This window comes from Mustela lutreola, chromosome 1 (genome assembly GCF_030435805.1).
Source record: "Mustela lutreola isolate mMusLut2 chromosome 1, mMusLut2.pri, whole genome shotgun sequence".
NCBI lineage: Eukaryota > Metazoa > Chordata > Mammalia > Carnivora > Mustelidae > Mustela > Mustela lutreola.
The window spans coordinates 97,644,082-97,716,170 of NC_081290.1; the positions used below are offsets into that span (position 1 = coordinate 97,644,082).

Sequence of the window (72,089 nt, forward strand, 5' to 3'; positions counted from 1 at the left end):
CCAGCATCAGCTCTCTCTGAGCATCTTATTAAAATATCTGAAAGCATAAGTTGACAGGTAAGGAAAATGTGGAAGAACCAGTTTTGAAATGCATTCAGAGATGGCACTAAAGATATGCCATAGCTTATTATAAAACATTCATGTCTGTAAACATCTGATTTGAGAAACTTCCACTTTTCAAGTAGGGAGGATTGTTTGAAAGAAAAGGAAATAAGAGGAATGGAAGATAGAACAATGTCAATGAAGACTTGTTAAAACAAAGATTACTTAAGATCATACTATGCTTTTAGCATGTTTTCACAGACTAAAAAGATAAGACTATGAACATATTAATATTCTTGTAAGCATTACATGTTAATAGTATTTCTAGCTCATTCTATCTAGCTGTACACAGAATGTATCCATGTGTATTAGTAGGTACAGGATTTTTTTGTTAGAGTATTAATATATAATTATATTTATCTTGGTAAACATTTCTAGTGTGTATTGATAAATACCATAATGTAACAGACCAACAAATTAGTCTCAAATTTACCTTTGAAATCAAAGCAAGATAATATTTGTGATTCTATAAACATAGCTTAATATTCTTGGCCTAATGCAATTGGACTAAAACAGAAAAGTATTTTTGGAATTGATTTCATTTCGTGAATTGTTCACATGCATAGCAGAATTCCCCATGCATTGGTGAGTGTAATTGTGCACCTAGGTTTATTAAGGCAAAGGAGCAACGGAAAGTGCATGGCATTGTAGTACGTAGATGTTTAAAGAAAACACAGTATTTCATTAAAGAAGGTGTGGTTGCATAGAGCATATTTATTTCATTTCTGTTTATCAACTCTTTAGGTTCTTCATTCCTTCTTTTTATGATCATTTTGATTCAGGAAGCACTAATACTTGACAATAATAAGAGAAATCAAAAAGATTTCAGTCATGAGGAACTGGGATCACAGCATAGAATTTGCTTGTATTTATCAGTCTTTTGCCAACAATAAAAATGATCCGGCCTTTTATGGCTTTCAATGTACAAGCTTTCCATGGATAGTGAAAAATGTCCCCTCTTATATGTGGTTATATATATTTAATAATAAGGACCAGTATTTACTGAAAGCTTGCTATGTGTAAGGCACAAAAAAGATAGGCAATAATTTAACTAATCATAACAGTTCCCCCATTTTAGAGATGAGGATCTTGGAGTTTAAAGAGATGTGGGTAAGACTTATACAAACTGTACACTTAGTCAATAGCAGAACCAAGTCTTAAATTCAGGTCTTATAAAGAGATCTTTTAATCTGAAAGCTGATTTGCCTATTGTTCTAATGTTTTCATATAACTAAGGGGGGGTGGAATATGCCTAACCACTGCTACAGTTTTAATATGTACTTGGCTTATAGCCACTGTCTTGCTTGATCTTGCCACCTCCTAAGATTCCAGGGATAAAAATAGCAGCTAAAATTAATACTTAGGGGCCCCCAAAATATTCTGGACCAAGACTGGAGAAAGCTCTTTTCAAGTGCCTATCAATTACCAATTCCAGTTGCTGAAAACTTTTGTGCTAAAACTAAATAGGAAAGTCATGATTAGGACCAAATCTCCAAGTCATAAATCAGTCGCGATTGTGTGTTGGGGTTGGGGAAGACACAGTTTCTTTACAAGTGAGTTCTGCTCTACTTTTGAAAATTTTATTTTAAACATGCTCTAAAAATTTGAGACGTAAAACTGCTTTGGAACTTGGGAAAGAGGCCAGAAAGCACAAGGCAGACTTAGGTATGTCAGGCTCTAAGACACACCCTAAGACACACCCTAATGATGGTTTGTCCTGATGTCTTGCAAGACCCTATCTCAGGGATTTATTAGCTTATAGTTGATCTAAGCAAGTTACATATACAAAAATCTCATGGATTTCCTACTCCTAGTTTTAAGTAATGGGCTTTTCTGTCAATCATTTTTTTTCACCTGTTCCTAGTAGCTTCAAGCCTTTGCTGAATCCTGGGTATAATGTTTAGTCAACTAAAATGTTATCAAAGCCGAAGACTTGAATCTCACAGTAGCAGCAGGCAATATAGAAGACTAAAGGCTCAACCACTACTTTTTAAAAAATCCATCTTGACCAAACCAATGAGTTTATGATTTAAATTAGTCATCCTCATATTGTATTCTAAAGAGTGGGAGTTTTTGGAAGTGACTCAGGTATCATGGAGGGCAAGGTGAGAACAAGAGTCCATAGTGGATGCTGTGTTGGGCGGCTCAGCTCCTCTCCTCAGAGCCAAAGGATTTACTCTGTTAACTGCTGGGAGTGCTGCCAGATGACAAGCCCCAGCTGTCAGCTCTCTCTGGGAATTGCTTTTGGCTGAAGAGCTCCCCTGTCCCAACACAGGTCAATGCTTAAGGGCTGTCTCTGTTTGAGGGCACCCCATAGAGTCGCTGAGGCCTTGCTGTGATTGTATTGCATGCCTTCTTTGGTCTAATCCTGTTTTTTTTACTTCCTTCACAATTGCTGATCCCAGAGCACTCCCTAATAAACTTCCTGCATGCTAATTTCTTCTGTTTCCCAGGGAACTGGACCTACAACAAAATCAATTATAGCAGCTCTGCTTTTATTGCTGAAAAATATTGGCTATTCATGTAAGATTTCACTTAGGGCAAACCAAACTAAAAATCTTTGAAAGCCACGGATCTAATTTTAAACAAATGCTTCACCTTATATGAAAAACCATCCTTATAGTTTTGTGCAAGGCCAATTTATTTAAGCTAATCCTTCCAAACCAACAATAAGCAGTGTGTTTTCCTTTTGGAATTGTTTCTTCTTGGGCTTTATTTGTATGTTGCCTATTAAAGCTGAAAATACACCAAATAATGGAATCATAAATATTTTTGATATTACATATATAAAACCAAGAAACTATACAACAGAAGCAATTTTAGCAGATCAGAGAAGGGCATTCAGTAACTGGCATATATACTCAAATATTGATAGGATTTTTTACATATCCCATCCCTTCCCCTCAATGAATAACTCTTAAGATTTTGTCTTAAAACAGCTATGGTATAAATAAGGATATTGTATACAGAATTTTCATTCTTCTGTTAAAAAAACTCACATTAAAAAATATACCATCAACTAGCTTCTTATAATAAAGGAGTAAACCAATTAAAAAGAGGCAGGGCTTTATGATAAAATTCATTGTGTTCTGTGGTGGACTGGAAAGTTATCAAAGAAATTTCCAACTAATTAAGTTGTTGGAAGGCTAAATGATAAAATGTTAACTGCTGAAAAGATAACTCAAATTTAATAAGCATGTGTATGATTAAGTTCTGGATCTTAGCAGGTCCTTGCAGAGCTCATTCAATAATTCTAACTTACACAATAGTCAAGACAACAAAGGAGAAAAACAGTTTGGATGCAGAGGCTGATTTTGAGTTAGGTTTTCCTACTACTCTATCGCCTGGGAAGCCATATACACATCAGGCCTTAGCTTTCTGCTGCAGCATTAGGGATGGTTCACTTTCAGGTATGTTGTTGCTTTGGCAATTTCTAAACTTGGTGTGGCAGCAATTAAGTGATATATGGCACATGATATAGAGAGTCAGAAGAGAAACTAAAGATGCAGGGTTGTGAAAGAGTATTATTTATTGGAAAAAATAACAAAGTACTTTATATACATGTTATTTAACATATACGATCCGGGTGACTCGAACATTGTAGTAGTGGATTTATTCTGTAGCCTGAAATACCCAAGCTTAGATACTTGAGAATTATTCCTGATCGCAACTTCTGAGTTTTTTTTTTTTTAATCAAAATTTAGTAGATAAAAGTCTATTGAAAAATACTGGAAAAATATGAAATTTAGATAGCATCAATGACCACATGTATTCTAAAATATTCTTTTTGGAGAAACAGTGATTTCATCAAGTACAACACTGAAAATACATACAATCTCCTAAAAATATGCAAGTGTAAGATAGTAATCCTGCATATGCAAATAGTAGCAATATTCTTCCATCAAAAGTGAATAAACTTTATAAATATAACATATACATTAATTCACTTTCTTTATGCATTATAAGCATACTTTTGGAGTGAAAGAACTCTAAATACAACCAGTGCTTAATCTTTGTTAATGCATTATAGGGAATACATGAGTAAATGAAGTTGATTTATAAATTTGCCAAATATTTTGAGCATTTATTATGTGCCAGCCACTGTGTTAGACAATGCAATTTGTGAACCAGATAGACATGCTCTCTGCCTGCGAAATTTATTGTGTAAAGGAAGAAGGTGTGAGGGCTGCCTGCATGGCTTTGGTAGGTTGGGTTGTAGACCCTTGGTTTCCGCTAACATCGTGATCTTGGGTTGGAAAGATCCAGCCCTGCCTCTGGCTTGTGCTCAGCATGGAGGATGCTTGGGGTTCTTTCTTTCCCTCTCCCTTTGCCCCTCCCCACTTGAGTGGCTGCATGTGCATATGCATGCTCTCTCAAATAATGAATACATCTTTTTTAAGGAAAGGAAGGCACTGACAAATAAGCTATTACAATATAGCACGACAAGTACTGATAGGGTAAGTGCAGGGTTCTCTGAAAGCACACGAAATAGCAGAAGTGGACTTAACAGAGAAATTTTCCTGGGGGACCTTATGTCTAAAGGTCTTAAAGCTGCGGATGGGTTGGTCAGTTTGGTGGGGAGGGCCTAAAGAGAGAAGCTAAAGCATGTGCAGAGTTCTGGAAGTGAGTTGGCATGTCTCTCACAAGGAACTGAAAAAACAAATTTGGTAAAGCTGAGTGTTGAAAGGGACAGGCATAGTGCAGAGAGATTAAGTACATAAGAACCAGCTCTTGAGGGGCCTTGTAAAACATAGTAAGGAGCAAGCACTTTTTCAAAATGGCAACAGGAAGCCACTGAAAAGATTTAGGCGCAGGAGATCAGAGTTATGATTTAGGAAGATTACTCTGATTGTAGAGGGAAGAATGAAGGCAGGGGAGACCAAGTAGGATTCTGTGATAGCTGTCTAGGGAGATGATAGGGTATGAACTAAGTTAGTGATCCTGGGAATCAAGAGAAGTATAAAGATTAAAGATTTTTTAGGAAGCAAAATAGGGCACGGTGATTGGTTATAAGTGGGCAGTGTGGGAGACAACTGTCTTTTGCTGAGATGGAAACATAGGAAGAGAAAAAAAAAAAAAAAACGGTTTGTGAGAAGGATGCTGAGTTCCTTTTGATTTGGATATACCGAACCTGAGGTACTAAGGCATAAGCAAGTACTTATGTTGGGCAAGCAACTGAATGTATGGATTTTATATTCTGTACAGTGCTCCGAACTGGAGATATGGACTGCAGAGTTGTTAGTATGAAATGGTAACTGAAACATGGAGTGGACACATTGTCTGAGGCAATGTGTAGGGTAGGAAGAGAGTAGGTTGTGTTCTTTTGACATCATCCTTGGTCAAGTCTATTACTAGAAGCATTAACAGGTATGAAAGTCTTATTTTTTTTCTCTTTTTTGACCTGTTGAAGCCATATATTGACAAGAAAAACATTTAAAATAACCTGAAGTCAGTAAACATCTGTAAAATAACGGTTAAGTATAATCTACAAACCATACAAACAGCCCTCAATTGCTCAATATCTAGCTTTGACCATCTGAGCCTTCTTACTTTACAACAAGTCTTTACTTAGGCTGGAATTTACCTTCCATCAGTTCTGTAACTGTTTATTTCCTGATCATCTGGATCAATGGATATGCAGCTCAGTGACAGCCCAGGGAGATTTTGTCTGATCAAAACATGAGATTACGTAGGGATGTGTTGGTCAGAGGACAACCATAATTCATTATTCCCACATGGAAAAGATACAGTTTTGGGTGGGTTGATGGGAATTTGCTTCAATATGCTTCCTTTTCGATCTACAGAAGTCGAGATGCGGCTGTGACCTGTAGGGTGGCTAATAGGTGGCATGCTGCTACTGTTTTAACAACTGGCTTGCCAGGCGAACAGAACCCTGATTTGTTGTGTTTGCCAATGTTGATAGTCTGAATACTCCCCTCATAGACAATTTCAGGCTACCAAGTGATGCCACTGAAGGTGGGCTGGAGGGAAAAAGGTATACAATTGGTTTTTGCAGATCAGTTCAAGCTGGCCCTGGCACAATACTGGACCAAGTATGATGTGACTGGTGGCCCGGAACAGGAAAATACCTTGCATATCACAGCTTAAGATATGAGAGGACTGAATTCTACAAGACACTGAGTTTCCACTTTAAGGAACATTGACTTATTCATCTCTGGCCATTTTATTTGTATATTTTAACCTTTCCCATTTGAATTGAGAGCTGTGGTATAAATGATGTATTATATCTAATAACCTTAGTATTGTAACCTCCATGTCTTTATCCATAATCACTAACGGTGTCTAAAATTGGCTTGTATCTGAGATTGAAATGATTGAGAGCCATTTTCCATTTAATTCCTTACACTGTGAACAAAAGAAATGACCAGTTTCTTTTCATTTCAGGGTACAAGTATAATCTACTTGTCTAATATATTATATATTTCTAATATATTTATATTTCTAATATAATATATTTCACAAAAGTCTAATATATTTCACAAAAGAAAATATATTATTTCCATCAAAGAAGCAAAGATTGTTTTTTCCCTATCAAAGCAAACAATTTGATGGTATGTTGCTCTAACCAATAAAAAATTCAGTAAGAATAGCAGCAAAATATCTCTTTATGTGATTTAATATATGTCCTGCTAACAGCAGTGTGCAGATACATAGTATTGACGTATATTTTAAATAATTACTATTCAAACTTACTTTACAATTTTTTTTCAATATTAGCACTGGTGGAATTAGAGCTATTATTGTGCATACTGTATCTTTTTTATATTCCAAAGGAAAATTAAATTTCTTGGTAGCATTAGAAAAGAATGCCTTTTTAAATATTTAATGCAGACATACAAAAATCTCATGACTTCTATTAAAAACCTCACAATTCTGCTGTGCACAAATGAAGACACATTTTCAAATAACTTGCCCTTATGCCAAATTCATAAAGGTTTCTACAAAAATATTTCAAACCCACAATGATATAATACAAAGTCTTTTCTTTATCAAACTTTAAAAGGTCTGTATTTATATAAATCCACAGTACTTTTTAGTGCCCTCTGATTGGTATTTTTGTTCAGGATTATCTGATTTTCGAAAACAAAGTTGAACACTTTTCATCAGTATTCTGCTTCAGCATGGAAGACATTGATAAATTATAGAATAATTTTTTAAAATAGGATTGGGTAAAAACTTTACAAAGCAGAATATTAAACACTTCATATACTTTAGTTACTGCCCTGCTAAAGATAAAAATACCCCCATTGTCTCATTTCCCTCTTATTTAACTTGAATTTCTAGATAATTATCTTTAGTGCCCCTCCTTTGTCTATATAGAGGGTCTTTGAGATGCAAGTGTACAAATTTTAGGTTCTTTAACAAAATCCAAAATATCACTAAGCCATTTTCTGTTTTTAAAGTGTATTTAAAGAAATGTTTGTTCAAATATAAAACCCCAAAGTGCTGAATTAAAACACATTAATAACATGACCAGCCAGTTATTGATGTGGCTTTAGCCTTAGAGGAATATTATTAAAATTGGCTGTTAAATTTCAAATTTAAGCATTTGGTTTTATCAAAGAGACCAAGCTGATTTTTTTTTTCCTTAAAGACATAGTAAAATATTTTAGCCATAATACAAATCAATTTTGGGGGGGAGACTTCCATGCCAAGATAGGAAATAGATTTTTTTAAATCTTAGAATAATTGTTATAAAAGAACTATAAAATGTAAATTTCTGGAAAAAAATACATGGAAAATGTCTCTCTAGAAAAAAAATACACAACTTGTTAGATACAAGAAAACATAACATTACCATGGGGTGCAGCCAGCAATAGACATGGTTTAAGAGTCTTAAAAAATTCACAAAAGGTAATTAGCACCAAAATTGTCTAAAATTTCAAATGATATACTGAAGTGATTCCAGACCCAAATGTTACACGATAAAAAAGTTACATTTAACTTTCATCAGTCATAATAAATATATCCTTTTCAATCTTTAGAAAATGTGCTATCTTTAACTGATTTTCATCACAATATTAAGGTAGTGTATAGTAATTACGTTTATATTGGTTTGGGCTGAGCAGGAACATAGATATCCAAATTATTTCCCAAATAGTAAGGGGTTATTTGGTGGGTATGGGTGGGGACAATTCTCCCATTAAAACTTTGTTTTAGCTCCTTGCTCCATCATTTTTCTTCTAAAATGTTTTATTGGAATTCTTTATAAGATCTATATTGCCCGGTTTGAATTCCATATCCTGTTATTTTCCCTGCTCACTTTTTGGTGTGTTAAGATTGAGGACAGTGGGAATAAGATGGGGTCTTTAAAAGTGGGCACAGATCACAGTAATAAAACAAGACTTTTGAATAAGCTACCAAATGTATATTCAACCCCGTGATAATCAAGAGTTGAGTTTAGTTTTAAACAACGTCCACTTATAAATTTAATTACAAAACAGCACATAATTTGAAACAAGGCAAACTTTTCAGCTTTCATGTAGTGAAATATGTAACTTCACCAATACATATACGGCTACCAAATATGAAACAACAGCTTATTTGGCCATATTTTACTGTTGCACATAAATAATGACAAGGCAAACAACAGCAACTAGTCCAAGGGCTTGTAAGCCAAGGAACCACAGCATTATCCAAAAGAACATGACTATTACTGGTTCCACAATTCGTTCTCCAAAATACATCCTTGTGAAGCCCATCTCGATGAGGCTTTTGTTCAATTCACCAAAAAGTGTTCCCATCTTTTTGTAGTCATCTCCAACAGGTTCGCCAGTATGATTTTGTGATTCTTCAATATCCTTGAAAACAAAAAGAAAAACAAAAAACCAGAAAATAAAACATAAACATAAAATGAGAAATAGATGAAGGTCCGTAAGAAAAATGAATAGCTCACCGTTCTCCCAAAATACTGGGTGTAATTCTGATAATCATTCAGTAAATATTTGGGATTGTTCCTTTCAATTAACATATAGGATGACTATATCTGTGCCCACCTTTCAAAAATTTGGAAAGCCCCGATTTATTGATTTCTGTAGAACCAACAATGGACCCTCAATATTGATTTATAAGATTACGGAAGGAGCTGATTCATTTCCATTCATTTCCTAGTTTCCTGGGATTATAAAAAACAGCTGCTTAAAATGAGGAGTCATGTTTGTATTATTCTTCCCCTTTACCATGATTTCAAAAAACTTTTCTATCAACCTCCTGTTTTGAGGCAGGGACCCAGATTGCTCTGTCTTGTGAAAGTAAGCTTTTTAGTCCATTCCCTTGACACTGAGACTTCAATGAACCTAGCCTGAGCTGACTTGTCAAGTCTTGTTGCTACTATTGAGCATTTCTCAGCCATCACTGCTGTGATCTTTCAGTTTTAGCCCTGGCTAAGGAGATCTCAGTGTAGGCCCTTACATAGTTTCTTGTCCAGATTCCAGAAATGTCCTAAGTGTGTCTTATTAATCTCATCAGAAGAGATAAATAGTTTTCAAATAGGAATAATTTTGTACAGTAAGTCCAAAAGTCCACCTGGAAGTCAGCTCCTAAGAAAATGTCCATGTGTACCCAGTATACATACCAAAAAATATTTCCAAAAAAAGTTCATTATTTCTATTACCTCCCAGTCTTATTACAAGTAAGGCCTTTATGCCAGTTATTGAGCTACTACTGTCTCTCAGCTTTAAATCAATCCTTGGAATTCTAGAAACATTTTTGGCTTGTTAGTCTCTGCCAATATAGGGACTAATGAAACATTGCACAGCTGGAGAAGGAAAGCAATTTGCTCTCATTTGCTTCTGAAGGGTTTGTTGGTGCTGTCGAGTTTTACTATAGCAACACTTCTTCAATCTGATAGTAGTAATTTCTTCTAGTAGCAGGCACTGGTTTCAACTTGGGGATTTCCCAACACTTGCAGAACCAATCTCAATGTGCCTTCTTGAGACCAGATCCAACCTGTGGGTGCCTATTCCTCAGCTATCTTGTTCTTAGTTCTATGGGATCCCCCCTCTGAGTGAAGAGACATCAGTACTGGGAGAGCAATGATGGGTTCTTGAAAGTCTGAGTTTCAGCTCCACAGGGTCTTTCCCCAATCTTCTCAGTTTTAGTAAGTCTACCCCTTTTCTTGGCTGCCCCAGGCCAGGCCTAGGAGTAGGGGCTGCTTCCAGGTATTGTTACCTACATGAGTTTTAAATTTTAGCATACTCTGTAATTCCCTGGAGGGTTTGTTACAGCACAGACTGTTGGGCCTATCACCAAGGTTTCTAATTCATAAACTGGGGCTAGGACTTGGAGTCAGAATTTGCATTTCTAACAAGTTTCCAGTTGAAGCTTATGATGCCTGCCTGGTGATCATTGTTTGAGAAATCACTTCCTTAGTGTTCTCTTTCTGCCTTTTCCACTCTTCAATGCCTAATTAATAATTCTTTAAATTAAATCATATTTGTTGAAATCATTGATATAATTTATCCTCACTAGACCCTAATATAGTCACAAAAGAAAAACTATGTCACATAGGTGACATAGTTATCTGATCATAATTTATTAAACCTAATTCCATTTAGGAGTCATGATTCAAATCAGTAATTATATACTGAATACCTACTAGCTCATTGTAGGTACAAGATGGAGAATTATTCATAGAACAAAAAAATCTTAAGGTAAAGGGCTTGACATAATAAAAAGTAAGTATTAGATAAGATTAAGTGTGCTGTCTAACCAGAGGAAAGTAAACTTAGAAAACAAAAGTCACCTGTGAAAAAGAGCCAGTGAATTTGAGCAAGTTTTGAGGCACTCTTCAAATACATGAATCAAACCTTAGATTCCTTTAGTAGAAACCAAAGCTTGATCATTTCGGCCATCTATATATAAGTAAAAATATTTTTATTTTAAAAATGCCTTATTATCTCATCTCTCTCTATATATACACAATTTAAAGCATATATTTAAGGGAAGAGAGAGTGAAATCTAATTTTTATTTACAATAGCAGATAAAATGATGTTCTTTAGGACTTTAAGGTGATCTTTCCCTATATAACAGCAGTTTATATAGAACACAGAATATCACTGATGAAGTAGAAGAAAAATTAAACTTACTGGGGCATTATTGTTAAGTCTATATTTTAAGTTTAAGCCAAAAGTATTTTTGAATTATTATTTTTAAGCCAGAATTATATTTACATATAATTGTAAAATTAGTTTTAGACTTGCATTTCTATCAAAAAAAGAGTGGGAAAAACAAAATGCTGTAGAGGGATTTGAAATCCAGGCTCCAACACTTAAACTGAGTGACCTTGACCAAATCACTTTCACGGGCTTCAGTTTTCTAATCTACAAAATGGATTTACACGATTCCTTTTGATAATGATAATTTTCTCTTGAATTATACTTTACTTGTTAACCTTTCCTTAATTTTTGTGTTTCATTTCTTTCTTTTTTTTTTTTTTAAGATATTATTTATTTATTTGACAGAGAGAAAGAGAGAGAATCACAAGCAGGCAGAGAGGCGGGGGGGGGTGGGTGATGGGGGAAACAGTCTCCCTGCTGAGCAGAGAGCCCCATATACCAGGACCCTGAGATCATGACCTGAGCCGAAGGCAGAGGCTCAACACACTGAGCCACCCAGATGCCTCGTGTTTCATTTCTAAACTAGTTTATTTCTCACTGATGTGCTGTGATTGGGTGAATTTTATGTTTCTCAGCTTCTCATACTTTTATGTGTTCCATGATGATATTCTACATTATAAAAGAAAAAAAAATCTTGTTCTTGCCTGAGATCAAGCCCTTCTTCTCTTTAGGACAGAACTTGAAGACTACTTGATTTAGTTTGTAATTCTTCTGGCGCCTCACTTCTCTCTATTCCACCAGTGTCTTATATTGTTGATAATCATTTCTAGCCTCCTTTTCCTACTTTTTATTAAAGTTTTTTGTTTTCTTTTTTACTTTTTCCAGTTTCTTTTAATCTATGTACTCATTGTACTTTTGGGGTTTTCTGTTGTTACCGAAGATTTTTAAACTTTTTTTTTTCAACATGTTTGTGGTTGTAGTACAAAGAAAGTACCCTAATCTGATATGGTTCCTTCTGAAGATTCGCTTTAAATTTTTCTACAGACTGCTTGTGGGTTTTTCAGGGAAGAAGTCGGTGTTGCAAGGAAATCAAAAGAATCAAAACAAGGAATTAGCTAACTCCTAGAGGCTAAGCGAGCAGGTCGCAATGGATCACATCATCTCAAATCCTGAGAATACCTGCTGGGATTGAGACTGTAAGTAGAAGACCCAGTAAGGACCGGTCTTGGCAAGATGTGGGTGTTACAGCCTGTTTTGTTTTTTAATATGAAAAATTTCAAGCAGGGCACGTGGGTGGCTCAGTGGGTTAAAGCCTCTGCCTTCCGCTCAGATCATGACCCCAGGGTCCTGGGATGGAGCCCCGCATTGGGCTCTCTGCTCAGTGGGGAGCCTGCTTCTTTCTCTCTCTCTGCCTGCCTCTCTGCCTACTTGTGATCTGTCTGTCAAATAAATAAATAAAAATCTTTGAAAAAAAAAAGAAGAAAAATTTCAAGCAAACACAAAATTAGAGAAAAATAGTACAGTGGTCCCCTGTACACCTATAATCAGATTCAACAATTACCAAAAGTTTGCCACTTTACAGCAGCACTTCTTAATCTGGACAATCTAAAGGAGAGGAAAAAGTAAAAATCATTAGAAGAATGCTTAAAAGTGGTGTATTTCACAAATGAAGTCCTGTGGAAACATCCAAAATATCCATCAAAGAATTAGATAGGTTTCAAACAATCCTAAAGGAAAGATATTTAAGAACATGGAAAAGCAAATAGGCAGCATTTTTAAATCAGTGAGATTATAGTTAATTTCATTCCAGTATTTTCTATACCCAGAATATCCACCACAAATACATTATCCTAAAAGGTACAAACATTGGTGCACTGCTAAATGTTTAGCAGTAGCCTTTGTCTGGTGTGGGAGTTGGGTGGATCTCTGACTGGAATTGTTTGCCAGTTCCTTAGCTTTTTCCAGTTTCTGTAGCTGGTCCTCCCGCTGTGGTCAATTTCAAGCTACTTACACCTAGCTTGCAAGTTTCCTGAAAATTTAACAATTGGTTCTTGAGGTCTGGTGGGAGCTAGGTACAGTAGTTGAGATAAAGGCCCACATGGTTATAATTGATTAGTTTGATCGCTCCCTTCTTTCCATCGATTAGTGCATTTAATGCAAATTTGAGTTTACAAAGTTGCTAGGCTAGGATAGATAAATAGAATTACTGCAATACAACATATTGAAATTAGGAAAACTGTATTAAATGTATTATGATTTGAGTAGTAGATAGGGTAGATAAAATGAAATACATGTAATGCTACAAAACTATCGCAATTAACAGAATCTTGCTTTTTCTGGTCTGTGTCATACTGATATCAAGAGTTCATTCAATTCTTTTTATAAATTCTTATTTACAATAGAATTTAAAAAGCCTGGATGGTGTGTGAGGAAGTAGTGCTCCTTCAGTGCTCTCTGGCCGCATGAAGGACACCTCCATCCATATGCCAGATCCAAGGGCCTTCTTGACTCCTCCTACTTCCCTCCCCTTTATATCTAGCTCATCAACATATCCTCTTTATTTTACCTTCTAGATATTTCCTTATTGTGTATATTGCTGTTCCATCTGCTGTTGTAATCTCAAAATAATCGATGAACATCTCTTGTCTTGACTATTCCAGTAGTTTCCTAGCTGCTCTTGCATATATTCCTTGGCTCCCCTATAAGCTATTTACCACACTGCAGCCAAAGTGATCCCTTTAAATGCAGATCCAATCACTCTCCCCTGCTTTTAGCCCACATTTTTTTTTTTTTTTTTTTTTTAGATTTTATTTTATTTATTTGACAGAGAGAGATTACAAGGAGACAGAGAGGCAGGCAGAGAGAGAGAGAGAGAGAGGCAAGCAGGCTCCCTGCTGAGCAGAGAGCCCGACACGGGACTCGATCCCAGGACGCTGAGATCATGACCTGAGCTGAAGGCAGCGGCTTAACCCACTGAGCCACCCAGGCGCCCTAGCCCACATTTTTAATGTGATCTATGAGGCCCTGCTTAGTCTGGTTTCTCTCTGGGTCTCTGGCCTCATCCTGTCATCAGCTTCCCTTTGTCTTTTCCTGTTTCAGCCACACAGGGCTTTAACTTCTTGTATAGACCATGCTTTTGCCTGCCACAGATTTATACCTGCTATTTTCTCTGCCTATCACGCTCTCCTCCCTCCCTTGCTCAGTTAATGCCCGCTCCTCATTTAGCCTCGGCCTAAGCCTCGACTCAATCTCATAGCACCTTATAACGCTCCTTCCGTGTACTCTCAATCAGTGTAGATGTATGTGTGATTATTTGGTGAATGTTTCTATCACTGTACATGAGGATATGGGACAATATCTATTTTTGCTGACCATTTATCCTCTAGTATCAGTGTATAGCAGGAGCTGTGTTGGGAATAGCAGCACATAGAAGGAGCTCAATAAATATTTGTTGAATAAATGGAGAAGACTTATCATGTGTCTGGCAAGCACTGGAGCAATAGCTTGATAGATTTTCCATTGCTCACTTCTTGCCAAACAAAAGATGATTTTTTTTTCTAAAGCAAATATTTCTGTTTGGAAAATTATTAAGCATCCACTCCCTCTTTCTTCTTAGAACATATTCCAGACCACATTCCTCAGGTGAGGCAGGCCCTACCTACAGGTCCAGAGAGGACAAGTCTTAAGAGTAATAAACTTCTCTTTACCAGAAGTTGACTTTGGAAAGTGCATGTGATCCACTTTGGAACAATGACTTTTGTGGGTCTTCTTGGGAAAGTCTTCCTAACCCTTCTGACACAACTTTGGAAAGTGATCCTTATCTTCTTCTATTTCTCCACATATAATCCTTTAAGTAAAGACAATTTATTGTATTTTTATCAGTTTTCTATTCCTGCTGTAAGAAATTACTATAAATGAAGTGGCTGAAAACAACAAGAGTTATCACCTTATTGTTCTGTAGGTTAGAAGTCATGTCAGCAGGATTGCAGAGAATCTGCCTACCTTTACTAGTCCCTACTGGCTGTCTATATTCCTTGGCTCCTGGCCCCCTTCCTCCGTCTTCAAAGCCAGCAATGTTGCAGCTCTTCTGACCATTGTTCTGTAGTTAACTTTTCTCTCTGACTACAGCAGGCAAAGGTTCTCTGCTGTTAAGGACCCACATCATTAGGTCTAGCCTAATGGGATAATCCAAGATAATCCCCCATCTCAAAGTCCTTAAATTTAATCCCATCTGCAAAACCTCTTTTGCCATGTAAGGTATCACATTCACAAATTCTAAGGATTAAAATATGGAAATCTCTGGGGAGGCATTATTCTGCTTACTGCAATATTTTATTATAAAAATTATTTCTTTATATATCTATTTCCTGTTGCTAGCTTTGATAGGAAGGGTAAGCCATTAAGGGCAAGAAATATTTCTGATAAATTTCAACATTAGTACTTAGTATATTGCACTGTGCCTGGCCTATTGTAGGCTCATAATAAGTATTTGTTGAATGAACAATAGTACTTTACAATAACAACATGTTAGGCAATGAAACAAAACAAAAAACCCACAAAAAATAAACAAAAGTTACATATAACATCAAATATTTTATTCCTCTATGAGTACAGATGTGAATTTGTTCAAATATTTATAAATAAATTCTATTAGATTATAAGTTATGGTAGATGCTAGCTAAAATTTACATGCTTGGGGGCACCTGGGTGGCTCAGTTTATTAAGAGTCTGACTCTTGGTTTTGGCTCAGGTCAAGATCTCAGGGTTGTGAGATCAAACCTGCCCCCCACATCCATGCTGGGCATGGAGCCTCCTTGGATTATCTCTTCCTTTCCTTTTGCCCCTTCCCCCACCATTCACCCACATGCTCTCTCTCTAAACAAAACAAATTAAAAAAGATTTATATGCTCAGCTCAATTTTTAAACCATTGTATTTGAACAGTGGAGAGTAATATAAACAGAGAAGTTCATGAGTCCTTGGCTCCCTCACATGTTTGTAATTTTCAGAGTAATATAAATAAGTGGTGGTATTATTGATGATATAGTAGAAAAGCTAACACTGAGTGCCTACTATGTGCCAGGCATCAGCTTTACACGCTTTATCTTGTTTTCTCTTTCCACAGCTGTGGAGAAATTATTATTTTCCCTCATTTGCAGATAAGGAAACTAAATTTCACAGGTATTAAATGTCTGGCCATTGACTTATTCTTAGTAAATGGAGGAGCTCTTACTCCAAAGACAACTCCTTTAATCTCTATACTATACTCCCTCCAGTTATTATTACATTATTAGCCTCTGTCTAATGCTGTTTAGTTTTCAGAGTAAATTTTACGTATTTGAACTCTGCAAAAAGAAAAGCTATATAAACACATTTCCATTTGTCACAGAATGAATACATTTAACAAAGCGAAAAGAACATCAGCATCTTTTTTTTTGTTTTACATTTTTCTCACAGTTTACAGCATATCGAAAGTAAGTTTATCAAGCCAAAAATTACTCAAATTTTTATTCTTATCTTATATAAAAATGTAGACAAAGCAAAGCTATTTGCAACAGTTTAGTGGATTTTTCATAGCCCTTTCAGTATTGACTAGAATTCAGATTCAAGTATGGAAAAAAAGATTACAAACAAAAATGCAGAGATATACTTGGCAGAATTGCAGTAAGGCAACAACAACAAAAACCAAAAAACCAGCCATACAAAACATTTCATACACAAAATGGCACAGCAGTGCATAAATTCAGATGGTGCTTTTTGCTCTGTTCTAACATTAATCACTTTGTGTATTTGCCAAATTTTATTCTCTGTATTTGAGGTCCTGGTGAAAGAACATTTGTCAAACGCACAGTTTCCTTCATGATCATACAATAATGGTATGACATGCGAGCTGAAGTGTTCTTACCAAGATAGTGATATTATTATCTTTTCATCCATGATTAAAGACATACATAAAAACAAAGAGGTGTTAGATTGATTCAAAATCTTCTTTAAAAATAAACAAAATTAGTGATGAGAAACTGAAGGTGAACCGTTACATAATCGTAGGATTTTTTTTTAAGAGTGAAGTATCCTTAAAGATAATTAAAACAAAATCTCCTATTTTAAGAAACTCAGCCTATTAATGACAGCACAGGTTTTAGAAGCAATTAGGACAGATTCAAATGTTGCTCTGCACGCCTACAAGGCAAATTACTTAACTACTGACCCTCCATTTCCCCATTTGTTAAAGGAACATAATAATACCTAACTCATAGAGTTGTGATACTAAAATGAAGACATGGATAAAAAGCTTTTAGAATACATATACTAATCGTTCAATATATGGTAACTATTACTATTACTATATTTTTGGTAGATTTATATCTTGTGATTTTTACTTCTCTTTCTATCGTGCCATGTTGCTTGAGATAATTAATACCTTAGGGATCATCTTTCTCATAATAATCAAATTCAGTTGTATTTTTCTTTAAGTGTTATGAAAATTTAATTATACAGAAGTTGAGGTGGGATGTTTTCTATGGAACAGGTAAGGATAACCCCCATTAATTATTGTGGCTATATACTGGATATTGCGTTAATTATTGTGTTTTCTGTGGAATTAGGTATGGACCTATGGCACAATCTGTGCACATTAGTATGGCAAGGGTTCTGTTTATTGATTTTATGAAGGGTGTAGGCTACATTCTATAAACAGGCTTTTGCTGAGTGGGTGAGAATTTAAAATGTGCTTTCAACTCTTTTCCTGTTTGTGGTACTACATTTGTGTTACTGCACAGCATTACATGTGCAGTATAGGAAATCTGCTGTTTTCGTCTATCTGATATTTATCCCACCTTTTTCTGCTAGAAGCATGCACCTTGATTTAACTTTGGAGAAACCATCCACTCCACTCTTACTCCCCATGTTTTGGTTGAGGATGTTCCCATCCCCCAGTTTGAAGCCTAACCAATCAGAACATTCCATTTCCTTGGACATATGATTAGTTAAGGAATGGGCATGTAACCCAAGATAGGCCAACGAAACACCTCTACCTAAGACTTTTGCTACAATTATTAAAAAAGAGACATTCTTCTTTCACTGCTATTGGTTAGCTGGTAAGATGCAGGTCATCTTATTACCATGAGGGGAAAGACTGATCTAAATGAAGCCAATATAAAGTAAAGCCAAGAAATGATATAGCTGATATAGTTTCAATACCTAAAACCAGCTAGTGCATCAAACTCTGGGCTTTATAATTACATGATCCAATAAATTCCTATTTTGCGAAATCTAGGGGGAGTTGAATTTTTGTCACTTGGAGCCAAGAGTTCTGACTATAGATGATGACGATGACGACGATTATAAAAAGAATAGCTGTTATTAACCGAATATGTACTATATACTGGAGACTGAGTTACGTACTTTACATTCTTTAATGACACTTAATCTCCCTTTTTTACAGTAAGTATTGTTAATTCCAAATCCTGTGTTTTTCACTATAGTGCTCAACTACTTCCTTATTAATTGGGATTTATTGTTACTAGCAATAACTAATATGACAAATGTATTCATAATATTAAAAACAGCAATTGATGGCATTTCCAATAATAATAATCCAAGTGGACATTTTTAGATATAACTTCCTAAAAGTTGCTTTAAAAAACTATGTAAGAACATGTAGATAAATTATTATTGTACATATTCAGACAAAAAAAGAAAATATAGGATAAAAACTAAAATGCTGATTTCTCCTTGCTACTTTCGGTTGTCCTTCCCTAGCTATTAAGGAGAGCCAGCCACAATAAAGCAAATGCAAGGAAATCATAACTGGGTAGGTAAATTTATACATCTCAACTATACATCTCAAGATGCATACCAAGCAAGAGGAAAAGAGTCTTTTTTTTTTTTTTTTTTAAAGATTTTATTTATTTATTTGACAGAGAGAGAGCACAAGTAGACAGAGAGGCAGGCAGAGAGAGAAGGAAGCAGGCTCCCTGCTGAGCAGAGAGCCCGATGCGGGAAAGAGTCTTTAAATAGAACATATTAGTCTGTGAATTGAGTTTTTTATTGAATGAATGATAGAACTAATGAATGAATGAACTCCTAAATCTTGTCACTGTGACCATTTCTCCTTTTATCTTGTCTATTCAACTATTCCCACTGACTGTTTTTCATCCTCATTGGGCTTGTAGTCGACTGATCTCTAACTTCTCTCAATCCACTAGCTCAGTCCATTCCTTTCTTCTCTATCCTTGTTCTGCTTGAGTTCTATGGCCCAGAATTTCAATAAAGTTTTAAACTCCATTGTCTTCTTGGGCAAAACCTTAATTTTAGAGGAACTTAACTATTTTTTCTGCCCACACCTGAGTGGTACTCAAGACAGTCATAACATTGGGTGTTTTTGACCATTAACCCCCACCAGATCTTCAAATATTCTGCATTCCTCCTTCATTTCTCTGCTCAGCTAATTTTTTCCTGCTCTCTTCAGTCTATTTCAAATCTCTTCTCTCAAACCTCTGCTTCTCTCTTTCTCTATCCCTCATCCTCCAGCAAATTACCTGAGCGAAGTCAGAAAAGAGCGTCCTTAACTTTGTGATACTAAAAGTAACGACTTCATTTTATATTCCTCTTCCCTACCTTCTTTTTTGTTACACATAAAGAAATGAGGACGTGTTCCCCTTCTTTGTCCCAATTCCTCTTACTTGTATGTAGGATCTTTTCCTACCTTAGATTATCCCTCTTCCATTATCTTCTGTCTCATGTGTATTGAATCTCTCCCTCTCAACTGGCCCCTCGTCAGTATTTCTACATGCTTACATCTTTACTCTTAAATACAGGCTCCCTCCTTACCACATCCTCTATTAGTACTGCTTGCCTTTTCTTCTCTTTCATAGCCTAACTGTTTGAAACATTTCGCTTGGTTTGTTTCCATTTTTTTTTTTTTTTAAATTTCATGGTTACCAAGAATTGTAAGAGATTGACATTTTATCCTACCTGCAAGTGAACAAATTAGCCTATCACAGTTTCATGGATGCTGGCAGAAGACATAAAATTTTTGGGTTAGAGGCAAAAGACTATTACTTGGGCCACGTGAAGCAGCACGAGTTTCATGTTGACGTTGGTTCTCCTTTTCACCGAAGTCCCACCAGATGACACAGAGTGGCACAGGTAGATGCTGCAGGCAATGGATTTATATCACAGCTGAGGAACTCTGAACTTCGAGAACTCTAATCTTTTAATATGGGCTACATGCAAACCTTCCTGACCTTTGTCCCAAAGGGAGACATTATCTTTATTATACTGGACAACAAATAAATTTTCTCTCTGTTCCAGGAGACAGTGTCTCTATCTACCAAGTCTGTTCACTTAACAACAAATACCCCTGAAAAAACAGTCTTGAACAAAAGCTCTTAGTGCAAGAGATCCATGCAGAATTACTCCATCCAATCATATCTCATCCTGTTCCAGTCTGGCTCTGTCCCCATCACACCACCAAAAAGCTCTTGAAAAGGTTGCCAGTACACTGTTATATCAATAAATTAAATAGACATTTTTTTAGTTCTCATTTACTCTACTCCTAAGTACATTCATGAGGACCATTTTTTTATCTTCTTTCACATTTTATTATATCTCTTTCTCCTGGTTCTACTTTAACCCATCTGGTTATGCCTTCTCAGTCTCCTTTGTGGGTTTAACATCCTCAACTGCCATTCAATACTGGCCCTCAACCTCTGGTCCTCAGCCCTCATCTTTCACTCCACATTTTTTCCCCTTAAAAATTAGGTATATTTACTACCAATGAATCAATTATTTGAATATTATGTCCAGCTCAGACCTCTCTTTTGCACATTAGACCCACACATTCAACCACTTTCTTGACATTTACACTTGCATATCTTGAATATACTTCAATATTCAACACATCCAAGGCCAAAACCATTATTTCCTTCCTCAAAACTAGCCTTCATTCAATGAACAGATTATCAGAAATGAAATCCATCTTTAATTTCTATAGAACCCTGGCTTGTAGATTGTTCATTGATAGGTTTTTACTTTGAATGTGTTGCCCTATTGCCTCTGCTCCCCAATATTTCTGATGAGAAGTCAACTATTAATCCTACTGGGGTTCTCTTGTATGTGATAAGTTGTTTTCCCTGTACTTCTTTCAAGATTTTCTTCTTCCCTGCCTTTCAAAAGTTTGACTATGATGTGTCTGGTAGTGGACTGCTTTTTGTTTAATCTATTTGGACTTCACTGAATTTCTTAGATGTGTGACTTAATGCTTTCATTAAATTGGAAAAAAAATTCAGCCATTAGATTCACAGACCTGTACCCCTGGGGATAAAAATATATTATATGTTTATAAAAAATAAAAAAATTTAAATACTAAAAAAAAAAAAAATTCAGCCATTAGATCTTAGAATACTGTTTCTCTTTCCTCTCATTGTTATTCCCATTATTTGTACATTGGTGTGCTTAATCATGTCCCACAATTCTCTGAAGTTTTACTCATTTTTTCCCATTTTTTCCTCTGTTCTTTGGATTGTATAATCTCTATTAATCTATCTTTAAGTTTACTGATTTTTTTTAAAAAAGATTTTATTATTTATTTATTTATTTGACACAGAGAGACAGCGCACAAGCAGGCAGAGCAGCAGGCACAGAGAGAGGAGGAAGCAGGCTACCCACTGAGCAGAGAGCCTGATGTAGGGCTTGATCTCAGGACCCTGAGATCATGACCTGAGCTAAACGCAGAGGCTTAACCAACTGAGCCACACAGGCACCCCAAATTTACTAATTTTTCTCTTTTGTTAGCTCAAATATTTTTTACTTGGTTTATTATAGTTTTCAACTCCACAATTTCCATTGAATTAAAAAAGTTCTCTTAACATTGATTATTTGATGAGACTCCATCATTATACTTTCTTTCATTCTTTAAACTTGGTTTCCTTTAGTTCTTTGAATGTATTTATATTAGTGCTTTAAAGCCTTTGTCCATGAAGTACATCATCTGGGACCCATCAAAGGCATTTTCACCCCCTGTTCCGGGGTCATACTTTCCTATTTCTTTCCACATCTCATAATTCTGTGTTGATAATTGGGCATTGTAGATAATATATTTTAGCAATGCTAGATACTGATCCCCTACCCCTATCCTGGAGGTGGTTGCTGTTTCCTTGATTGTTTATTTGCTTAGTGACTTGCTTGAACCAATTCTGCAAAGTCTTTTGCCCTGTAGCATGCAGCCTCTGATGTTTCTATTCATATATTCTGCCACTATTTTGATCTTTTAGGCTCATTATTTAGGTGTTGCTTCTCAGTTAGCACAAGCCATTGGTTAAAGATTGTGCTTAAGCCTCCTTTGCCAGTCAGTCAATTTTGCTCTCCATTATTGGCTGTATCTGTAGGTTAGACACTGCTTTCCTAGTTTGGGATTTTACTTGTTTATCCCACATTCAGCAGGGACTAGCAGCTTGGAGGTTCCCACTCTGACTGTTCCTGAGAGGGCACAGCCTTGGACATGTGCACGGTTTTTCAGACTGCCAGGAGTGATCATATTATTTGTGGGAGTTACCCGTGGGTCATAGTAACTTACTATACATAGCTCCCTAAGTGTTTGATCACAGGTTGTGTTGAAGCCCCTTGTTCCTGTGAGGCTTCTGCCCTGTGTTGATGGGTCTGTGTGCAGCTTGGGGAATGCTTTCAAGTCTGCCCCACATCCTGCTCTGATTGCTCCTGAGTGGGTGTAGCCTTGCACATGCATATTACCTTCCTGATCATCATAGTTGATTATGATGCCAGGAGGGCTATTCTTGGCTAACTTTTTCCCTGGTCCTTTAAAACTTTTGGCTGCTCTGTTGGTTTGATGCATTTTGGAGTTACCAGTCTCCTCTTAATGGCTCTTCATCAAGAGCCATTTTGTTTTGTTTTGTACACTCCTAGGCATGGAATTCTACTCTCCTTACAAATAAAGTCAGTCCTCTCAGTCAGATTTGTAGAGATCTTTACCCATATAAGCTGCCTTTACCCCTGGGTGGAACATCTGCACCAATGCACTGGAAGTTGGGGACAGAGACCCTTTTATTCCAATGACAGTGTCTACAAGTATACACTGAAAGCGGGGGAGCAGCTCTGATCTTGGTTTGCCTCTCTTCACATGGAACCTATACCTTCTGGCGAGTTAGGGCCGGGTAATTGGGCCACAGTGTTCTCAGCTTGCTCTGCTGAGAGTAGGGGCTGGCTGAAGAGAGAGTTTGTCCTCTCAATTATGCCTACGTGGAATAGAATTTCTGTAACATAGAGTTGATTTGGGGTGCAGGAGGATGAGAAACACTAAGTGTCCACTCCTCTATGGTGAACCTGCAGCTCTAGATGGCTTCTAGAAAGAAGTAATGGGTTGTGCAAATGCCATAAAAACTCACTGTTCTGACATATAGTAGATTTTCTTTAAGGAATGTTTCTTGTGGAGCCTGGGTGGTTCAGTCGGTTGAGCAGCAGCCTTCAACTTAGGCCATGATCCCAGAGTGCTGGGATTGAGCCCTGCATTGGGCTTCCTGCACAGCAGAGAGCCTGCTTCTCCCTCTCCCTCTGCCTACCACTGTCTACTTGTGATTTCTCTCTCTCTCTCTGTCAAATAAATAAATAAAATCTTAAAGAAAAGAATGTTTCTTGATTTTCTGTATGCCCTTAGAATAATTCCCAAAGACTGAATAATTGTTGTTTTTAAATAATTTTCACCAGTTAAATTGTTATTTTGCTGGGGGGGAAGCCCACTGAGTTCCTTACTTCATTGTTCTGGAAATACTACCTTGGTTGTTTCTGGACGTTAATTGTTTTGGATGTTGAACTGATGAATTGAGGTACAGTTCCTGTAAGAGTGAATTGGATAATACTGGATGGTGGATGGCTGGTTTTTTTTTGTTTGTTTGTTTTTATAAAGAGAGAGCGAGACAGCAGGGTGGAGGAGGTGAAGGGGAGGTAGGGGAGAGAGAGAGAACTAGCAGTCTCCATGCCCAGTGTAAAGCCTGACATAGGGCTTTATTTAATAATCCTGAGATCATGACCTGACGGTCAGTTTTTTTTTTTTTTTTTGATTCAGTCCTGGGATCTTAAGCCTTTGAAGAGTGTTTATTATTTTTCATATGTCCTGTAATGGTCAAATTCTGAGTATAAAAGCTCAACTTCTGAGGATCCATATAATCAAATGGTTCTTCTACTAACACTTATTTACTTATATTTAAAGTTTAAACAAATAAAAATCAATGGGTTTCTTTTCTTCCTTTCTCAGTTCCTCTCACAACCAACATTAAAGAAGCAATTTTCCTTCTTTGCTTGGCAGAGTCTAGCGAATACTTTAGCTGATTTAGTTCATTTTCTAAAGTAAGCCTAAGGTAAATTAACCAGAAATTAAAAGCTCAGAATAATCCTGTTTTTTCCTTAGTTTCTATCAATACATTAAATTTCACACCCAAATCTGTTTTTAAAAACAATTTTAGCATAATTAAAATACTTTTTTTTTCTTCAAAGATTTTATTTATGTATTTGACAGAGATCATGAGTAGGCAGAGAGAGACGGGGAAGCAGGCTCCCCGCTGAGCAGAGAGCCTGATGCGGGGCTTGATCCCAGGACCCTGAGATCATGACCTGAGCTGAAGGCAGAGGTTTAACCAACTGAGCCAGCCACGTGCCCCTATAATGCTTTTTTTATTAGTATTTATAACACCCAGAGAAATTTTTAAAAGATGCAGAAATGACAGGAGTAAATCAAGAATTCTCTGAGCATTGGGGTGCTTGGGTGGCTCAGTCAAGTTAAATGTCTGACTCTTGACTTTGGCTAAGGTCATGATCTCAAGGTTTTAAGATTAGGCCCATGTCCCCACATCAGGTTCCCTGCTAAGCATGGAAACTGCTTAAGATACTCTCTTTCCTTCTGCCTCTCCCACCGCCTCTCTCCCTAAGGAAACAAAAAATGCTCTGAGCATTAAAATCACTGCCTTCTTCCTACTCTTCACATTAAATTCCTGGCAGTCCAGAAAGAAAAATAATGAGCAAAGAAGAAAATATCCCCAGTACATATAAGAATAAAACTACCTTAAGTTATGCATATCCAATATAACATTTATAATCATTTTGCTGTAAAAACACTTTTATTTGTATAACCAATTCAATTCAACAAACATTTTCTGGGGACATCTGGGTGGCTCAGTTGGTTGAGCATCTGACTCTTGGTTTTGGCTCAGGTCATGATCTTAGGGATTGAGTCCTGAATCAGTTTCTGCCCTCAGCAAGGAGTCTGCTTGATATTCTCTCCCTCTCCCTCTCTCCTTTCCCTCCACTTGCATGCATTTGCTCTCTCTCTCAAATAAAGAAATAATTCTTTAAAAAAAATCCAAAAAACAAAAAACAAACATTTTTCTGGTGCCTATAATATTTTAGATTAATAAGACTACATTCTTAACTTTAAGAAACTAAGACATACTTATTTATGTAAAAATAAGTATATTTTAAGGCTAAATATGTGTTTAAGCATTGTAAAATGCTTGGCCTTTAGTTCAAAAAAGGTCAGTTTGGTCAAAAAGTTAAATCAGGAGAGTTGGCCAAAACACTACCATTGCCAAAAACACTCACTAATATAATGCTTTCAAATATTTAGTTAAATGATGTTTTAAAAAAATGATATGGTGTGTTTAACTGCTTTTGTCTTGTTATATAACAGAACAGTTGTTATAGCTGATGTACTATAAACTGATTCTGTAGTTATCAAAAATATCTTCACTTTAGCATTTAATCACCTGCAAAGACTCATTTTTGCTTTTAATTCTTCTTCATTTTTAAAGGATGGTCCTATGTAGAGATGCCCTATGTAGAAGTATATAAGCCTTATAAACAACTAAATAATGTTTAAGTGAAGTTTTTAATGAATTTTGTAACATATTTATTAATTTAAAAAACTTAATATTTACTGATTATATGCTGGGCAGTGTTTTAAGTACTTTGATCTTCAGAACCTAACGGAGGGCGCATGGATGCCTCAGTGGGTTAACCCTCTGCCTTCAGCTCAGGTCATGATCTCAGGGTCCTGGGATCGAGGCCCGCATAGAACTCTCTGCTCAGCAGGAAGACTGCTTCCCCCTTTCTCTCTGCCTGCCTCTCTGCCTACTTGTGATAAATCTCTCTGTCAAATAAATAAATAAATAAAATCTTAAAACAAACAAACAAACAAAAAAAACCTAATGGAAACCGAGGAAGAGAGATTGTGTAATTTTGTCAAGGTCACCTAATAACTGATGGAGTGAAGACATATATTCAGGCATTCTGCTCTAAACACCATGTTCTAAAGCCCTACACTATCTGCTTTCTTATAAATTAAAAAAAATCTGGTAATTATTCACATTCTATTTGTTTATATCAGTTTTTTTAACAGCAGTTCAAACAGTTACACTTGTCTGGATTCATTTATATTTAGCAAAAATGTTAAATTATTTATAAATGGTTTTGTGGCGTTTATCTTTGGTTCACTCTACAGTATAATCTGTGGTCTTGAATGTGATACTATTTAGCCAGGATTTAAAATTTGTCTTTGTTAAAAGTAAACGCCAAACCAATCTCTAATTCTTAATAACACCACTGCCTCCCCCCCAAAAAGAAAAGCAACATCAATTGGCATAAAGACTAAGCATATAGAATACTTCAGAGGCCGATTTTTTGGGTTTCATTTTTCTAGCTATATTCAGTTAAAAAAGAAAAATGTATCTTATTTGGACAGAAAATAACCACCTTTTATTTCCCCCTGAAACTGTCTTGCCTTAGTAGTATGAACAATAGTACTAACATAGTAGAATGGGATCCAATTATCATAGGAACTCTGCCTTTAAAAATAACATAACTTTGAATGAATATAATTATGGGGATACAAAAATGAAGGAAGAACAATGATAGAAATAAGTTGGGAGTCAGTTTCACAGGCATTTTAGACTGAAAAGTCTTCCCTCACTTCCAAACACTGGAATTCTCTTTCACTCAATCCACTCCACTATCCCACTCAGCCTTTCAAATGAAAGACTTTTTTTTTTTTCTTTAAAGATCTTGTTACTTTCTTTCAAAAGGACAGGAGTCTCCCATTCCCAAAACACCAACAAGAGATAGTATCATATGGTGATAAACAAATACATGAAAACAAATATTAAAAAAGTAGTAATTAGAAATTGTTAAAAAAAAAAAAGCGCCCTCTCAAACCAGAAAAACTGGGTTAGTTTCAGATTTAGCCCTTTTGGCTTTTACTTTCTCCTTGCAGTTTAGAACCCTCTGCCTACTATTTTAACTATGAATTCATAGTCCTATGTTCTCTCCCACTCCCTGACTTTCAGTAGACTCCAATTTCCCAGCTCCTTTTTCTAGGCTGATAAGTCTAAGGTAAAAATTGTGCTCAGATGCCTTGTTATAAAACCATGTTTGTTCAGTGTCCTAGTACTCTTCCATACTCTCAAGTCCTTTCAGTTATTCCTTGCTAACTATTAATCCAATTTTTCATATTTATTGATCCAAATCTTTCCCATTCTTCTATCTTCTCCTTCCTTAGAGGTATTGCTTTTCTTTTTAAGGTTGACCTATAGTCATAATTGCAAATGCTTTCATTCATCTAAGTACAGAAATGAATTTTTATACTGTAACACTTATTTTTACTCCTAAAACAAAAGAAAAAAATAGAGATCCTGATTGGAATTGTACCACTTATGTATTAGGCAAGCCACACTTTAAAAACAAAACCAAGAAAGGCAAAGATATTACAAAATTAGGGCGCTGGTCAGTATCTAAAAACCAACTAGATAAAAATGGATTCTTAAAAGTACCAGGTCTATTACTGAAGGTCACTGTTCTAGTTGTTTGATTCTGTTGAGAGAACCATCAACATTTCTGACTTTGTGAATACCTCTTTTAAATTAGATTTGGAAAGAATGAGATCTTGCTATTTGCTACAATGTGGATGGAGCTAGAGGGTATTATGCTAAACAAAATAAGTCAGTCAAGGCAGGATAAATTCCAAATGATTTCACTCATATGTGGAATTTAAGGAAGAAAACAGATGAACACCGGAAAAGAAAAAAAAAAAAGGAGAGAAGGAGGCAAACCATAAAAGATTTTTTAAAAAAATATTTGAGAGAGAGAGAGAGAGAGCATGTGCACATGGTAGGGGAGGGGCAGAGGGAGAGAGAATCTCCAGCCAACTCAGCCCTGAGCACAGAGCCTCATGCGGGGCAATCCCACAACCCTGAGATCATGACCTGAGTAGAAATCAGTAATGGAAGGCACTTGTGACGAGCACTAGGTGTTACATGTAAGTGATGAATCACTAATATTATTCCTGAAACTAATTTTACACTATATGTTAACTAACTAGAATTTAAATAACTTCAAACATTAGGGAAAAAAATCAGAGTTTAGGACAGGAGTTTTAAGTTTGTACTTAGGCCATAAAAGTACAGCTTTATGAAAATCTGAAAATTCTACTTGTTTATGCTGTATCTTCTCCATATTATATTTGAAGATTTAGAGGTAAACATGACTGTTATGTCTAACAGAACTATGCAAATATATGAACCATCCCTGTTGGAATTAAGTTGCTTTTAAAGTTAACTATCATTACTTTCTGAGGTCTATAATGAGATTTTGTCTCATAGCAAAGTTAACAGTACTTATGAATATGACAATTTTTCAAAAAGCTATGAAAATGCCACATATAACAATGCTTGGGAGTTGTTTATTGTGTTTTGTACAATACTAGCTCCTTGTTTTATATAGTGCACTTTTTGTCAAACCCAGTGACTTGGGTGATACTTTTCTTTGCAGTTCTGAATTAACCATCATGGTGCAATTCTTTTGAAATGAAATGCCTACTAAATTATTAATCAACCATTCAGATGAAGTGGGGGAAAAGTTTGCTTTTTATTATTTATGGCACTAAAGAATCTGTAGGAATCTGGCTTTATAAATAAGGAAAAGTATGTGGGCTTATTACATTTCTTCTGGAAAAAATACTTCAGTAACAGTATATGTACATAAAGCCACCTTATCTTACAATGAAGTATAATAGTTGTTTTAATGTTATGTAAATGGTGACATAGTGAAAATGACTACAAGTTTGATGCCCACTGTAACAAAGTCTGTGTTTACTCTAAAAAGTTATGTTCCTCTCCTCTCAGCATGTTTTGCACCTGCATTTTATGCAAGATGTGTTGTGCCCTACTTGTGGCAAATCTGCACAGACCTGACTGATTTGCCAGACCAACAGCTGCTTACTTTCAGGAAACCACACTCCAGTTCTTGGTGTGTGTCATGTCCTCTCTGAGTATCACTAACCTCTGATTACTTAACTCCAACTCCCATAATTCACAATCCTTGACTTACAGAACAGCCTAGCCTTGCAAAATAACTGCTTTAGTCAATTTGGTTAAATTCAGTAAATAATAATCGAATGCCTACTATGAGCAAGTGCTATGGGGTACACAAAAGAAATTATCCATGTTCTGTCTCATTAAGCTGTTTAATATACAAGGAAGGATATTTACTCAAATCACCATATTAAAACGCTGCTGTACTCTCTCTTACTAATTAAAATGATCTGCACTTTTATAAAATGTTCATAGTTGTTTTTTATTTTTCTGAGCATTACTTCTCAGCTCAGGCAACTCTTCAGATTTCTAGACTTGCATGCTCAACTCCAATTTCAACATTTCCATGGGGATTTCTTACAGGAACCTCAAACTCAATATGCTCTGTACCAAATTCATAATCGTCTGTCCTAAAATTGGTCTTCCTCCAGGGTCTCCTACCTCAGAGAATGGCACAACCCAGAGGTGTAATCAAGAAGCCTGTTAGTCATTGTAGATGTCTTTACCTCCTTTGTCCTTTCTTGTTTACTTTTATTGGCTCATTTCCCTCTGAGTTTAGGTTAGAACTCCTCCGGAACTTATCTGTAGGCCATCTTCTCTTCTTACTCTATAGCCTTTCCTGTTGAAGATTTCATGCTCTCTAATGATTTTATTCGTGCTTACCTGGCTTATATGCTAAAGACTCTCACTTTAATTACACCCTGGCCAAGAGAAAACAATTAGCAAAACATTTTAAATCTTTTCAGGAAAAAAAAAATCCCTGTAGTTTTAATTTTATTTTTCCCCAATTTTTAAATGTAATCATCTCCCATTTTTATTTGCTTATTAGCCATTTGTTCAATAAACTTACTAAACACACACATTCCAAGCCTTTGGTCCTACAAAAACATCATTAAGTGTGTTGTTAAACTTTAGAGGTCAAGTGACTTCCCCAGAATCAGACAACTATCCAGGATTGAATGGTAGACTTCTGAATATAAATCTGAGTGCTTTCTAATAAACTGTGATGCAAACCTTTATGCAAAAGATCTGAACCAGACATAAAAAAAAAAAATTAAACAAATTCATTATAAGGTATGATTATATGCTACTCCTTAAGAAATGTATTTTATAAGAAATGAAATTTGTAAGTCCATAATTAATTTACTTTTCCCTCTCTTCTTCCACAAAGAGTTTGAATTTACTTACAGTAGGAACAAGTGAAAAAACAAAACAAAACAGAGAACTGGAAGGTGGGATGGGTGGGAAAGAATTGAGAATTTAGATTGGGGAAAGATAAGTTACCACAATTACTAAAACCAAACCTCAAATTTGGTTCTACCCTCCTAGGAACTCAAAGCAAAAGAAGGGGCACAGCCAAGTAATTCTCACTTCCTTTAGTCCTCTGCTCAAATGTCACCTTAGTGAGGCCTTCCATGATCACCTCATTTAAAACAGCAACCAACTCCCCTCCTTTTATCCCCCCCCACCCCTAGCACTTATAACCCAGTTAATTGTTAATTTATTCATTGTCTCTCCCCCTACTACAATGCAAGTTTAATGAGGAAAACAATTTGGGCTTGTTTCTTTGCATCCTAGATACAAAGATACATAGAATAGTGCCTGGAAAATAGGAGTTCAATAAAGTTTTTGAGTGAATGAATGAATAAAAAGCTATTGAGAAAGTATATGCTAAATAGAAAAATAACGAATAGACAAATAATACCGAAAACTGTCAATAATACAATAACTATAATCAGTTGTTAAAACAATTGATGTTTAATATTAAACAAATGGATAAAGAAAACATCTTCAGTACACGGTCAGGCTGTTAAAGCAACTGAAGTCTTAAAACAGTAGTTAAGTATAAAGTGTCCAAAGACAGATTTCCAAATAGCTAATCATTTAAACTCCAAAGGGAGAATATTATTATCCAGAATAGCAGAATCATTATATCCCTTTAATTATATAACTGTTAAATAGACTATGCATACATATTGGTATTTAATTTTGTCTTCATATATTTATTCTCCAGTGTTTTATACTGGATAATTTTATTGATACCATGGATGGTCATACTAAATGGTTAACTCTCTGTAAGAAATCACTCTGTTCTTACCCTTCTTTAAATTTAAAAATGCAAACTAATGTACTTCTATGCTGTGAAACTCTTGAGTTGAATTGTCTTTGAAAACAATAACCATTCAACACATGCTAGGATATGAACAAGTAGCTGGAATTTATTTGCTGAATAAAAACTCATCATAGATATGAAACCAGCAATGTTGTTCTCATCAAAAATTTTCAGTAGTTATCTTAGTATCAAGTGAAGTCTAGCTATATAACTCAACAGAAAGAACTTCAAATATAAATCAATCCTTGCTTTTCACATATATATAAGTCATGTATTTTCTTTTTTTTTTAAGATTTTATTTATTCATTTGACAGTGTTCACAAGTAGGCAGAGGCAGGCAGAGAGAGAGGAAGTAAGCAGGCTCCCCGCTGAGCAGAGAGCCAGATGCGGGCCTCGATCCCAGGACCCTGAGATCATGACCTGAGCCAAAGGCAGAGGCCTTAACCCACTGAGCTACCCAGGCAACCCAGTCATGTATTTTCATATGCACATTGAAAGTGTGTGTGTATGTGTGTGTGTGTGTGTGTGTGTGTGTGTGTATAAAATATTGTCATGGGAAAAGATGAGAACAGAATTAATATTTTCTAGCAGCACCCGGCATTCAAAGAGGAGGGATCAAGTACCCTCACTATCCAACAATTAATCTAACCATGTAGCAAATTTTAGAAATTACTTTGTTTCTTTATTACTATAAGGAAATTAAGAATAAGTAAAAAAAAATGTGGAAATTCTGCATTGTTTAGAATATTGTTTAGCCCTCATAGCTTTTGAGGTATTTTACATCTATAATTAGATAACCAGTAGCACTGAAAAATAATTCTTATCTATAGACACACAAATAAATTCTGTTTCAGTGGAGTTCAATTGTCTTCCCTCTCCTGCCTATGGGAAAAAGCCAGTTTTGAATCCACTTGTAAGTTTATTTCAACAAGTCTTTTCCCCATATGCACATTTGATTTTTTTATTTCACCTGTAAATCAGCTGTAACATTTGCTTGGTTCCCTCATTAATGATGAGTTAAGTAAAATCCTTAATGTGTGATCATTTTATATTTAATGAGCACTATACTTTTACCTCTTCTTGAAAATTATCCTTTAACAGTGCTATTATTAAAATGACTGATCTGAATTTTAATTTATGTTAGTTCTGGGTTTTATCTACTATCTTTCCTATGTTGAGCTCAAGAAAAATTAAAAATAAATCTGCAAATTTAGACCAATTATGTAAGTTAATATCAGTTAGTATTTCAAGATCCTATGCTCATTAGCCTTTCACCTTCTCAGAAATGGGTGGTTTTAAAATACAGCATATCAGGGAAGATAATCCTTGCCTAAATTCTTACAAGTATCTTACCTGGATCCTTAGCTCAATGCACAACTAACACTACTGGTTTCTTTTCTGTTGATTTTGACAACAGAGAATGTTCCTGTTATATACAAAGTCCTCTCTCTCTCTCTCTCTCTCTTTTGTTTTGGTGAAGATTTTATTTATTTATTTGACAAAGATAGACACAGAGAGAGGGAACACAAGCAAGGAGAGTGAGAGAGGGAGAAGCAGGTTTCCCATTGAGTAGGGAGCCGATGTGGGCCTTTATCCTAGGACCCTGGGATCATGACCTGAGCCAAAGGCAGCCGCCTAATGACTGAGGCACTCTGGCGCCCCAAAGTCCTCTCTCTTTTGAAACTAATTTTTGTCATAATTGCCCTTAGGAAGTCACATTACTTCAGCCAAATCATCAATTGAGTTTTTACCAGCAGTGTTGCTTTGGATAGAAGGTTTTATGGACTCTATGCTACACCCCAGAGATGCTAAAATAATTGAAGCATTTGCCACAGACTGTGATCTCTGCTCTCATGTTCTTCTAAGCGTGCAAAGGGGGAGTGGAGAGAGGCAGAGAATAAATATTTTAACAAAAAAATTATTAAGATAATTTCAAATAGTGAGAAAAGCTATGAAGAAAATATAACATAATAGAGGAACAGAAGAAGTTGGGTGGGTTGGAGATTCCATGTGGTAAGCAGAGCTGGGATCTGAGAAGTAACAGCTAGGTTGATGATATAAGCTCTGTTAAGGGAAGGGCTGGGGAAAAGAGTCCAGGCAAAAACCTTGAGACAGAAAGGAGCTAGCTATGATCTTGATCTTGACTTGGGATCTTGACTATGATCTACATTAAAAATATGTTTTATATTTTGAACTGGTACATATAAACTAAAGATCTAAAAAATGACACTCATACCATGTGTGATAGATTCTAAAAATTTTATCTATCCTATCCTGTTCACAATCCACTAAATTGGCTTCATGGCCAATTTAGTTTAATTCATAATTAAACACCAATAACACTAGCTTGGTGGTTAAAAACTCTGGCTTTAAGCATGGGTTTGAATCTCAACTCCACAACTTACTAGCTGTGACCCTTTTAATAAATTACTTAAGCTCCCTGTGCTACATTTTTTTTACATCTTTAAAGTAGGGGCAATAATAGTATATACTCACGAGGTTTGATACCAGATTTCTGAAACACTGAACCAGTTTATATTTTTAACTGTAGTGTATTCTTATGTCATATAATTTATTTAAACACATACCACTTATCTTTTTAATCTTTAACAACTGGATGGGTGAAAAATAATTCCTAATAGTTTTAATTTGCATTTCTTTTATTTCTAGTGAGTTTGTACACTTTTCCTGCTCCTTAGATATTAAATATAATCACAATTTTCATTTCTTACAAAATGTACATAATAATATGTTAAACATAAAAATTTACCAACCATATAAAGCTTTACCTAACTGCAGTATCATATATTATAACTTATAGCATGTTTATTATTAGATTTATACTTGTTTGCCATTTATTCAATTTTTTTAAAAAGATTTATTTATTTATTTTACAGGTGGAGGAGTGGCAGAGGGAGAGGGAGAGAGCCAGACTCTCCACTGAATGCAGAGCCCAATGTGGGGCTCAATCTCATGACCCTGAGATTATGACCTTAGCTGAAATCAAGAGCAGAAATTAAGAGCCACCCAGGTGCTCTTAGTATGCCATTTCTAACTAAATGCAATATTATAGCATTTATTATTTATTTCCACTTATCTCCTGAAATTTCATAGATCCAGTAAAGGAGAAAAAACTTTTAGAGGAGAAAATCAATGAGAATATCAGCTAGCTCTCTTTTTGTTTGTTTTATTTTAAATTGGTTTGGTTTATTAAGGTAAATTTAAATACAGTTCAAGTAGCCCTTTCTAATATATAGTACTGTAAGTTGTTTTTAAAAAATATTATTCAAGTATAGTTGACACACACATTAGTTTCAGGTGTACCATGAGTTAGTAATTGAATTGGTCTGTTAAACTGAAAAATACTAAAATTTGTATGCATTTCCATTTTAACCAATAGGATCCAATATTTTATTAAGTTTTAAAACTTTAAGTCCAGTGTAGTTAACACACAGTGTTATATTAGTTTCAGGTGTACAATACAGTGATTTAACATTTCTATTTTTTTTAAGGATTTTATTTATTTATTTGAAAGACAGAGATCACAAGTAGGCAGAGAGGCAAGCAGAGGGAGAGGAAGGGAAGCAGGCTCCCTGCTGAGTAGAGAGCCGGTGCGGGGCTGGATCCCAGGACCCTGAGATCATGACCTGACCTGAAAGCAAAAGCTTTAACCCACTGAGCCACCCAGGTGCCCCACTGATTTAACATTTCTATACGTTATTCACCCGTCATCATGAAAAGTGTACTCTTTAATTCCCATCACCTACCTATTCTACCTATTCTACCCCCACATTCCCTCTGGTAACCATCAGTTTGTTCTCTGTAGTTAAGAGTTAGGATCCAATGTGTTATATCACATTTGCAAACATACCCTATTGAAATCATCAAGTATTTAAAAAGGTAACACCCAATTTCAGCCAAAGTTATTAAACATATTTAGAAAGTTGCCTGTGGGGTACCTGGCTGATCAGTCAGTACAGCATGCGACTCTTGATCTCAGGATTATGAATTAAAACCCTTCCTTGAGGGTAAAGATCACTTTTAAAAAAGTTGCCTATTGTAGAGGAAGAGAATTGCTATTTAATGAAAAAATAATTAAATAAGAAAAAAAGGGCTATGCATGAACTAATGAGAGATAGTGTTAGACATGAAATGAAGAATATGATTAATTCAAGCTATAGGTTAAAAATTTCCACAATTTGTCCTTTTCCTAAAATCTACATATTTTTAAAGACATGAATATCTTATATGTGCACTGGATGTTACTACAAAATGGAATAGCTTGTCTAGATGTTACTATAAGATGAAATAGATTGTCTATTGAAAGTAGTCAAAATCAAACATGTTTCCTTAAAATTGATTCCTCCCCCCTTTTTAAAGATTCATTTATTTATTTAAGAGAAAGAGAGAGAGAGTGTGTGTGTGCGTGTACACACATGAGCTGTAAGGAGGGGCAGAGGGAGAGAATCCCAAAGCAGACTCCCTGCTAAGCACCGAGCCTGATGAAGGACTTGACGCCACAACCCATGAGATCATGCCCTGAGCTAAAACCAAGAGTCGGATGCTTAACCAACTGAGCAACCCAGGTGCCCTGACATTCAATTTTAACTCTCAGCTTAGGGAAGTAACAGTAGCTTCTGTTATATGTCACTAGAAGACTTCTGAGCACCATAAATAAGGTATTCTGAATTCAATTAGATTGATGGAATTTGCCAGTTTTGGGAAATCAAATGTATGTTCCCTTACTCTGTAGATGGTCTACATATGTTCAAGTAAGATTTTGATCAGGAAGATTTAAAAAAAATCATTTTTTTCAGATTAATTGAAAAAGAGAATTAAAAACTTTCAGAGATGTTCAATAATACGATATCAAAGAGAGTATAGTATAGTAAAAACCATAAATAGAAATTTAATTTTCATAACAGTATATTTCATAACAGTAGATATTAAGTATTAATAATAATTTTATCCTATATTTTCCATAAAGTTCAAAATATTAGCATTTTGCTTTTTCTTTGATCAGAACACCAATAAGCTATAGTTGATGCTGTAAGAAAACAGTAACAACAAATAAAGGCAATCATTTCCTCTTCCTTTGCCAAGAAAAGGTGTAGCAGCCAATGAGGTTAAATGGAAAAAAAAAAAAACCAACAACACTGTATATGGGGGAAAAATAGATCAGAAAACAGAAAATATCTTTTGCATCACGTTAACTAGAAATTCAGTTTCTCTGCTGAAATGAAACTACTCTTTTGCTTGTCTTAATATTTTCCCTTAAATATACACAAACATACACACACACACTCCTCACACAAACATCCAACACACTTAATGAACCAAAAGATGACTAGTAAGGACTCCTAATGTTTTTGAATCTGCTACAGCAAGATAAGATTGCAACTCCAGAGAAGAAGGCAGAAAATGAAGACAGTGTCCTAAGGCTTAAAGAAGGTGGGTATAAAGATAAAGAGTTTTTACTTAGGCCTCTCAGGACAAGCTAAGGTCATGGTGCTTTTCTTTTTTCCCTTTAAACTTCCTTGACTTCTTCTGTTGAATAGGAAACTGAGAAAAAGATAAGGTGGATATTCTTTTTCCTAGGAAGGTTAAGTGATGCACAATTGAAAAAAAAATCTACTGAAGATCTCCACAAAATGCAACATATTTTAGGTTGGTGAGTTAACTTTTTTTAGAGAAATATTAAATAGTTAATTTTTAGATTAGTAAATCTTAATACTTTATTCAATACAATAAGTAATATTTATTCTATAAACTTAAGTATTGCATATACTAAAAATACAGTTTTATGATGTGGTTAGTTGAGAGAGAAAAAAAAGAAGGGAACCAGAAGGAAAAATGAGAGTAAAGGTGAGGATAAAATAAGGAGCTAATATTCATTGAAGGTCAATTATATGCTAGGTATTCTGTATACATAATGTCACCAAAGCCTCATAAGAACTTTAAGAAGTGGGTAGCAAAATACCAGTTACAATGAGGAAATTGAGTATCTGAGGGATTAAGTGATTAGTAAAAAAGTAAAGCCAGAATTCAAACTTAGAATTGTCATACTCCAAAACCCTTTTCATCGTTCCATAAGGCTTAGCTTCTACAGAGGAGAGGAGTTAGTAGAGAGAAAAAGAGAAAGTAGCTGAAAGGTCAGGGAAGAATAAAAGACAGTGGGAGAATGAGACCCTCAATAGGAAGAGTGAGGAAGGAGGTAGGTAGTACGAAAGCGGGGTGGAAAAAGGATGTCAGAGAGAAAACAAAATAGAGAATGTTACTTTAAAGACTGGACAATGCCCTGGGGAACAAGATGAGGTTTAGGGGTGAACTCACCAAGCTCATAACACTTGTTACAGTTATTGAACACTGCTTTTAAAAGTATGAGAGTAAAAAAAAAGTATGAAAGAGAGCAGATCTTGCTACTCAAAGTGCAGTCCTTTCACCAGTGGCGTCAGCATCATCTGAGGGCTTGAGAGGAATGAAACACCTGATCTACTGAATCAGAACTTGTATTTTTGAAATAAGTCAAGCAGAGAGAGTCAATTATCATATGGTTTGTGGAGCATAACAAAAAGCATGGAGGACATGGGGAGTTAGAGAGGAGAAGGGAGATGGGGTAAATTGGAAGGGGAGGTGAATCATGAGAGACTATGGACTCTGAAAAACAATCTGAGGGGTTTGAAGTGGCGGGGGGGGGGTCGGGGTACAGGTGGTGGGTATTATGGAGGGCACGAATTGCATGGAGCACTGGGTGTGGTGAAAAAATAATGATACTGTTATGCTGAAAATAAATAAATGGAAAAAAAAAAAAAGAACTTGTAGTTTAATAAGAGGCACAATTATGCCCTTGGCTTTTTTTTTTTTTTTTTTTTTAATGACAATTCCTGACTCATGGCCCTGGAAATCTGGGGAAAACATCATCCAGTTTCTTCTATCCAGACCTTGGGGCTTCTACCATTATGTGGGAGGCCTCTTTGCATATATGAAAAAACAGTGGCTTTAGAATTTGGAGACCTGGGGTCTGGTCTTTTCCATGACTAGTTAGTTGTAAGACCTAGAACAAATCACTGGTTTGAGGAATTACTGTTGGTTTCTTGTACCTCACCAAGAGTTCAATATATCTTTCTAGGGAAGAGTTAAATGACTTCCTTACCTGTATTTACTATGTTGAAGGGCAAGTATGGTGAATATTATGGACCGACTTGCTTATCCTCTCTACCCCCTTCCACTCAAAATGCGGTACATGGACATAGCATCAGCACTGTAAGGGCCTATTTAGCCGGAGCGGCCCCACCTCAGTTGAACAGCCATTTTGTTGCTTATGCAGTAAGACTTAAACTGACCCTTCCCCGCCAGGGGAACTTACTTAAAAGCAAGTCTGGAAAACCAGTCCCAGGAACAAAGCCCAAATACAAGAGTGGGTCAGGTCAGGTGAAGATAACAGACTGAATGCAGGGATGAGTCGGGTCAGGTGGAGACATCCAATCAGTAAAGCGGGCATACTGTCTCCCTAGCTACCAAGGAGTGTTGGCCCCGGCTTTTGGGCACAAATTCTGACCAAGGTGATAGGCTAGTTCAAATAGCTACTATAGGGTGAATTGTAATTCAACTGGCCACCCATATGTGACCTAGCGTGACTGTAAAGCTTTCTCTGTGTGTTACAATGTCATTCGCCACCTGCGTGTGGCCAGGCCCAACCACATGGCCTTTGCTCTGTAAAAGTTAGTCTGTGAGGCAGGGAGGGGTCATCGCCCTCTCTGTAAGGTACGACCCCGATGGGTCAGTTTGAGGGTTGGTTTGATTCTCGATGCTTGGCACGAAATAAAGCTTTGCTTGACCTTCACTTTGTATCAGTCTCGTTCCTTTGACCATAGACCCATTATTGGGGGACCCAACAAGCATCATTTGGGTGCTTATTAGAGATGCAAAATCTTGGGCCTCACCCTGGACTAAGGAAATCACAATCTGCACCTAATAAGAGATGATTCATATGCACCCTAAAACACAGGAGCACCTTCTTCCTATGGTGACTTTCTAAATGCAGAGGCTAGGAAACTTGAAAACTGTATTTCTTAGATTTCTTTTCAGTGTGGAATCTGTTTAAAAATTAGGCCCCAAAGCTAACATTTATATAATTATTATGTGCTGCGGATTGCTATAAGCACTCTATACACATTAACTCATGGAATCCTCCCAACAATCCTATAAGGTTGATAAAATTATTATTCCCTTTATATAGGTGAAGAAACTGATGTCTGGAGAGGTTAATTAACTTGCCCAAAGTTATAGTTAGTAAGTCACAGAGTTAGGACTCAAACCCAGGTATTCTGGATCTAGAATTTATACTGTTAATCATATTTTTAATAGATCAAAGAGGAAGCTTAAGCCTTCCTTCTGCTGCAGTTTTTTTTTTTTTTTTAAACAGATATTCCTGTGGAACATATACTCTGGCAAGTGCTTTTATTTTATTTATTTTTAATTAATTTATTTATTTTAGAGGAGGAGTGCACACATATGCATGAGGAGGAGGAGACGAGGGAGAGGGAGACAGAAAGAATTTCTCCAGCTGACTCCCCGTTGAGTACGAAGCCAAATGGTGACTGGATCCCAGGACCCTGAGATCAAGACCTGAGCTGAAACCAAGAGTCAGAAGCTCTACAGAGTGAACCACTCAAGCGCCCCAGGCAATGGGTTTTATAAAGCTTTCTTCATTTATTCATCTACCTATCTATGAATGAGTATTGATCTGAAAGTTCTAGGTATCACAAAGGTAAGAAGTAGAAATGAAGCATTAGCATTTGAAAGGAAGCAAAATCAATCTATAGATTGGATGATTATATATCTAGAAGATGCAAAGGAATCAAGTCTAAGAGATACTGTTATTTATTAGCATTAGAATTAATAAAAGAATTCAGAAAGGTAACTAGTTAAAAACTAAATATATAAAAGCCAGTAGCTAGAAACCAGCAGCAAAAGGATGATTTGTGAGGAAAAAAATCCCGTTCACAATACCAACAAAAATGTAAAAGCTTAATATAGATTTTACTATTTATAACTATTATGAAGGATTGTATAAGCAAGCGAGAAAGTGGATTATCCAATCATTGGCAGAGAAAAAAACAGATTCGCTCCATAACTCCACCCAATACATAAAGATATTCTAAAGAGACAAAACATACAGAATTTAAAAAATAATAATAAAACCATAAATACACACACATACACAAGAAAATACTGGATATTTAACTGATTGTAGGGTTAGAAAGAATGCTCTGAACAGATATAGATATGTATATACGTTATGCATATGTATATGTGTGGTATGTGCGAATGAAACTACTAAAATAAATTCCTTTAGCAAATAAAAATTTAAAGCATTTTTATTTTTATTTTTTTCTTTTTCCTTTTTTTTAAAAAAATTTTTATTTTTTATAAACATATATTTTTATCCCCAGGGGTACAGGTCTATGAATCACCAGGTTTACACACTTCACAGCACTCACCAAGGCACATACCCTCCCCAATGTCCATAACCCCACCCCCCTTCTCTCAACCCCCCTCCCCCCAGCAACCCTCAGTTTGTTTTGTGAGATTAAGAGTCACTTATGGTTTGTCTCCCTCCCAATCCCATCTTGTTTCATTTATTCTTCTCCTACCCACTTAAGCCCCCATGTTGCATCACCACTTCCTCATATCAGGGAGATCATATGATAGTTGTCTTTCTCCGTAAAGCATTTTTAAATAGAAAATATCATTAACAAAATTATAAAGTCAATAGCAAGCAGAGAAAATATTTATAATCAATGTGAAGTAAAAGATTAACATTTTAGTGTCAAAAAAGTTCAAAGAACATGATTAAAAAGAAATGCAAATGCTCAATAAATATATGAAAGATTTAGTAAACCTCTCCAGCAATATCTTATAACATAAAATAATTTTGACCCACTAAATTGGCAAAGATTAATCTATAAATTATACCATTCATTAGAGGCATGGATGGTTTCCAATCAGCACTCTTACACTCCAATGCTGGGAGTGTACATTGGTGTGATCTTTCTTGAAAGCAATCCTTTAGAATGTTCCAAGATGCTTCAACGAGTTTGACACATTGACCTAGTTCTTTTGTTTCTAGGAATCTAATGCAAGGTAGAACTGTGAGGATTTACAAGGAAAGATTTTCCTTATAGCATTATTTAAAAAGAAAGTGTGTACCTTAATGTACAGTTGTAGGAAAATGGACTATTAGGCAGCCTTAAAATAATTTTTACAAATAATTTTTCATAACACAGGAAAATGAAACAACATGCTAAGTAGCTAAAACAAGAAAGCAAATTCAGTATTACATTAAAACATATTAAAATATATGTGTGTGTAAATACAAGTATAGTAATATGTGAGAGAGAGATTAATGTAGAAATACCATTGTATGAGATATATTTTCTTAAATGTTTGGTATTTTTAAACAAAATGTTACTTGGAGTGGGATTTCAAATGCTTTCATTTTCTTCCCTAGAGTTTTCTTTATTCCTACAGTTTCCAAAGTATATTACTTCAATAACCATAATGACCTTAGAGCTAAAGATAATGATTCTAAAGTCAGTCTGAGTATAATAGGATCTCTGTGCTCTGGGAGGTACGAAGGGCCATCTTAGGTTACTTAAGTTGTGAACTGCCACATCTAAGCAGATGCTATTCACATTGTAGGCATATAATAAAAGGACTAGAGATGTTTAGTTCTTTACTTATGCAGTAGATCAGAGACTCTCTTATATAAAGCCACCTGATGGTCATAGTTATGAATATCATTGAATCACCTCTCATACATACAATGAATCCACACACCCCTGGATAGTTATACCGTCTCCCTTCAATCCTTTGAGCATTTTGTCTCTTTCCCTTGGTTATCTCTCTGAGATGTCTGATGCCTACTTCAAACTTGACACAGTTCCTTCATCTAAAGGACCTGTTCTATTCTTTCAAGTCTTCCTTTCAGGTCTTCAAGGATACTTGAATTTAACTAGGCTTCCTTTGTCCATCATCCTACCAGGAGAGACAAAGGAACCTTCATTTTCTCTCAGATGGAGTGGCATTTAAGAACAAATAGTAAGAAAAAAAAGCAATGCTTACAATCTTAGTTATTAAGAAAATACCTATTTTACTATTTCAGTATTACATGAAATAAATACCAAGCTATAGATATATTCTGAGCTGGTATCGTACCAATAAGATAAAGGTAGGTTTTGTACAGCCAAAGCTGATACAAGAGACTTCCTGGCTGAAGGAAGGGCATGAGAACTTTCAGACAATAATGGAAAGAAAATCAGTGAAGGAAAGGATGCATGTGGAGGGACCCTTAGCCTAGGGAATAGCTAATGGAAGAAACCTGCTTCATCAAGTTATCAGGTAAGGGCAAAACTCAGTGAAGGAAATAGAAATAGAAAGGTATTTAACACAAAAAATTAGGTGCTGAAAAAAATCACTGAAAGCTGCAGGAGCAAAAGTCCGGTGTCTTCTGGAGCTACTACATTCGAGAGCACCACCATAGCCTTGATCCAGAAAAAAAGGAGAGTCTGTGCTATCTCTTGCTGCTGCCCCCACGGATGCTGCCAGTTCTCTTTCAACAACCATGAGGCTAAGACTGTGGAACACCAAGTGAGTGTGCTAAGCAGAAAGGACATCAGGAAGAGGGACTCTGCCTCATTTCCAGCTAATTAGTGTTGATTTTGTTTCTGTGTCTATCATTGTTTCTGTGGAAAAAGTCACTTTAAATTCTAAAAACCAGTCTGCAAAACATGTTTTCAAAAATATTCTCTTGTAATTTGGAGTCTGTGTGCTCTTAAAATAACAAACAAACACATACCATCCCCTAAGGAAAAACTAAATCAAACAACTCCTCAGGATATATTTTATAGTCACTGAATTCATTTACTTCTTCCTCAAACATTTTTATATCTACAGTTAACATCATTGCAAGGGAGTGCCTAAAAATTTTAAGTTTCATATGTAGGACTTGAGAAAAAAAGAAAACAAGCCTTAGTGATAATATTATCAATGAATGATTTATCACAAAAGCTTGTTTCTTATACAAAGGGTTGCATTGCCCCAATTTTTTGTTCATTTTTGGTTTCTTTCCAATTTTAGTATATGCGCTGTGGAAGCAAGCACTCATTTTTGGTTTCTTGCTAAGTTCTTCTTTGGTGCTCATTTGTGGTAAATGCATATCTCAGGTATAATTCACAATTATTGTGTATGTGGGCTTACAGTACAAAAAATACATCATTAATAAAAAATAACATTTTCTGGGGCACCTGGGTGGCTCAGTTGTTAGGCTCAGTTGTCTGCCTTCGGCTTGGGCCGTGGTCCCAGCGTCCTGGGATCAAGCTCCTCATCAGGCTCCTTGTTCAGCGGGAAGCTGGCTTTTCCCTCTCCCCACTCCCTCTCCTTGTGCTCCCTCTCTCTCTGTGAAATGTGTAAATAAAATCTTAAAACATATATATATTAAAAAAAATTTCAAACATTTTAAAGGAGTACAGGAAAAAAAATTTCCATGACAGGGAATGATAGAAATAGGTATGCAAAGTGCTGGGATGTATGTTTTCTAGTATATATATTTCATTTTTATGTGTCATCCTTTTTCTTTGTACCATAAACAATTTTGGTAAAACCAGAGATATTGATGATGTAAAATCCACAGAAGTGTACATGAAATAATATTTTACATGCTCCCTTACAACATTTGAAAATTTACTTTGAGAACCTAAGTTCAAATGTATTCCCCTCACCACCACCACCACACAGGGAGTTCCTGTTGCTGTTTTCTTCACTTTTCCAGTTGAACTAAAGCAAGAGGAAACTAAGCCCTTTAGCTACTACTGAGTCATGGTATAGTTGGTGTAGTTGGGGAGCAGGGTAGCATTAGGAAGGGAATCAGGAAGATCTCCTGGCAACCAATTATTTGCTTCAGTCACCATGCCATTTCTTATATTGTCATAAGGATGAAAAATTACACTTGTGCACGGTGAGCGAGACTAATGCTAAGGCATATTTTGTGTGTCCCATGCAATGGTATTTCTGTTTTCTGAATGAAATATTGAAATCCTAGAAGTTATACTTTACCTATCAATACATTTAGTGATGATATTGGAGTCTGTGAGATGTTACAAAAAGGACAGATGGAGAGTAATTAAAGGAGACAGGTATCAATTTCTTGTCTCAACACTGCAGGCTTTAGCAAAGGCAGATCATTTGAATTCCTGCTCTTTAATGTGATTCTGAAGAATGGCTGATCTCAGGTATTTTCGAGAGTCTAATTACTGTTTTTGCTGGTGAAGATCCATCCTACATATAACTCAGTTTCTTTTATTAAATTTCTTGCCTACTCTTGAAGACAACTGATATGTTGTAATGCTTATTATGATACTTCATGTACTGAGAACAAATTCAGAGGGTTTCAAAAATTACCCAACTTCTCCTTTCCCTTACTAATACTTCTTTCCGTTTGGTACTAACAGAAAGCAATTTTCCTGCCTTTTCACTTTTAAAATGAAGTTTAGATTTCTTTTGTGTTCATGTGACGAACCTACTCGTGGAGAGTCCCTGTCAGGATATCTATTGTAATACTCGCTCCTACACATGCCTTCAGACATTGATTGCATATCTAGAGAAATACACCCACACCTTTTCAGAAGCGCTAGGTGTGTGTTCAGAAATGCCAAGATGGAGGGCAGGAAGGGAGCAACTATCCCCTAAAACACAGCACAGGGGTATCGACTTGAAGTTGGGGAAAAAAAAAAAAAATGTTTACATGTAAGGCTTTTAGACCAGTGACCGTTATGGAGGTACTTCCACGGAGCACCGGGTGCTGGCCTGAGCCTCTTCTGCCCCACAGCCGGAGAAGGGCTGTGCTGACCCCGCTAGACACGCGATCCCAGGGCACTCGCCACCGCGCACGCATGGCCCTGCAGCCCGGCCCACAGCGCGCCGTCTAACCGCTCCTCGGGGCAGCTTCCCCGAAAGCCGCAGCGACCAGCGCCCCACGCCGAGCAGAGCACAGGCGCAGCCCGCTCGCCTACTTCCCTACGCCGCCGGGTGGGGCTCGGGAAACCGGCCGGGCCGCGCCGCCCCTCCCCTCCCCGCTCACCTGCTCGCGCTCCTCCAGCGGACGCTGCCCGCGTCGGCGCGGGCTCGCTCCGGGCTCCGGCTCTGTCCCCGCCACCAGCCGCTCCGCCAGCGCGTCTCCGTCCTCGTCGCGCTCCCCACCGCTGCTGCCGCCGCCGCCGCCACCTCCGCCGCCACCAAGCAGTTCCCCGGCCGAACACATCCCGTCGCCAACTCCCGCCGCCGGGACGGCCGCCGGAGGAGGCCGAGCGTGAAACGCGAGGCAGCGGTCGCCACCCGAGGGCCGGCCGGAGATCCGCCGCGCTGCCACAGACTGGAGCCTCCGGAGCGCGCCCCGCTGGCCAGGGTGCCAGAAGTACCAGCCCTGCCCGGCCTCTCCTCACTGGCTCGCCCCGCCCCGGCCCCCGGGGCGGAGCACACCCGGGGGGAGGGGCCACGGCGGGGGCGGAGCCAACGGGGGCGTGTGTGAGAGAACTGAGAACGACTTCATGTGCTCGCGCGTGTTTGTGAGACTGTGAGAATGTACATGAAGAGACTGTATGTACGTGTGTGTGAGAGATTGTGTGTGAAGAAAGGAGTCTGTGTACGAGATAGTGTATGTGTGTGTGTGAGACTGCTGGAGTGTGTGAGAATTACTAGGTACATAACAGACTGAGAGATTTTGAGATTGTTATGTGTGAGAGTGTGTGCGTAAAAGTGTTAGAAAAGCAGTGTGTGCGAGAAATAAGGTGTGTATGTAAGAAAGTGTGTTTGTGAGGGAGGGAGGGGAGCATGTGTGTTGGGGTTGTGTGTAATACACAGTTACACCCCTGCAGGGTACCTCTGTTCTTCCCTGGAGCAGGGGCTGGGCCTGGGTGTGCTGCTGGATGCCTGTCCTGAGTAGCCGTCCATCCTTTGCAAGTAATAACACATTTTTCTCTTTTGTTCCTTTTGTCTTCTGTCTAGTATCTCTCTGAAGGTCTGTGTCTTTGTTAATTGTTTCTTCCATGTGTGTTGGTTGTTGGGGCTTGGGAATATTTGGTAGTGTATCTGCCTTTGTGTATATTTCTGTAAATGGGCAGGGATATGTCTTTCTCTCTCAGTGGATGGTAAGGGGGATACAACTAATTCGTTAGTCTTTTCCTTACTACCTGTGATATTGTGATTTATAAGAAATATACAGTTGACCCTTGAAGGTTGTAGGGGTTAGGGACACTGACCTGCACAATCAAAACCCCATGTATAACTTTGGAGTCTTCAAAGAATTACTGTTAGCTTAGTGTTGACTGGAAAGAAGTCTTACCAATACATATATATAGTTGATTAATATATTTTTTGTGTTATAGGTATCATAGACTGTATTCTTACAATAAACTACACTAGAGAAAAGAATATGCTACTAAAAAAGAAGTCACAGGAAAGAGAAAATACTTAATAGTTCTATGAAAAATCCAAGCATTAGTGAACTGTGTTGTTCAAGGGTCAACCATATATTTGGTCTTCATCCTGTTGGAACAGAGCTCCTAAAACTTGGAATTTCCTACTGGAGGAGAATGATAAACGTCTTTTCTTATGCTAATGAGGGAATTTTTGGAAAGCCTCTAGTTAACTAAGGATGGGGGCTAACTGCTGGGAGAATAATCCTGGTGACTAATGGGTTAGAATTTTTAGTCCCACCCCCTGAACTCTGGGAGGGTAGAGAGGTTTTGGAAGTTGAATCAATCAAGGATGGTCAATGATTTAATCAATCATGTCTATGTAATGAAGCTCCACTGGAAGCTCAAAAGGACAGAGGTTCCTAGAACTTCTGGGTTAGTGAACTCATGAACATGTAAGCCGAGTGGTTCGCACAGAACATCGAAATTCAGTGCCCCTTCCAACACATCTTGTCCTATGTACCTCTACATCTGGCTGTTCATCTGTGTCCTTTATATTATCCTTTATAATATAGAAACTAGTAAAAGTTTCTGTGAGCTGTTCCAGCAAGTTCACTGAACCCAGGATGGGGTCATGGAAACCTCCAATTTAGAGCCAGTTGGTCAGAAGCACAGGTAACAAGCTGGACCTGCAGTTGGCATCAAAAGGAGATTAGTCTGTGGTAGTGAGTTCTTAAGGTGTGAGATCTGTGATCTTAACTCTAGGTAGATAGTGTCAGAACTGAGTTAACTGCTTGATGGTGTTAGAAAACACATATTAAACCACCCTACCCATTTTGTTGAAGGGAAGTTGGAGGGTATTTAAAAAAAAAAAAACCAAAAACCAAAAACAACTTTGTATATCTTTTACCTGTTTTTTGAGAAAATTATAGACTATTGTATAGATAAAATATCAAGCTATTTGTCAAAGGAAAATTAATGTGCCTATGTATGGAGAAGAATGAGGTATTTGGAATCTCCTATTAAATTGTCTTCAGGCCCGGGGAGGGAATTAAAATAGAAACTTAGAGAATTATTCTATTTATTTATTTTTTTTTTTTAAAGATTTTTATTTATTTATTTGACAGACAGAGATCACAAGTAGGCAGAGAGGCAGGCAGAGAGAGAGAGAGAGAGGAAGAAGCAGTCTCCCCGCTGAGCAGAGAGCCCGATGCGGGACTCGATCCCAGGACCCTGAGATCATGACCTGAGCCGAAGGCAGAGGCTTAACCCTCTGAGCCACCCAGGCGCCCTATTTATTTATTTTTTAAAGAGATTTTTATTTTTTTAATTGACAAAGAAAGAGAGCACTCAAGCAGGAGGAGTGGCAGGCAGAGGGACAGGGAGAAGCAGGCTCCCTGCTCTGGGCCCTGGGATCATGATCTGAGCCAAAGGCAGAGGCGTAATTAAGCCACCCAGACATCATTTAAAGACTTATTTTAAGATATGTTTCCTGTTTTTGGTAATCAGGACTATAGAAACTAGAAAATATGCCTTTGGATATCACAAATTAGAAAGAAAATTAATCTGGTTTATTTCCTTTCTTAAAAACCTTTTAAGACCCAGAGGAAAGTATTTAATATTATATATATAATGAGAAACAAATGTCTCCATGGGAAGCCAAAAATAGTACCCAATGGGCCTCTTTGCTTTGCTTTAATGACAACATTTTCATTCTTGAAATTTTGCTTTGGCTCTCAGTAGTATTTCTTATAAATAATGGCCTATAAATTTTTTACAAAAAGCTTTACGATTATATATAGTGGCACAGAGAGCATCAGCCTTTTACTGCCAACTCTGTGGAGCTTAATACACATTTTAAAGTTCCCCCTCTTTTGGCCTGTGTCTGACAACTTGATAAGTCAAGCAGCTATGTACTCTTCAGTCAGGTTACAGAGTGAACAGAAATTCCTTTTATATATGAGGATTCAGAAGGCATAGAATAGATATAGTAGGGCAGGTAAAAAGAGTAATATAGAGCTTAGTTTTGTTCATCTTGGGGGTCAAGTCTTACAGAAGTCCTTTGGTTCTAGAATATACTCTCTGGACTTTCAGAGATATAGGCTTTTTCTTCAAGAATTGTATTCAGTCATTTAACATGTATTTATTGAACACCACTAGGCATTAGGCCCAGGTCTAGGTCCCTACTCTTAATTTCCATTTTATTCTCTTTCAAATTCTGGTCTGTTTATCTGGCAAAATCCAAGAACTTCCACAAAAGAGTGGTCAAAATCTTCTGATCCTTGTCTAGGACTGCTGTCACAACTTCTTTTGTCTTAGTGTTGTCTACCTTTCATTTAGTGAATGAATTTTCTCTTTGAACGGTGATTCTTTTGTTCATAAAGACTTTGGTCTTTCCTGGAAACTTAGGAAATCACTTCTTTAAAAAAAAATTCTAATAGTAGCATTTTGTGGGAAAAAAAACAAACAAACAAAAACAAAAACAAAAAACATTATTCAGGTTACATCCCAGACAGCACACTTTCAACCACATCTTATGGGATGGGAAGGCTGTTTTCACTGGACTGTACAATATGGATATTATACGTAAAAAGCTATTATTGCAGTTATCTGTGGCAAATATATTTGCTATTACCTAGGCAACTATGACATGTTAGTCTCAAATTGTGTGTAGTTTAGTTGTGATTTTATTAGTATATTTACCTTGAGTTTTCACAGGAATTAGTAAGTGGCAAGAAACAGATGCCTGTCTAAAGTGGCCTATGTAGTGCTAATGTGTCTTGTGCAGTTGCTTTGGGAATAAGAACTTTTAATCTCTCACTTTCACACCTTTAATAACTTATTTGTAATGTTCTTCCACTCTTACTTAGACATTTTTCCAGAAGAAAATGAACAAATCAGAGCAATCTCTCCTCATTTAGTACAATAATCTTAGAAATAACAAGTGCAGTTATTTGTGGAAACTTCATTTTCAATTTGATTTTTTTTCATATTACTATGATGTTAATTTATTATGTTTCCTGTGTTTTAATTTTTGCTTCATATATGATTTTTTATCTGCTTCTTTTCTGTTTAGTAGATCCTTCAGTATGAGGAATTATTTTTGAGATGTTTGGAATATGAACCAAAAATCTCAGGAAAAGGTATGGTTTCTAGATTTATATATATGAATTTAAAGGAAAAGTAACTTATTGGAGACCATGCACTTTCTTTAGCCTTCCTTTAGTTTTAGGAAGCTATATCAGAGAGATGTTGAACCAGTGCTTGCTCAATGTTCTCTAGCCTTCCCAGAGAGACCACTCTGATTCAGAGGAGCAGACATTTGCCCTTCTTGGAATTAATGTTTAGACTTGCTGTTGCTAAAGAACAAAATTCAGCTGAGGCAATTTTAAGGATCATATTGGCTTATTCAGTAATTTATGGATTGAGCAATATCCAGTATAGCAGACAGAAAGGAGCTCCAAAGAATTGTTCAGTTCAAGAGGGTTTTATAGACCAAAGTGAGGAGGAGCAGGGAAGTTATACTGGGCATTTGCTGACTGGAGCAAAGGGAAGTTTGGAGCTGGGTTAGGTAACTTGTCTTGTGTAGGCAAGTGCTGACTGGTTGAGCTAGGCCTTCATTTCCTGGGAGAGCCTAACAGAGAAAATTAAGTTTTGGTTTGCTAACATGGGGCTTAACATGAGTGGACTCCAACTAAGGCCTAATTTGGTTACTTTAACACTGTTTATTCTCTTCTTTGATGTGACTTTATATATGTGCTGAGTTCTTTCCCTACAGTCGGAATGCAAATTAGGAGTTGCGTTTGGCTTAAAAAAAAAAATGTTGAGGTTGCTATTCCAATTCACTAGGGGAAAAAAAGTAATTATAAAGTGCCACTTAATATATGTTACCAATTTTTAAAATGTTGTATTGGATTTAGTATGGACAATGCCTTAAGGAAATGTTAAACTCAGTTATTGCCAGTAGGGCTAACATTCTTTTGGTAGTACATATTCAGAACCATAAAAATATCCATACCCTTTGACCCAGTAACCCCAGATGTAGGAAATAACTCAAAAGGGGAAAAGCCTGTTTGTATAAAGATGTTTATGGTAGAACTACAGTGAAGACTTCAAGGAAGCCTGAATGCCAACAGGGAAATGACTGAGTAAATCTGATACACCAATACAACTGAATGTTAAAATGTTAACAATGGAGATTTTTGTCTTAATGTAGTAAATATATTTACTATAATGCTGAATGAAAAAGTGCAGGTGGGTGGTAGCAGTGCCACCCAGCTATCCTATATCCTAGGAGCTGGGAAGATTAAAAGAGTAATACAAAAGTTAGCTTTGTTCCATTAGGGAATAAGTCTGATAGAAGTGAAATTATGTAAACATTGATCAAATCTCAAAAAGAACATTTTTAAATTAGGGGGGAAGGGCCGTATGCTCCCTTATAAAATTAACTTTACTGTTGTAACTTAAAAATAAACATTTGTAAAGATTTGTATCTGTTTTCCTTATAAAATGGGATAGCTGACACCCAAAGTCTGGCAGATTCAACTCCATAGCTGAAAGTTCTATCACCTTTTGTTGAATAATTTAGTTCTTGAATGGGTTTGGATCTTTTATTCATGCTGTTCTCAATAATTTAGAATCTTAGAGTTGGAAGGAATCTAACAGTCAGTTTAGAGCAACCTCCCACCCGATATAAAGATCCCTTCTATAACATTCATGACAGATGGTCACCCTCCTTCTGCTTGAAGGCTTCCAACTATGGGAAACTCATTACTTCATTGTGCCACCTGTTCAGTTACTGGATATCTTTAATTGTTAGAAAGTTCTTCACATCTACTGAATTGAATCTGTAGCCTTTTCTCCTTTGCCTATTGGTCTTTATTCTTTCCTGAAGTATAAGAAAACAGATTGGTCTTTCTTTTCCCCTTAAGATAGTTTTTTGGGCGTTTTATAAAAGGCAATTTTTATCTTCTCTTAACCTTTATTTTTTCAACTTTTGCTTATGGATAGATGTTGTAGAATTTTTGGATTTTGCCATTTGTTATCTGTACCTACTTCTTGTGTTAACAGTATCCCAGCTTTTTTTTTTTTTTTTTTAATTGATCCAACTCTCTCCCACTCTTAGTCTGTGATTTCAGTGAATATGACTTTTCCGAAGTCCAGGACTGGGAAATATGACCATTACTAAGTAAATCAAATGCATTTGACCTTGTTTTCCTCCCATGGCCACAGAGATTAGTTAAAGGATGGACACAACATGACCAAGTCAGGCTGATCAGGGTCAATAAAATTTAGTTCTGGGACTTATATTATAAGAAAAGCAAAATCTGATCTACAGGATTGGTGTGTGATGATATGAACCTGGAAATATAGGAGACCCACCTTATAGCCTAATAATGAAGCTGACCTAGTGGAATACATGACTGAGAGATGAACATTTTTAGCCAGTTCCTCTAAAAGTTAAGTGACCCCTATATGCCTTTTTCAGTCATGTTGGCCAATGAATCTATCACTATAATATTCACTGTTCCCCCACCCCTTTTCTCATAGGCCATCTTGGGATGGCTTCATCACTTAATAAAGGAATTAGAATGACACAGGCTCTAAATGAGAAACAGAAGAAAGGAGTAGTTTGCAACTATTAGACTGCGGAAATTTGGAGAGTTCATTTAAAGCCTGGTATTGAATTCCATCATCAGTTAAATGAGCAGGTTGAAGTAGACAATTTTAAAAACCTCTGTTTTAAAATTCTATGATTACCATATGACTTTGCCTCCAGATCTAGCCTGTGTGTCCTGGCTGCTATCTTTTGCATTTATTCCAGTCAGTCAGGCTGTTCTTATTAGGAGATTAATTCTCAAAAGCAAAAGGATAGAAACAATTTTCTTATGCTGCATATTCCTTTATCACTCAAATTGCCTAAGGTTATTTTCTGTACCCTCCTCAAATTTTTAAAAATGCTTTTATGAGCATATAAATTGTCCTATTAATATTCTAAGGCATCTATAATTTTAAGACCCTTTACTCAGCAAATATTAGGTCTCTAACCCTTTTGTCTCCAACTTGTTATTTTGAAAGATTTCAAACCTTCAGAAAAGTTGCAGGAATAGTATAATGAATACCAAGAGAGCTTTCTCCATGATTGACGAGATGTTAATGTTTTGTCATAACATTTGCTTTCCTGTGTGTTTTCCAGGATATGTTTATATGTTTAAAATGTATATGTTTATACTCTCAGTATATATTTAAAATAGTGTATAAAGAAAACTAAGGACTTTTTAAAAAACTAAGGATGGGGCATCTGGATGGCCGTTGGTTAAGTGACTGCCTTCAGCCTTCAGCTCAGGTCATGATCCTGGTGATCTTGGGGTGCCAGGATCAAGTCCTGCATCAAGGCTCCCTGCTCAGTGGGGAATCTCTTTCTCCCTCTGACATTCCCCCCACTGCTCCTGCTCTTTCCTTCACACATTCTCTCTCTCTCAAATAAATAAAAGCTCTAAAAAAATAAAACTAAATAAGGACTTTTCAGAGGAGTGCGACCCTTGTCTGGGAACATTTAGAAGGATCCAGAGAAGAGAATGAGTGGAGGTGGTAGAAGGTACAAGTTAATAATTCAAGAGTTTTGACTTTGCCTGAATTCTAATCCTGGCTCTCTCTAATTCTCAGTTTTTGTATTTGCAATATACAGGTATTATTGGCACTCAAGTTCATAATCAAAACATACTAATTAGTATTAATGTAATGTGAGTAGAACTAATAATGAGGTAGTGTGATTTTTCATTGCCTATGGGAAACATATAGTTTTTTTTTCTCTATAGATGAGCTTGGACCTTGAGTTTCCTCACATATGAAATAAATTAGTATATTCCCAAAAGGGAATACAAAAAACTTTAACAGAAATTAAAGTGTATGTGTTTTTGGCTGGGCAAGCAACCCCATGCTGAGAGTTTCAAACAGCATCTGCAAATATGGTGCTAGTGGAAGTAAATCCAGATTGAAGGAAGAAGATGGGTTTCATCTCATGTACCAGTTAATCTTAATGACTGCCTGGTATACTGTGTAAGATGGCTTTTGAGAACTTTTTGGCAAAGAATGACTACCATGGTAAGGGAAATATGAGCGATGGTGCAAGTGCCCTGTCTTTATCATCTTTGATCTAGGTATGAAAGACAAAGAAAGCAAGTTTCATCAATAGGGCATGACCTTGACAACAGGCAAATAAATACTATTAAGGGGGCACCTGGGTGACTCAGAGCGTTAAGCCTCTGCCTTTGGCTCGGGTCGTGGTCTCAGGGTTCTGGGATTGAACCCCATGTCGGGCTCTCTGCTCAACTCCACCACCCCGCTTCCTGTCTCTCTGCCTGTTTGTGATCTCTCTCTGTGTCAAATAAATAAAATCCTAAAAAAAAAATACTATTAAGACTGAGGGGAGAGTAAAAATCAATAGATTTAAAAGAAATATTCCATCAAGCCTGTTAGTAAACCAATAATATGTGATTATGGCTATTCTAGCATTTGTCACATTATAGTAATTCTTTTTGTTTATGTATTTCTCTCTCTCTTTTTCTAGAGGGAAGATCCACTGTTAATCTTTGTGTTTTACCAAGTGCCGGGTATGTAGTAGGTACATAATCAATGTTTGAGCTGATTCAGCCATATCTAAGTTTTTATTAGGTTTGGGATAAAAGGCTTACTCTGTAAAACTCATCCCATATCTATGCTCATTTTAAGGCCTCTTGTTCTGCTTTGTTTCCAATTAAAAATATCTGTGGAAAATTCCCATCTTGTATCAAGTAAGGTAAGACCAAAAAAGATGTTTGCCAAACTTTAATCATTATAGAGAAGAAGCAGAAGCCCCTGCTAGCTAAATTCTTTTTTAGAGTTTATGTAGGACAGAATATAAGTTGGGAGTAGACTTGGGGGACTTTAGACAAGCAAATTTTAGGCTTTCTGTGGATACTAACTAGCTCCTTTCTGCTTCTGCAGCAGATTAGACATGGTATCTATTTAAAAACTAGAAAACTAAAATTCTGTGATTCTTTACCTTCTTAAATATTCAAATTACGGGCAGTCCCTAACTCACAATTTCTGAGACTTTTTCCAGCTTGCACTTTCCACATCATTAATTGACACTTATAAATATAATGTGTATTGTTGTGTTCAGCAGCTGGAGAATGATTCTTTTAAGCCATTAGAGGAAGAGGGCCAATAGATTAGTATGGCCCCATTGCGGTGCTTTTTGGAACACATGACAATTAACTATTCAATTGAATTTTGACATAACATTTTTATAAATAAAAGTGACAGTGTGCTACATAAATAAATAAAATAAATATATAATAACATATAAAATAATACATAATAAATAAGTACATAATAACAAAAAACAAATACATAAATAAATAAAAGTCCTGTTGAGACGTATATAAGGGTATGTATAGGTCTCATAAAGTTAAGTGCAGTTGAGCAAAGGTCAAAATCATCAGGCTTATCCCTAGGGGCACAGTTTTGGCATTAGCAATACATGATTTAATTTTATTTTGTTCAGTTTATCTGTGAGGTTCAATTATCAGGGAAGTTAAGAGTAAAAAGTTCATACAAATTGCTAGACCTGTATTTTCAAATTGCACCAATGAAATGTTTGTACCTAATGGATTTTCATAACTAAAATGAGCACATTTAATGCTCATGTAAATTTATAGCAATTCATTGTATATAAAATCAGGGGCTTCCTCTATTTATTTGATAGTTGCTTTTCTTAAATTGTACTTGAGTTTCTTCAGTTTTTCCTGTGCTAATGATGTTTTGCTGTTTGGTATCTCTGACTCTTTTTTTAAAATTTTTTTTTAAAAGATTTTATTTATTTGACAGAGAGAGACACCGCAGAGAGGGAACACAAGCAAGGGGAGTGGGAAAGGGAAAAGCAGGCTTCCATCAAGCAAGGAGCATGATGTGGGGCTTGATCCCAGGACCCTGGGATCATGACCTATGCCAAAGGCAGCCGCTTAGTGACTGAGCCATGGAGGTGCCCTGTATCTGACTCTTAATAATGTTATCTATCTAGAATACAGGAATAAGGAACTGAGCAAAAGGCCTTCTGAAAAACTGTTAAATCTTTTGAACATTATAGTACCTCTACTCAGGAAAAAAAAATTCTGCTTGGGTCTTCAGTCTGTTTATTCATAATCTATTCACTATTTTTACAACCTTGATGCAAAAATACTATATTATTTAAGTTTTGTTTGCAGTGTGATTGTGCAAGGAGTCACTTATGGAAAAAGGGCACAAAGAATTTTGAGTCCTTTTTTATTCTCAGTTGCTTAAACCTTTACAAGGCCTTATTCTATACAGAGCAGTATAGAATGAAGAAATGTCATAGGGTGTTACAAATGAAGTGCTATGTAATTTAGAAGAGAGGGAGATTAGTTACCTAACTTCCATACTTATAGTATACACATGAAATAGAAAACTGAGAGGAAGGAAGAACTGTTGTAGGCAGGCATGTTGTCAGAAGCTACTATTACAGCTGATAAACTAACACCTAGAGAGAACTTAACATTATTCTAGAAGAAAACAGGCATTTGAACTTAAATGTCCAGGAGTGGGACACCGAGGTGGCTCAGTTGGTTAAGTGTCTGCCTTTGGCTCAGGTCATAATCCCAGTGTCTTGGGATTGAGTCTAGCACTGGGTCTCTTGTTGGGCCGTGAGCCTGCTTGTCCCGCTGCCTGCTGCTCCCTCTCCATTGTGCTCTCTCCCTTTCCCACTTTCTGACAAATTAAAAAAAAAAAATCTTAAAAAAAGTCCAGGAGTCACTTAGTGTAAGGTCAACATTAAGAGGTTTTGAGGACATCACTGAATAATACAATAATCTGTATTATAATGATTCATAGACTTTCGGGATAGAAGTTCTCTTAGAGGTAATCTAGACTCCATATTTTTATTTTGTATTTTTTAAAGAATTATTTATTTATTTGAGAGGGAGCGAGAAGAAGCAGGGGGAGGGGCAAGAGGAGAAGAAGATAGAGTCTCAAGTAGCCTCCCAGCTCAGAGGGGAGCCCAACGTGGAGCTTGATCCCAGTACCCTGAGATCATGACCTGAGCTTAAACCAAGAGCCAGCTGCCTAATCAGCTGAGCCACCCGTACCCCTAGGCTCTACATTTAATTAATGATATTTAGAAAAGATTAGTTCCTTGCCTTATAGTCTTACTGGTGTGTGGAGTTATTTTGAACTTCGTTTTTCTCTTTTCCAGTCCTTTTCCAACCTCCCCACCTGCCATCATCATCAAATCAATCACCTTGTCTTCTTGTCTGTATTTTCCTCAAACTTGTATTCTTTTTTCCGTGTTAGTTTTCACTGTCTTATATCAGACCTTCTATATCTTATGCCTGGAATTCTTCCACCAATTACCTAAATCCTCTTTGTCCTTCCATTTCTTATCCTTCTTAAATTTATATACCACGTATCTAGCCAGAGACATCTGATAGAAATACAAGTGTGATGGTGACACTCTTGACTTTATGGTGCAACAGCTTTCCACTGTTTGCAAGATGAACACTGAACTCTTACCCACTCCTTCCCTTCTTTCTACCATCAATTCCTGATACTATATGTGTAATTAGAGGCTGACTTGGTACATTGCCCCCTTCTCTCTTCTCATTCTCACTCCAAATTCACTTGGCTAATATCTCAACCTTTAGGATTCGTCTCAGATGCCATCTCCTCCAGGAAGCCCTGGCTAAGCTAAAAGGTCTTTCACTATCCAGTGATTGATTTTCATGGCATCCTGTTATTGGATTGACCCATGGTACCATAATTATGTATTTGGCTCTCCTACTTGAATATGAACTCTTTGACAGATCATGTTTTATTCATCTTTATATACCAAAGTCCACTTCAGGTGCTCAATATTAGGACATATTAGATGCCCAGTCAGTGTGCACTGAGTACATGAACAACTATTAGAATAAAGCTACCTGAATACTAATAGGTAAGTGTTCTTCCTTTTATACTCTGTTCATGAAACTGGCTATGAATTAGAATCACCTGAGAAAGTTTTTAAAAGGCACATATTTCCGGGCTTTAATCCTGTCCTAGAAAATCAGAATCTTCTCTCTCTATATATATATATATTTTACAGATTTTATTCACTTATTTGACAGAGAGAGATCACAAATAGCAGAGAGGCAGGCAGAGAGAGAGCCCAATGTGGGGCCCACGCCTGATGCAGGGCTCGATCCCAGGAACCTGGGATCATGATCTGAGCAGAAGGCAGAGGCTTTAACCCACTGAGCCACCCAGACACCCCATCTTCTTTCTATATTTTCATAAGATGACCTAAATGATTCTTATGAGTCAATCTACCACCTGATCTCAGATTGGAGTTGCACAATCTGTGTTTTGCACAAATGTTTCTTATCATAACCTTAAAGAATAAGCCCACTTAAGAAGTCAAGGTAATGTGCAATAAATTTTAGAAATATTTGCATTCAAGATGGTTAATTTTTTTTTTTTAAGAGATAGTGAGTGTACTTATGTGGTGGGAGATGGCTGGGTATGTGCAGGGGAATAGGGAGAGAGAATCTTAAGCAGGCTTCACACTGGGCCCCAATACAGGGCTCGGTCTCATGACCCCGAGATCATGACCTGAGCTGAAATCAAGAGTCAACTCACTCAACTGACTGAGCCACCCAGGCACCCCTAGATGGTTAAATTTGTTTTAAATGTGTATAAAGGATATACTTCTTTGAAAACTCTGCATACCTTAATTCATTCATTAATGATTCTGGAGAGATGAGGTTTTAATTTTTGTTCACATCACTCAATTTATTTTCTTACTGTCCTAATGCCTTTAAAGGGGTTGCATTTCTCATGTTAGTTTTCTTTGTGTGACTATAGTTGACCCTTGGACAATGCAGGGATTATGGGTACCAACCGCTTGTGGAGTCAAAAATCTCCATATAATTTTTAACTTCCCCAGAACCTAACTACTAATTGCTTACTGTTGACTGGAGGCCTTACTGATAATATAGTCAATTAACACATATATTGTATGTTATATGTATTATATCTGTGTTCTTACAATAAACTAACCTAGAGAAAAAATGTTAAGAAAATTATAAGAGAAAAGACATTTATCGTACTTCGCCATAAAAAATCTGTGTATAAGTGGGCCTGTGCAGTTAAACCCATGTTGTTCAAAGATCAACTGTACTTTGATATCTTTTGCTCCTTCCTCCATTTATAATAAGGAAAACTCCATTTCTTCATGGCTCAAATCTCCTTTTCTAATAAAATGCACCTTTTCAACTTTTGCTTTTTAAAACTCTTGATGTTTCATTTATCTGCTCTGGGGATTGGTTGCGTCTCTGCAATGTACCTCAAGATTTTCATTTACCAGAGACGTGGGTCCTGGCTTTCATCTTGCCATCACATTGAACTGATTGGTTTCTGTGGGTTGTCAGGAAGCTGCTGAGGATAGGAACTGAGGTGGGTGGGAGTTTGGCTGACTCCACAAGCTTTCCATGTGCACTGTGTGCTCTTCGTGCTTGAGCAGGAAGCTGGTCTCCATGGGCAGACCTGGGAGGAGGAAGACAGCCACTGTGTGGGTGGTTTTGAAGAAACCTCTATTTTTCCTGAACCCAGCTGGTTTTTAGTTTCTGGGTAGTAGTGCTATAACAACCTTCAAGTTTTGCCTTTGATTTAGTAGGAATTCTGGCCTGTGTTTAAAGATGACTTTGAATTTGGACCTATTTTTTTATACAATTTACGAGTCAGTTTATCTCCAGTTTTGGATTTCCATTAGATACATTTTGCATAAATGTTTACTATTTTTAGCTTTAATTATGTAATTTGTTATACACCCAGTGACCTTCTGGGGGAAGTTTATACTACTGTCTGCATAATTGTAGGAGGAAAATAAATTGGTTATAATTTATGTTAGTATTAAGATTTACATGACCTTAAGTTATGTACTAAATTAAAGGCACAAAAGACTTAAGTCTTTTCTAAGATATTTCTTAAAAGATCACTAAGAATATAGACTAATTTAATAACTGCATCTTCTGATTCTATTGTTATTTTTGTTATTTTGCTAGCATTACACATTTACTTAAGAGATCTTACATGTTGTTGAGTGCTTACAGTCTCATAGGGAATACAAAGCATTTATACAACTAAGTATAAATGTTTTAGAGCTCAGAAGATGTCAGAATGAGGCAGTGGGACATCCCTAAGGTCTTCAAAGATTTCTATTCTGAAAAAAAATCTTTGTTCTGCCTTGTCCCAGACCTAAATTGACTGGTTCATGTAAGGACAGGAGGGCAGTTATAGGCAGATACCCTATGGTGGTTTATGTTTGTTAACTGTATAGTTATTGTGTAGTCCTGAGCATATAAAATGGCATAGTCCTCAGCAATTTTATTTAAGTGTTGGTGAAGTGATTCATTTTCATTATTTAATGAAATGTCTTTTACCAAATTTTGCTTGTTGTTTTCCTATATCTCCAGGAAAATCTGCATTACAATCTTGGGTGTTAACTTACAATATTAAGTTTCATGCTAAGACATAGTTTAAACATGGTTTAAAAAACCTATTGTTGGGGTACCTGGGTGGCTCAGTGGGTTAAAGCCTCTGCCTTCGACTCAGGTCATGATCTCAGGGTCCTGGGATGGAACCCCACATCAGGCCCTCTGCTCAGCGGAGAGCCTGCTTCCCCCTCTCTCTCTGACTGCCTCTCTGCCTTCTTGTGATCTCTCTGTCTCTGTCAAATAAAGAAATAAAATCTTTTTAAAAAATAAAATAAAATAAAAAATCTATTGTTAAGTTTAAAAATCCACCAAGGTCTATGACTTTCTTTAAGGTAGTATTTAGGTAATATAAGATGGGGTCTTTAAAATGGCATTAAACCATATGTTGTGCTAATGTAGCTTCTTAGTACTGAAAGCAATTGACAATTTCACATTTAAATGATATTTTAAGATTTAAAAAAAATTCGATAGGACTTAGTTTTAAGTACCCCATATAAAAATATAGAATGTAATTTCTAGGTTGGCATTTTATTTATTTATTTTATTTTAGTTTTTTTTTTTTTTAAAGATTTATTTATTTATTTATTTGACAGAGATCGCAAGTAGGCAGAGAGGCAGGCAGAGAGAGAGGGGGAAGCAGGCATCCTGATGAGCAGAGAGCCCGGGGCTCAATCCCAGAACCCTGAGATCATAACCTGGCCTGAAGGCAGAGGCTTAACCCACTGAGCCACCCAGGTGCCCCTAGGTTGGCATTTTAAAAATCCTTTGAGATGGAGCCATATCCCTCACAATTTCAGCTATTTCATATTAAAGAATGCAGTCCATTATGAATTATACTTTAGATAGTTGGTCTCAACAGACTTGATATTTTTAAAATGTACAAATAGTAATTGAATATACTATATTCTCTGCCTCTAAACCAAGACAGTGGCTTTTATGATTTACTGTCTTAATAAGCAATTAAGTGATTGTGAAAGAGGTATCTTTTAAGATACCTTGGAAACATTATTATTATTATTTTTTTAATGTCATGGCTACCAGTAGAATGACTAAGTTCAAAGCAAGGACATTACTTGGTAAATTCATTAGCCTAATTTAGCAATGAAGAGCCCAGGCTGTGCAGTCAGACTGGGTTTTTACCTTTATTCTGTTGTTCATTAGCAGTGTAACCTCAAGTGTCTAAGTTCTGTTTTCTTGTCTGCAGAGTGGGACTAAAATATGTGCCTCTTTGTGATAATTTCATGAGAAAAATACATGATGTGCTTAGTGTAATGCTTGACATATAGTAGTAAATATACATGTTAGTTATATGTTTATCGATCGTAATACATGTTAATTTTTTCTTCAAAATTAGATTTTGGTAGATTATAAGCTATTAGTGACTTTTAATTGGTTAAGAACCTTAAGAAAGCATCTATTTCACCTATGGATTTACTGGTGGGGAGACTGAATCCTATAGATTTAACTTATTCTAGTTGAAATGTAAAAGGAAAAAAAATCCATAATTTGGTCTTTTTTTTATGGTGGTGGACATTAGTTCTTTGTGGAAAATGGAAAAAATGAGATGGCCACTTGGACAATAGAAGTCTGATGTATTTAATATTTAATGATATTTTTAATAGATCATGTTTCTGCTGTATTAGTGTAATTATTAATGCTCCTTTCACCCTCAAAAGTGTCTCATTTTAGACAATACATTACATGATCTTCCACTTTAATTGTATTTATACAGGCAAAGAGTAGCAACCATCTGGTAATTTGTGGACTGGGTAGATCCCAAAACAGATTACTTTTTTTCTCTGGTTCTAAAATTAGGAAATGACTGGAATTACTGAACAATTACCCAACACTTTCTTAATCTTCTGAGTGCAGTTCTCTAGAAGAGGAGTTATTAACTGATGGCTTTGTGGGGAGGGAAAGATCTATTAACCTGCTGAAACTGTAAGCAAAATGGTGTGTGTGTGTGTGTGTGTGTGTGTGTGTGTACGTGTGTGGGGGGGGCTGTATTTTTCTGGGAAGCATGTCTGTATTTTCAAAGGTAAGAACCATTGACTAAGAACCACTCCTCTACCTTTATTCCATTCACAAGTAGCTGGCCCTGTTGCCCTGTTACCCCCCGCCCCGCTTTTTTTTTTTTTTTTTAAAGATTTGTTTATTTATTTGACAGAGAGAATGAGCAGAATGCACGACAGAGGAGAGCAAATTCCAAGAGGACTCTATGTTGAGTGCCACCTGTGCACCCTGCCCTGTTATACTTTTTAAATATCAAATCTGTAAGAGATAGGGAGAAATTTCAAACAGTGCTTGAATATACTTCTATAAATTTAAAACTCTTTGGTGAAAATTATTAAATTGACCCACATGAAATGTTGACCAAATCACTTGAATATGAAGCACCTGATAAGAGAGCCCACTGACAGGAAAAGAAAATCTAACACTGAACAGTGGGTTTCTGAAATGCATTGGGGCCAGGATAAAGAATTCTTACTAAATTTTGAGCGAAGGAAATGGCCATTTTATTTGGTTTAACTGATCATCTCACACGTGAATTTTATTCAACCACCTGTGTTGAGAACCCCCTTCATGAAATCATTGTACAAGGAGCTATTCAAGGAAAATAAATATAGAGTAGATAGTCTTCCCCATTTTAGGGAAATTTGGGAGAGATTTAAATTGGGAAATGAGTAGGTTTTCTATGTTTGATGTGACTTAGTGGTATTCTGACACATTACTCAAGGAAATACAATTTTGATGGGGGAGACAGACTTAAATATTATATTTAAGTAATATAATACATAGCAGTATAAAATAAGCAGTGAAATGAGTCTCAAGTAACACACCATGGGTATGTAAAGGAAAGGCAGGGTTAATTTTGATGCAGTGATCAATGAATAGGCAGTGATCTTTTGTGGAAAGCAGATGGACATAAGGACTCAAGAAACATGATTTGCCATGGTTTTCTCTTTCTGGTTATACTCCCTTTCTGCGCTTGATCCAATTATTTTTTTCTTAGCCTTTATACTTTTTTTGACAAGGGGAGGAAAAATGGTTTCTAATATGACTAATAGAGGAGCATGTGTTTTAGAGTGCAAAGCACTCAGCTCCCTAGGATAAAGAGTCTAAGTATATACTTAAATCCAAATATAGATAGATAGGAGAGTATCTGCTGTGTTTCAAGGGAGTACACTGACCAGTTGAAGGAAGTTTGCTTTATTTTTTGTTTTCTTTTTTTTTTTTTAAGTGCCCTGAGTTTTTGAAATGATAACCATTAGAAAAAAAGACAGTACAATTGCTCAGTTTTAAATAACTGCCTAACTTGGGAACAAAGTCCCAGGAGAGGGCTGGCGGAAATAGCTCATGCTTTTTTTAGCTGACTGTATTTTAACTTTATACAGAGAAAAATGAAATCTATGTAATCAAAGTATGCATAAGTATATATAGAAATTAGAAGGCCCAAGTTGTCAAGTGGATATAGATTCCTCCAAGGAATACATAATAATTCAAATATTATAATATAACACACATGCACACAGGCTTCATTGGGGAAAAGAAAAGCATAATGTATAATTCTACCTATATTTAAGGTTTTTTTGGTTAGAAAATAATCCTTATTACTATTTATTTAATTCATAAACATTAAAGGTCTATGGAAATTTGATTCTGAAGTTAATTTTCTAGGGAGACGTGTGGATGCTGGAAGTCATCTCTCCCAATTTCCATATCTCACAAATGAGCAATTGGAAACCCCGAGAGAGACTGTGTGGCTTGCTCAATTCTTCTTCCATCTGTTATTTAACCCCATAGTCTCTCCACTGTCTCAGTGGTTTTTATGAGTTTTCAAAATTCATGACAACCAATAACTGTAATTAGGTATCTTAGTAAGAGTGTCTGAAACTTGAAGTGACTGATTGTTACGTTCTAATTTTCTATATATCCTCATTGTTGCAAGAAAAGAAAGAGAAATTTTAGGTTTTCATTACAGGTTCTTTGGCTATAACTGTACTTGGAAAGGAAAGAAGAAAATGGAAGTAAGTATTGAAATCTTAGCTCTCAAAATAAATAACAGCTTTATTGAGATATAATTCACATATCAAAGTTCACTCTGAAGTGTGTGATCCAGTGGTTTTTTTGTATGTGCCCTATGTTATGAATATTATCACTACTACCTAATTCTAGAACATTTTTATCTCTCCCCATCATATCCATTATCATACCCCATTCACCTTTCCCCTCCAGCCCTGACAATGACTAATCAACTCTCTTTTTCTATGCATTTCTTATTCTGAACATTTATATAAATAGAATCATATGTAGCCTTTTGTGTGTGACTTCTTTCACTTAGAATAATGTATATAAGGCTCACCCATGTTTACCATGTATCAATTCTTCATTCCTTTTAATTATAGCATAAGTGTTCCATACATGGATAGAGCATATTTTGTTGTCATTCATCAGGTAATGGACACTTGAGTTGTTTTACTTTTTGGTTATTGTAAATATGCTGCCATAAACATTCATGTATAAGTTTTTGTATGGGTGTAGATTTTCATTTTTTTGGTACATGCTTAGGAATGGAATTCATGGTGGTATGGTAACTCTATGTTTAACATTTGAGAAACTATGAGACTATTTTTCAAAGTGAGTGTACCATTTTATGGCTCCACCAATACATGAGAGCTCCAATTTTTCCACATATTCCCCAATACTTATCAGTGTCTTTTTGGTTATTGGCGTCCTAGTACGTATGAGGTAGTAAATGGTTTTGATGAGCAGTTCCCTAATGACATGATATTGAGCCTCCTTTCATGTCTACGGGCCATTTGTGTATCTTCTTTGGAGAAATGTTTATACAAGTCCATGCCTAGTTTTAATATTAGATTATTTGTTTTATGTTATTGATTTATAAAAGTTCTTCATATATCCTGGATACAAGTCCCTTATCAGATATATGATTTACAAGTACTTTTACTCATTTGGTAAGCTGTCTTTTACTTTCTTGATGATGTCCTTGAAACACATAGGTTTTGAGTTTTGATGAAATCCTATTTATTTTTTATTTTGTCATTTGTGCTTTTGTTGTTATAGCTAAGAAACCATTCCTTAACCCAAAGTCATGAAGATTTACTCTTATCTTTTCTTCTAAAAGTTTCATAATTTTGGTTCAAACATTTAGATCTATGACCAATTTAAGGTGAATTTTTTTGTATATGATGTGAGATAGAGGCCCAAACTCATTCTTTTGCATGTGGATATTTAGTTGTTGCAGTAGCATGTATTGAAAAGATATCCTTTCCCCATTTTGGAGGGTTTTGGTGCCTATGTCAAAAATCAATTGATCAGGGGCGCCTGGGTGGCTCAGTGGGTTAAAGCCTCTGCCTTCAGCTCAGGTCATGATCCCAGGGTCCTGGGATCGAGCCCCGCATCGGGCTGTCCGCTCCGCGGATAGCCTGCTTCCTCCTCTCTCTCTTTCTACCTGCCTCTCTGCCTACTTGTGATCTCTGTCTGTCAAATAAATAAATAAAATCTTAAAAAAAAAAAAATCAATTGATCACAAATTTCATGGTGTATATCTGGGGTCTCAATTCATTTTCATTGGTCTATAATTCTATTTTGTGCTAACTCCACATTGTCTTAGTTACTGTAGCTTTGTGATAAGATGTGAAATCAGGAGATAAGAATCCTTCAACTTTTTTTTTCTTCTCCAAGGGTGTTTTGGCTATTCTGGGTCCCTCACATTTCCATACGAATTTTAGGGCCACCTCGTTAACTTCTGCAAAAAACAAACAAACAAACAAACAATCAAAAAAACCAAACCAGCTGGAAATACTTTTTTTTTTTTTTTTTAGATTTTATTTATTTATTTGACAGAGAGAGAGAAAGAGATCACAAGTAGGCAGAGAGACAAGCAGAGAGAGAGGGGGAAGCAGGCTCCCCGCTGAGCAGACAGCCCAACGTGGGCCTTGATTCCAGGACCCTGAGATCACAACTTGAGCCAAAGGCAGAGGCTTAATCCACTGAGCCACCCAGGTGCCCTGGAAATTCTTAATATTTGCTAAGGCATAGTTTATAATAAAAAGTAGGCACCACAGAGACTACTAAAATGAAACACAGCTCTTAATCTTAAAACCAAAAATCTAGGAATGATACAAATGAGTCAATTACCAATTTATTGCCTCTTAGCTCCAAATTTGTTCTTTAGTATATGCTTTTTGAAATGGACATAATTCTTTTAAGTACTCCTTTTCATAGTAAACATAATGCCAAGCTTTCTCAATAGAGGCTGCTCGAAGGGTGTCTCCTGCTGTTTTCCAGCTGGTGGAGTGTGTGAGGTCATCTGGTGGAGCTCTGCTTTAGCAACATCCCTGGAATGTGTGATCAGTAGGCGATCTTGCAGTCAGCCTAGCCTGGCATTAAGATTCCCATAGCAGCCCTGTCCTTGACGTAGAGACTGGTGTCCTGAAGTCTTCCTGTCCACCTCAATGCTCCAATTCCCTGTGCAGGCCTGCGTGTGGATTGCCAGGAGTCTGGAGGATTTTCCCTCTGGGAGCCATCACTCTCTCTTCCAGCCCATGTGGACTGCCTGCTCCCAGGGCCCCCATTCCTTGTATATACCCACACCTCTGGCTGCTGATCAGCTATCATCACCCCATACTCTGGAGGAATGCCTCCTGCTTTCCATGACCCCAATTAGCTCCTGCTAGAGCAAACCAGTAAACTCTTTTTTTTACCCAGTGGGCTAAACCATATCTTCTCTAATGAGGTCAGAACCCTAGTCATGGGGAGGAGAATCCTTTTAAGCTTTGTTCTTCGTTGGCTACTCTCCCTCAGCCCTAAGCTACCACATAGTTTCCTTATACTTATTCCTATATACTCAAGTATCAGAATTCAATTATTTATATTACACATTCTCTGTTTAGCCCCCTGTGTTATTGGGCCTACATTAATGCAACAAAAAACATTTACAACTCGGAATATAGAAATAGTGTTTTAAGAGATCTGAGCACGAGATGAGGATTTGGAGCTCACAGCCTGTTGATAGGATCTGTAAAGAACTTATGAGGGAATGCAATTTGAGTTGAACTTTGAAGGATGGATAAGGATTTCCTTTTGCCATTGAAGAGCTTACATTTTTAAAATGATTGCCTCAGATTTCCATTTCAAAGGTAAAGACATTTACAAATTCAATTATACTGTTTGTCCCAAACAGTTCTCCCTTACTCCTGACAAGCTCACCCTCAATTTTATTACTGGTCCAGGTGGAGTTTCTAAAGAGGGTGTTAGAGATAAGCAGAAGAGATCCCTGTGTCTGAGTAGCTATCTGACTCCAAATAGGAAGTTCTTATATGGCGTCATCTCATTGGAATTACTTAACTAAACAAGTAAAAGAAAAGCTTTGATGGAATGTTTAGTATGGTTAGAAATGAACACCCACAACCATATGTACCAATTAATTTCCTCTCCAAATGTTTTTATACTGCCGGGTAGACGTGGCCTATGTTTTGGAAGGATTCTTTCCTTTGAAGTCGTCATTACAATGTTTTATTTCCTATATGAATGCCAACTATGCATTACTTTTTATTTCCCTTTTTGCTTGCCAAAACCTCTTCATTTTCTTTCATCTTTTCACAATATCTAATAAACTTCCAAATGATGCTAACACTGCTGATCCAGGGACCGTGCTTTGAATAGCCCTACAAATCATAATTATACCTAATAAATAATAAATAATTGTGATTTGTAGGGCTATTCAAAGCAAGGTCCCTGGACAGCAGTGTTGGCATCGTTTGGGAGTTTATTAGAAAAGCAAATTCCTTGCTCCCTGCCCCAGACTGACTGAATCTTAATCTCTGGGGGTGAGGCCCTGGGTATGTGATTTAACCAGCTCTCCAGGTGATTGCTATGCACGCTGAAATTTGAGGAGCATCAGCTGAAGTTTAGTGATTGCATTTCACTTGAGACGCATTCTAGAATTTAAAAAGGATCTGGACTCTTAATAGCCGTGTGATCAAATCAAGAGTGTATGACTCCTATACCCCCAACTTCTTGGCATCTAACTTCTGTTTGAAATCTTTTGCTGATAGGAGCTCACCACCTTACCAGGTAACATTTGGGAACAATTCTAATTATTAGAAATTTCTCTTATTACATATTTCACCCAGATTGACTTAATTGTATCTTTTGTTCATTGTTCCTATTCTTCCTCATAAGAAGCATGAAACAAATCTGGTTTTCTTTACACAGCCCAGATGTTTAGATATTTGAAACAGCTGTCTGCTCCCTCCTGTGAATTTTCTTCCCAAGAGACACATTCTTGGTTCCTTTAATTTCTTCACATGAAAATGGCTTTTGGATCCTTCCTTCTTAGAATGACTTAAAATATCAATATTCTGGTTAAAATTTCACCCCCAGGACCAAATATAAAGTGCTCCATAGAGTTTTCCACCTGCTGTAGAAGTAAATAAAACATTTCCCTCGGAAGTCTTTAGAAAGCTGAATTCCAAGCCTGTTTTTGTCATTAAGGACTCCGATCACTCGATTTCTGTGGATTTAGTTTTATTTGACTATAAAAATTGGGATTACTATGTGGCACTGGAACCTGGGAAATGCTAAGTAGGCATGGAAGGTAGAGCTATTGAAAAGAATTGAAATAGAGTTGTTGCAAAGGCAGAAAGGGAGGTGATAGAATGTGCTGACATGGATGTGTGATTCCCTCTCTTGATACGGGTGTCCTGTGGGCTCTCGTCTCATGAGCCTGGGCTTGGCTCCAAGGCAGGGTGTTCCTTACCTGAGGGACCACAGTTCTCTGCAGGGAGCCAGTGGGTAATTAGCAGATGCCCTGTTCTGATGGTGTGCAAGGTCAGAGTGAGCATATCGTCCAAAACTGGGTCACATAAGCCTGCGTGAAAAGAGGTGGCTGGTGCCAGAGGAAAAATGATCCCGGATCAATAGCAGTGTGCTGTGCTGGTTATGTCTTTCCATGCCTGTTTCCGTGGATATGTGTGTACCTTTATTTATTTATTTATTTATTTTAAGCTTTTTATTTGTTTATTTGACAGACAGAGATCACAAGTAGGCATAGAGGCAGGCAGAGAGGCAGGCAGAGAGGTAAGGAGGGAAGCAAGCTCCCCGCTGAGCAGAGAGTCTGATGTGGGGCTCGATCCCAGGATCCTGGGATCATGACCTGAGCCGAAGGCAGAGGCTTTAACCCACTGAGCCACCCAGGCGCCCCATGTGTGTACCTTTAAAGAGCAGAAGAGGAGTCAAAGTTTGAAGCTGGGGGGCCACCCAGGCGCCCCATGTGTGTACCTTTAAAGAGCAAAAGAGGAGTCAAAGTTTGAAGCTGGGGGGGCGCCTGGGTGGCTCAGTGGGTTAAAGCCTCTGCCTTCGGCTGATCCCAGGATCCTGGGATCGAGCCCCGCATCGGGCTCTCTGCTTGTCAGGGAGCCTGCTTCCTCCTCTCTCTGACTGCCTCTCTGCCTACTTGTAATCTCTGTCTGTCAAATAAATAAATAAAATCTTTAAAAATAAATAAATAAATAAAATTTAAAAAAAAATGGTTGAAGCTGGGGAGGACAAAATTCCACAAAGGTATTAGCAGTGGTATCATGAGCAATGGTAGTAAAAGAAAAAAATAAAACAAAACTCAGGGCAGAAAATGTTGAACCAGATAGGAAACTTTGTTGTAAGTAAAATAACATTGATTTTAAACCGACTCTAAAAAAAAAATTCATGCATTTAAATATATTCAAAATGTTGCTAACAGACAACATTCTTTCATATATTTTTTATCTTTTGTTCATTTTTTAAAATATATATATTATTTATTCTTTAAATAAAGACTTAATTGTTCAGACACCCTCTTCAAGAATAGCTTCATTAGGACTTTGGATCTTTCTCTGAGAATTTTTAGGCTTTGCCATCTTCTTGTGTTAGGTTTATCCTCGGGCTGACTTTTCTTAGATTGCTAGAGGCCACTAGGTCACTTGCTGGGAAGGAGAGCATTTAACTTCCCTATCTCTGATCGAAAAGTCCTGAACTTGGCTTTAAATGGATTACTTCTAGACCAGTTCTGTAGCCAGGAGAATGCTTCGCTCTGTAGTGAGATGGGACAGACAGTTGATGTTTTTTAAACCCTCCCAAATCCCATGATTACATAGTGGGAGAAGAGTGGTCCACCATTTGAGAAAACTACAACTCCAGGCTTCTCAATGCCCTGTGACTGCAGCAAAAAGAGTAGACCTCTTTCTTGCTTCTTCCAGCAAAAGTTCAAGGGAGAACTCTGGATTTGGTTCATCAGCTTAAACTGAACCAGTCATAAAGGATAAGCAGGTGAAGTACTCCGATGGCCAGGGTTGTGTGTTTGCAGCTGTTGCAAGACAGGAAGGGTCAGCACCACTCAAACCACAGGGAATGAGTTCCATGCAGCTCTCATAGTTCACTCCAATTGGTTTGCCTGCTTAATAGCGATTCCTTTATTACAGAATATTCTCCATTTTCTGCTCCAGAGAATACATCTGTTTTCATTTTCATCCTTTGTAGAATTGACTTATAAATTTTATAATCTGTAGACTTGGATTCTTAAAAACTCATCTTCCTGTTTTTCTTGAGTGAAGTATCAATGAATTCTTCATAATCTGCAAATTCCTCCAAAGCAGTTGCTTTTCCCCTTTTTTTAAAAAGGAGTTTCTCTTCAACACTTAAACTACAAGTTCAATCATAAATTTTCAGTAGTGTGCTAGACCTAGCTTCTTCTGCATCTCTGGAGACAATAGCTAAATATTCAGGTATTTTGTAAGCTGGCTGTTAAATCATTAGTACCTTGAAATAGTCCAGGGAAAAGTATTTACCCCATGGAAATTGGAAATGCTTACAAATCAGGATCTCCACACATATACCCAACCACCCCCACCCCCTGCAGGCTGGTTAGCTGTAAACTACTAGTTTTAAAATGTATTATTATAAAAGGTATTTCTTATATTATAGTTTATCCTTTAGGAGGTAGACTTTAATTCCAGTGAAATTCATTCTGCATTATTACCCAGAAGCTCTAATGTTTGTGTTTGAGGATTTAAAAAAATAAAATTATTAGGAGATTAAGTATCTTTCTTACATAATATTGAATTTAATTACATTGTTTTTTTCGTATTTTAAAACCTGAAAGTCTTAAGAAAATTAAAAGACAAGTCACAGAGTGGAAGAACGTATTTGCAAATAATATATCTGGTAAAGTATTTGCATCCAGACTGTATAAAGAATACTTAACACCCACTAATTGTAAGACAAACTACTCAATTAAAAATGGGCAAAAGATGTGAATAAACATGCCACAAAGAAGATATAGAAATGGCTAATAAGCTCATGAAGAGATGCTCATCATTAGGAAAGTGCAGCATAAAACCACAATGAGATACTATTACATAACCA

General features: G+C 36.7%; 1 protein-coding gene across 1 annotated transcript; it reads right to left on the reverse strand.

The window, feature by feature from the left end:
• Positions 1 to 3,608: 3,608 nt before the first annotated feature.
• Positions 3,609 to 46,173, reverse strand: FAM241A (family with sequence similarity 241 member A). Its single transcript, XM_059170884.1, has 2 exons — positions 45,804 to 46,173; positions 3,609 to 8,924 (listed from the first exon to the last, which is right to left on the reverse strand). Exons 1-2 carry the CDS (start codon positions 45,981 to 45,983, stop codon positions 8,679 to 8,681), a joined length of 426 nt encoding a protein of 141 aa, XP_059026867.1. The 5' UTR covers positions 45,984 to 46,173; the 3' UTR covers positions 3,609 to 8,678.
• Between the last annotated feature and the right edge of the window lie 25,916 nt (positions 46,174 to 72,089).

Coding starts and splice junctions, on each gene's coding strand:
- FAM241A (XM_059170884.1), bottom strand. CDS start 45,983: ATGTGTTCGGCCGGGGAACTGCTTGGTGGCGGCGGAGGTGGCGGCGGC. Junction 8,925..45,803: donor CGCTGGAGGAGCGCGAGCAG/GTGAGCGGGGAG, acceptor TTTGTTTTCAAG/GATATTGAAGAATCACAAAA.